Source organism: Bacillus rossius, chromosome 7, assembly GCF_032445375.1.
Source record: "Bacillus rossius redtenbacheri isolate Brsri chromosome 7, Brsri_v3, whole genome shotgun sequence".
NCBI classification, from domain to species: Eukaryota; Metazoa; Arthropoda; class Insecta; order Phasmatodea; family Bacillidae; genus Bacillus; species Bacillus rossius.
The window spans coordinates 19,507,751-19,562,337 of record NC_086335.1 but is presented as its reverse complement, the minus strand read 5'-3'; the positions used below and the strand labels follow the sequence as shown (position 1 = coordinate 19,562,337).

Here is a 54,587-nt window from a genome sequence, read left to right as displayed (position 1 = left end):
TCGCCTCCAGGCTCGTCCACACATACCCTGAAGGTAGCATCTCCGAGGGATGCCAGATGGCCCAAGGAACCTTATGTTGGTGTCTTGGATGTCTAGGGGTTGGTTTCCTCAGGCTCAGTCATGAGTAGTGATGCTTCTAGTGTGTCGTTCGCGTCGGATTTTATCTCATCTTGGGAGATGCTCGTGATGGTGAGCTGGTTTCGCCTGTGGCATTGACGGTGTGGGGGTTTGTTCCGACTCATGTTGGCTCGTCCTTGGGTGAAGCTGGGCTCGAACTCCCGATTGTTTCTGCCACAAGGGTTGGAAGTTCGTTAAGTCTCCTTGGTGGAACCAGGTTTATGGTGATTTCCCCTCTTCCTGCATTTCTGGGAGTCTGTCCCCTGGCAATGTGACGAGCTATAAGTTATCTCAGTGGATCTTTTTAACCTTGCAACCATCAAAATATGCCAGGTAGGTGGTACTATATATCTTCTTTTGGACTATGTATGGACTTCTCCAACAGTTCACTATGCAAAAACCTGTCTCCCATATGCACAGTCATCACAGGTATGATTTCTTCTGCATGCGCCCTCTAATGCTGTCGCATGTTCTCACATCGTTTGCATTCCTTCACCCCTCCTGTCGTGTGCGAGTCCCTGTGAGTGGCCCACTCACCGGGAAGTGGCATGTTGTGGCCCTCTACCAACTCGGCAGGTATCATGTGTAACCCTTCTTCCTCCTTAATTGGAAGAGGGGTTGCGTCCCCGACTCACTCTGGGCGCGAAGGGAAAAAATAAATATTAAAACCAGGCATAAAAAGCTAAACAATATAAATTCCCCACACCACTGCCCAGGGGTCAGGCCAAAAAAATTAAAGGATATAATAGCAGAGTAACCATTAAACAAACAAGAGGCAAGACTTTGGACGTATGTTATTAAAAAATAGAAATTTGCAAAAATAATTTTTACTATACATAACCATACAAGCTTAGTTACAAAAGCTGACGTTAATAATGGCAGCATCTTATCCCCCTTTGCGATACTAACAATAACCTTTAAAAAATCGTAAAAATATAAATACTGATAACAACAAGTATAAAAATATATAAGGGCGTGAGGCGTGGCCACTATAAAATATCAAAATTTACTGACTGCCCTAATACCAAAAATCAAACAAGACAATCAATACAAATATATAAAAAATCTACAAAAATAATACTGAAGTACAAACAAATTATTTAAATAAAGTTCTTAAACTCTCAATCAACGGTTTAGTCTTTCTTCAGATGTTCGTTGCTAAAGACTTGCCAAAAAAACAAAGTTAATATCCTAGGCGTGCGCTGGCTTCCTGACCTTCCTCACCAACTCCAGAGTCTAATGCCACGCCGGGCCATAGGTACGAATTCACAAAGGCGTGAACGATGACCAAAAAAAAAATTATCTTATTTTTTTTTTTAAGGGAAATGTAGCAAAAACTCTTCACGTAACATAACTATGTTACCACCGAAGTTTTTATCATATACTTCAAACAAAGTCTTACTTCTTTATTAACTTGCCAATGATTTTATAAAAACGTAGAATGGCCGCACCAACCAACATCAGGCTGCGCATGTAGTCCAATACCGATCGCATACATTTAATAATACTGCACAAGCTGATATATTAGCTAAATGCCAACTTTACGTATGCAAATTCCGATGACAAAGTCTCAAAAACAAATTGCAAAATGTTCGTTTCTTCCAAACTTATACTTTTATTGCAACTACAGGCAAACGGGCGACCTTTTTTAAAAAATCCCACACTGGAACAACGGGTGAAACAAATGGGCCTCTTCACCAAACTGGCTAATAAAAGTTCCGTCCAAATAAAATTTAGTATGGGAAAATACACAGTTCACTAGGTTTGCCAAAAACCAGTGCAGCACCACGAGGGTAAAAATCAAAATTGCGGCCTCTCTTTACCTTGATAAGTTCAGTATCACAGGGCAATCCATTGCCCTGTCACCCAGCGTGGAGCCTCCAGCCCAATACTCTTCGTGGCCCGTTGCCGTCCGGCACACCAGTCCGCGCCGTCACATGGCTCTGTCCTCGACGGTCGCTCGGCACACTCTCCACCCGGCCCCAGCTGATTTTTTCTCCCCGGCAAGCCGAATGTCTGACGTCATCAGCCAACCGCCGGGCGCTCGCCAAGTGGTATTTACGTGAAACACAATCGATGTTCTTAAACTCATAATCGATAGCTACCAAACGGCGTATAACTAATTAACAGAAACAAATATAATTAAAAGAATTTACAGATAAATTAACATTAATTAAAAAAGGCGTAAAAATACGTGAAATAAAAACCATATAAAACTAGAGACCAGCAACAAAAATAAATTACAAGTAAAAATGTGGCCCTGCCGGCCACAACCTCCGCCTTGAACAAAAAAAAAATTTAAACAGCAATCTTAAAAAACTAAAACGTCAAAAAAAAAACCTTGGACTTGGAGACAAAGTATTCTCAAAAACTTCTAATCCAACAAACCAGCCCAAACTCAAACAAACAAACCTGCAACAAGGAAAACTTGCCTCCAAAGCCTCAGTCAAAATTTCAACGCTCAAAAAAAAAAAAAAACAAGAGAAGGATTTTCCAACAAGTAACGGAAAAGACAAACTAAACTCACAAACCGAACAAACGGGATCTAAGTATGCCAAAACAAAACAAACAAGCTCCAAAGTCAAGACCGAAACGTATTAGACAAAACCTTCTCTCTCAAAATAATCAATAACTAAAGGTTGCAAACTAAAGCAAAGAACTATAAAAACAATAACCTCACAGGAAAAAAATCAAAACCATCACTGGAAATCTAAAAGACCACTAAAATTCCTGGTGCTGATCCTGCTCCCGCAGCTTGCAAATTAGCGTAAACCTGTTCTTTGGGAAGTTTATAAATCCAAGAAACTGCCATTATTAAAAAAATCAAAAAAGTCAGCAAAATCGCAAAAGTCCAAAGTCTCTGCCTAGCAGAGTGGCGCAGGTTGTAACCCTTCTTCCTCCTTAATTGGAAGAGGGGTTGCGTCCCCGACTCACTCTGGGCGCGAAGGGAAAAAATAAATATTAAAACCAGGCATAAAAAGCTAAACAATATAAATTCCCCACACCACTGCCCAGGGGTCAGGCCAAAAAAATTCAAAGGATATAATAGTAGAGTAACCATTAAACAAACAAGAGGCAAGACTTTGGACGTATGTTATTAAAAAATAGAAATTTGCAAAAATAATTTTTACTATACATAACCATACAAGCTTAGTTACAAAAGCTGACGTTAATAATGGCAGCATCTTATCCCCCTTTGCGATACTAACAATAACCTTTAAAAAATCGTAAAAATATAAATACTGATAACAACAAGTATAAAAATATATAAGGGCGTGAGGCGTGGCCACTATAAAATATCAAAATTTACTGACTGCCCTAATACCAAAAATCAAACAAGACAATCAATACAAATATATAAAAAATCTACAAAAATAATACTGAAGTACAAACAAATTATTTAAATAAAGTTCTTAAACTCTCAATCAACGGTTTAGTCTTTCTTCAGATGTTCGTTGCTAAAGACTTGCCAAAAAAACAAAGTTAATATCCTAGGCGTGCGCTGGCTTCCTGACCTTCCTCACCAACTCCAGAGTCTAATGCCACGCCGGGCCATAGGTACGAATTCACAAAGGCGTGAACGATGACCAAAAAAAAAAATTATCTTATTTTTTTTTTTAAGGGAAATGTAGCAAAAACTCTTCACGTAACATAACTATGTTACCACCGAAGTTTTTATCATATACTTCAAACAAAGTCTTACTTCTTTATTAACTTGCCAATGATTTTATAAAAACGTAGAATGGCCGCACCAACCAACATCAGGCTGCGCATGTAGTCCAATACCGATCGCATACATTTAATAATACTGCACAAGCTGATATATTAGCTAAATGCCAACTTTACGTATGCAAATTCCGATGACAAAGTCTCAAAAACAAATTGCAAAATGTTCGTTTCTTCCAAACTTATACTTTTATTGCAACTACAGGCAAACGGGCGACCTTTTTTAAAAAATCCCACACTGGAACAACGGGTGAAACAAATGGGCCTCTTCACCAAACTGGCTAATAAAAGTTCCGTCCAAATAAAATTTAGTATGGGAAAATACACAGTTCACTAGGTTTGCCAAAAACCAGTGCAGCACCACGAGGGTAAAAATCAAAATTGCGGCCTCTCTTTACCTTGATAAGTTCAGTATCACAGGGCAATCCATTGCCCTGTCACCCAGCGTGGAGCCTCCAGCCCAATACTCTTCGTGGCCCGTTGCCGTCCGGCACACCAGTCCGCGCCGTCACATGGCTCTGTCCTCGACGGTCGCTCGGCACACTCTCCACCCGGCCCCAGCTGATTTTTTCTCCCCGGCAAGCCGAATGTCTGACGTCATCAGCCAACCGCCGGGCGCTCGCCAAGTGGTATTTACGTGAAACACAATCGATGTTCTTAAACTCATAATCGATAGCTACCAAACGGCGTATAACTAATTAACAGAAACAAATATAATTAAAAGAATTTACAGATAAATTAACATTAATTAAAAAAGGCGTAAAAATACGTGAAATAAAAACCATATAAAACTAGAGACCAGCAACAAAAATAAATTACAAGTAAAAATGTGGCCCTGCCGGCCACACATGTTGGTTGCCATTTCACTCAGTGGCAGACACAGAACAGGGCATTAGCCACATGCAGGTCCCACTGTGTGTAGTCCGTGCTAAGGTGTGTGTGCATCAGGGCCTTAAATTCCTGGTGCCAGCGCTCTGTGGGATTCATCCTCGAGTGGTAGACGGGCTTTGCGTGCTGTTTGATCTGCTAACAACTTCATTTTGCCTTCCAGGACCTTCCGAAGAACTAACTGCCATTATTGAGTAGATGGACTGGGGGTACTCCCACCATGACAAGAATTTACACATGTGTTAAGGTGGAAGGCTCGTACATTCCTGCATAGGTAGGCCTCTGCCCACCTCATAAAGAGGTCTATGACCATCAGTAAAAATCTACTGCTTCGGGGTGCTATAGTCTAGAATGCTGAGTAGGTTCCTATACTTGCTGTTTTTTCCTTTCCATCTCATTTCCGAGTATTTTGCAACTGCTTGGTCTCTCACTCACCAGGCCAGTGATAGTGCTTGTCCCTGCCAGGGTGTCTGGCTAGAAAGTTGTCATAAAAAACCTTATCACCACCTCCCGGTATTCAGGTTGTATGTAGGTCTTTCATTTGATAGCTTATCTTTCTATGATTGCCGTCTAAACGAGAGGTCGACTTCAATTAGTCGGCGGGAACTAAGGTGTTTGTGTATTAAAAAAAAACAATGCATCCAACAGGGATTTTGAAGGTAGTTTCCAATAAGAGAATAATTAAATTCAAGTTTTACTTAAGCTCATAGCATAATTAAGTTACACAATACACAATAGCAATAGAACATTTCATACAAAGTAACGTGAAATACCACGATCATGAGAATTTATTATTAGAAGTTATGCTGTCCGTGAACATCAAGACATATAAATACAAAAAAAGGTACAATTTAGCAAAATACAATTGCCTCAAGGGACACACACGAACAAGTACGCCTAATGTAGACGAGCATTACAATTATCATATCGCCCGTACGAACCATCAAAAGGGCCGTCGTGTCAACCAGCTAACAAGGCTTACGCCACAGATACAGTATAATAATTTGACGTCTCTCGGCCTATGGTCCCTAATTTCCTGAGGTGAACTGTCCTGATTTGCCCATGTAGCTCTCGTCGGTGAGGAAGTGAGTTCAGGCCAACGTGGCCGGGACCGGAAAGTAAAAGACCAGGAGGGAACTATGCGTATGTGGAAGGAATGGTAGATGGTAACAAGGATAATACGATGCTGTCCGTTTTCACGAGCTCCTTTATTCCGTGAAGACTCCTGTCGCAGCCTGGCCAGCACATCGCGAAACGAGCGTCCTCCTCTGCCGCGACCCGGACTCCCGGAAACAAACACTTGGAGACAAAATGAGAACCGGCGTATCAGCGAATGCGGTCCCGAAGCGAATCGTACCGGTTACGAAAAGTTCAGCGGTGCTTCGTAGCACGTACGCGACTCGTGGCATATGCGTAGGCGACTCTATAACGATATATACAGATTAAGAGAGTAGGAAGGTCCAGACGTGCACGGCGTGTGTCTCGAGCGGAGTGAGTTGCGAAGTTACGAAGACGCGATCTTGTTAACGAGGTTTATCGCGAGGAATCCTGTCACAGCCTGGACGACCACGTCGGTAGACGAACGTTTCATCCACGCTGCGACCCGGACCCCGTGCTACCTCTCGTGGAGCGGAGCGAAGCAGGTCCGACCCGTGCGACTCCCAGTAGGCAACTAATGACACACCGCGCTCCGCTGCTCGCCCGCGCGGGCTGCGGACGGGAAGAAGGGGAAACGGGCCGGCGGGGAATACACGACTTGCGCGGCGGGCCAGGCTTGCTGATCTACATGATATGACACAGCATAAGCACTTAAAAATATATACAGAAATCCCGAAATGCAAAGTATTAAAAAGAAAAGGACATTATGAATTATTAACAAAAACCGTAGACACTCGTGAATATTTACAATGGAACATAGTGAAAATAAGTATAAGATATTAGAAATTATTTACTACACACAAGATCGGTTTCGGACGTTCCAGGGCGCACGCGGGTGCGTCCCTGCTCATAGCACTGCACTTAGGTTGCACTAGTAATGCAAGAGAGGGCGCTGACGAGGCATAACGGCCTGAAGGAGCCGAGGAGACACTTAGGTCGACGTCAAATTTAACGTGTAGCAAAAGTACATGAATCAAAAAAAGCTATTACATGCGATAAATAACATCATCATAATAAAAATATCGACTTCTCGGGGGAGAATAGCTCTGAGAACTCAATTAAGAGAAATTAAACAACAGAAATTTAAATCCAAACACAATTTTTTCCAAGGTGGCAGCCGAAAGAGAATTTATACTAAATAGCAAAAAGTTAAGGTACGCGGTGACACCAACCATTAGTGCTCCTCGAATCCGCACAGACCGCTATGGCACGTCGTCGCCTCGCCCCAAGCGTGTGCGACGTGAACGCACCTGGGTGCAGGGTGGTGCAATGCCTCGAACATAAGCTGCCCCGCCTAATCGACTGTCGCCCACGCGATAGTAGACCACAGAGGGTACCGTGAGGTGACCTCATTATCTGGACATTGTATTTAACTTTCAGCTCTCTTGAAAACAATCTTAATTGAGTAACGGCTATGGTTAAATGTTATTGTAATTCTGGACTTGCGCGATCAGGTGGCGCGCATGCCCGGGATAACTTTTACACACGACGCGTTTTCGCAGGAGCGAGGCTGGGGAGTCGTGCGGACGCCACAGCCATCGCCAGTTGATCACCGTCCTCCAAGGAGACTAGTCGCGGGGCTTCTCGACCTCCGCCCTTGCCGTTTCTACCGAAATTGCTTGAGTTTTTAAACCTGTCAGCTCCGAGCCTCAAGGACAGCCCGGATAGTCGACCTGAGTTCACCGATAGCCTTGCCTAATTTGTGCTCATCACCGGAACTCCCTGTGTTACGTGGATCCCTGAACTGTGTGTAACTTCAATGTAGCATTACTTAAATTCCGGATCTGTTTAAGGTTAGTGTAGTGTGAAGTGTGCACGGAACATTAGGGTAGCGCGGCACAAGTCCTTCAGAAACATGGCCTGTAGAGCCCCGCTCCCAGTAAGTGGGCCATGCACGACGCAGCGCATGTATAGCGTGCCTTGTAATAAAACTCTCTAAATTGAGCCTTCGCGTATCTGTTACAATGCCCGTAGCATAGCGTCCCTGGTGGCTAAAACAGTCGGGGGTAACTCTGGCAGAACGACCCCTACTGCCTGCCGGCCACGTGGCGACGTCACGCCCTGAGCCAAGAGTTTCGGCTACGCACTAGCACGTAGTTAATATTACTAGTTGGCGCCCAAAAGCAACATCACACCCTTAATATCACCTCGGCAGAAGGCAGAAGGCGTCAGCGGATTACATGAAAGCAATGGCCACCGCCTCACACACGAGAAATAACACATAGCTTTCCCCCCAAGGTCGCTCAAACACGTCGTTGAAACTATACTTGAAGACTACATGCTCATGATAAATGAGAGAAGAAGAAGGAATAAATCCCTGACGGCTGCTTATATTGAATCGGCGCGGCACAGCGCGCATGCGCCAACCCCGAGAGGGGAGGCGAGGAGAAACAAAACACAACACTAAGAGGGGGAAGGAGGAGGGGGAAGGATGCGCCAACGCCCGCGGTGAAGCGCGAAGTTTGAAGGCAGCGGACCTGACTGCTGCACAGTCCATAAGAGCTCCAGGCGCATGGTTCTTCGCCATCCCATGGTGCCAGTACCAGGTTTCCTGGAGCCCCGAGGTCACCTGCTGGCACCGCCAATCGGCCTCGAACACGCAGCAGTGTACATCAATGGCCTTGCTCTAAGTGTCATCGTCCTTATGTGCATCAACATTTATGCATGTGCATGTTAGGCGTAAACTTGATCTTTCATCTCGATGGGTGTGGGGCAGGATGTCTTCATATAGGACTGTCAAACTTGACAACAGTGTAAATCGTGTAAGCCGTGCTTGGTAGAGCAGCAACGACCAAGGCATCCATATGACCCTTTTCACATGGTCACACTCGACATAATGGGTCTGCATCTGCAGACTACACAGGGAAAATGCTTCTATGTCATAGTTACAGACTCGTCCACCTGCTGGGCCAAGCATTCAGTGTCAAATGTGAGAGTGAGCACCATCATGGCCCTGCTGGACACCGAAGTGTTCCCCCACTATGGGTTTCACTGGGTCCTGCTGACAGACAACAGGGCTCAGTTCGTTGGCCTGTGCTGGTGGGGTAACTGCCAAAGATGGGTGCTTGTCCACTATAACATTTCTACATATCACTCTAAGGCCAGTCCGAACGAACATAGTAATCGGGAAATTTAGGTCCAACTGCAGCTCCATCTGGGGGATTACCAATTACCACACAAATAGGACATCCACCTCCCCAATCTGTTGTACTGTTCGCATTGGCGGACGGATATAGTGAAGGGCCACGCCCTGCCGAGCTTTTGCTGGGGGAAAACCTCGCCCCACCTGGCGAGCTCCAAGTGGCCATGCAGTTTGGGACATGAAGAGGGACAAGCCCTATATCACAGTCAAGGCATGCTGAGAAATGGGACATGAACATGCCCACAGCCTCAAAACATGGACCCCTCAAAACACTTGACAAAACCCTCCTCCTGGAACAGGAGCAGATGGTATATGTGTGGAAACACCCTCTGTCTGCGAGCGAATGAAAATTTTGTGCCATCCTAGTCCCAAAGTTGGTTGCTCCATGCAAAGTACTCCCATGACTAGGTCCCACAACTTATACCATGAGGCTGCACAGTGGGTGAGCAGCCAAAATGCACTGGGATGACCTCTATTTAATTTATATCAGTGAAACACCTCTGGTCCAAGTTTCCCCACCCTAAATTCCGACCCCCAATGAGCTAATACATCCACCACTAGCATCACACCACACACCACAAGGGCACCACTGAGCCCTTAAAGCCTGAAGTTAAACATCGCCTGCTTGTGGACAATGCCTCGACGAACCATAGCCGTAACACCACTCACAAGACCAGTGACCGCCCAGTCCCATATGCGTAAGAGTTGCAATAGCTGATGAATGCACTGCAAAAATGCGACCTCGATGAGGGTGGTTCGCCCAATGACCCCATCATCCAACATTTCAGATGATGACTCGTGGTTGAGTTCACCTGATAACCTGGCCCAGCAGTGCTCGTTGGAGGCCAGTCTTACTGATGCCACATTCACAATGAGGGTCGAGAAGCCTTCGAGAACATTAGCAGCAATCACCATGAATTTACAACCTTGCCGAACACTGTGTTCTACGAACTGGCTGTGGTGCCCCGAGAATGACCACACTGTGAAAATAATGCCTTTTGAGATTAAGAAATACACAGTCCTAAATCCACCAAAAATTATTTGCAGGCTGGTAGGCACACACATCTCCCCAAGCCTATTTCGTGACTGTTAGTGCCACAGACCCCACCCTGTAACTAGTGGCCCCTGCTGTAACCAGGATGGGGACAGACACACTAGGTGCAGAGCACCCATTCCTCATGCACTCTTGTTGCATGTACCCCGAGCTAGTGTGCAACAACTGCTCTTTGGGGGGAGGGCACATCCTCTGTTGTCCCACACCCTCCAGCACCACCCAATCACATGTTCAGTGTTACAAGTGGGGAATGAAAGTCACCTGAATCAAGGAGTCCTTTTCTCATCTCACAGTTAGTATCTCCCCCCCCCCCCCAAGACTATTCAATTTCTGCCTCGTCCTCGCCAGGAATACTTGCTTCTCTCTTTCTGTTGTAACTACTCCTGGATCTTTCACTCATGATACCTACTCATTCTATAGCCCCTTTGTTTAACCTAGCTCCCTGGTTTCCCCAGCCTCCTCTCCCTTAATTTTGTTAAACAGTTTCACAAGTCTTTTTATTTTCCTCCACCTCTGCAGTGTATCACACTCTAGCTCCTTCATCATCACCGATGGTCTCTGTATTTCCCCCTCTCCACTTTACATTCTCCACCACATACTCATCATGCATCTAACTGTCCTGTCTTGTACCCTTCCCCACCCTTAATTTCCTTCACCAGGTAAGCGTCCCAAATTGCTACAGCATATTCTATCATTGACCTTACCAATGTGGAAGACACATTTTCTTTTTTTTCTTCTTGTCCCCTTTAGTGTCATTCTAACAAGCCCCAGCCCCCTCCTTCCCTTATTTATTATTCGCTGCACTTGCTTTCATTAAACCAGAATGCTCTGTAGTGTTACTTCCAGATATTTGTAGTCCTCTGCCTCCTGAATATCTTGCCCATTCCAACAAAATATTGGCTTAGCTACCGTTCTTCTCCTTGTGAATCTAACTACCTTCATATAATTGACATTAATCCCCATTATATTCGCCCACAGCTAACTATCCAATTACTCCAAATCATCCTGAAGGTGTGCAAGTTCCCCACATTGTTTCGTAAAACACACAGCCATTTACAAACAATATCAGTCAACTAATTTCATACCCATAATTATTAAGAAAATAAGGGGCAACACACAACACTCACTTGTGGCACCCCTGATGTCACATCACCCTCTTACGAAAATTCCCCCCCCTTATTTTCTTATCCTTAAGGGCTGGTTTTATGACCTTCAATTAAACCTAAGGCTAAAATTGTACTGCAAGATAGCCCTCATTTTTGTTTTTCCGACATCCAGTTAACATTTAATGTTGAGATATACCTTTGGTTGAAGTTTACTGTGGATGAACTGGTGGCTAGCTTGTTAACCTAGAACTAACAAACATAAGAAAATAAAATGCGAGTTATCAGGTGATGTTAGTGATGGTGACGATAACTGTTTGGGAAGCACCAATAGCATTTAATGCAGTATTTCTGTCACCCGAGGTCACGGGTTCGGGACCCGGGATGAGCCCAGTGATTGCTGGCGGAGATTATTTAGTTCTTTTCTTTATGGGAGGGTGCCAGGCTAGCCATTGTGATTGCGTGGGTCGTCGGCCCCAGTGTAGATCACTGGACTCGCGGCGATTATTAATTTATAAATCTTGGGCAAGGATAAAACTTTACTGGTTTACAAGAGTTTCCAAATAAAGCTGGTTCAGGAACTCTGTTCTTACACGGTAAATATGATTATTCGCCTAGAAAATTACCTGTTTCTTTTTGTGGCAGCTAGAACAGTAGGGTGGATGTCACCATATACAATTATAGTCTGTCCACGTGCCATCACCCGACCTCTGATTAAGGCCCGGGAGGTACCTGACGGACGCTACGGGCGTCGTGGTGCTGCTGATGTCCGGGGGGTGCCAGACTAGTGCGATACTAGGCCGTTGATGGTGGGTCGTAGGTACTCTGCCCCCGCGTGCCCCGCCAGGTACGAGGCGTGAAACATATCCTGAGTTGCGGCGCTCGGCCGTGTGGAGGACGAAAGGGTGCAGAATGACGGTAGACGACACAGTTTATATGAAACTGTGTTTACAAACCGCGCTAATGTGCTGTGCGGCATCTACGCCGTATTACATTCACACTTTAAAACAAAACACAACACTACAACAACCATTTAATTTTACCGCGGCAGTCTCGCGGGAACGTGATTAATGCTTGCTGGAAACGGCCAGCGCCGAGAGTTAACGAGTCTGGGAGGGCTCGACGAGCATGACCCTATATTAACTGTAACATTTACGTGACATTAGAGCCGGCAGGCGTATGCGCGGCGAATAAACTAAAAAACACTGTGGCTGGAGTCGGCCAGTACCGTAAGTGGCGTGATCCGCGATGCGGTGCGGAATCACTAAAAAGATGGTCGGGATAGGCCCGGTTCCGCGGAATACACGCCGAGTCTATGTGAGCAGCAACGAATTAAAGGTTACGTGATTATATTACTTACAGAAGGAGCGGTCGGTGAGCACAAAGGTGAAGGTTGCTCACGGACGAACACGTCTTGACCCGGCGCGGAGTGGTTCGAGACTGACGAACATGGTCGCCTCGCAAGGGGGGGGGGGAGAAACTTTCACTTCCCTTGTGAGATGGCGTCAAAAACTTATATTATATTAATTGGTTGAATTATAACAAAAACCACATTCCAGGAGCTTAAATAAAATCTAGCACCTGGTAATTGGGTGCTTAAGGCTTAACAGCTGTTTTGTATTATTTAATGATTTGAAATGTTGCAACAAGTTGGCGACTGTCAATATAGTGACAAATTGTCTCCGTGTAAATTGTTTAGGTTGGATTTCTCCTAACCTGACTTGATCAGGTTCACAGGCACTGTAATTACGGCCAGTGGCCGTGGCGACTGGTAATGTGGTTCGTTGCCCACTCCGTGCGTGCGGTGCTCGAACGGATTACCTACGACGCACTTGCCTAATGATTATGAATAATTAGTATTGTACTAGTGTCTCATTCATTGATTGTTTTATGAAATCGAGTCCCCGGGGTCTTGTGTCCTGAAGTTTATTCGAGTTTATTGAGGTCACGCCCGTAGCGCTCGTTTGACTCATTCCGGCTGGGCTACGGGTGCGCTCCGAAAACGGGATCCGGTACTGGCGGTGCGGAGCACGGGCTTAGAGGCCATGGTCGGTATGACGTCAGTCGTTAACATGCGCTGTCGAGCGCAATCGCGAATGTTGTCGTCATTCTTATCAAGACTCACAGTTATGTTCTTTACTGTGGAATGGAGCCCTAAGCCGCCCGAACAAGACGACGACCACGCCACTGTCACATCACCTTCTCTTACTTCAGATACAGTTTTTTCCGTCACAGAGACTCACGCAGAGGACACAAATTTAATTGACTCTCCAGTCCGCAACAGCGTCTCGCCCAGTACCCTTCCACCCACAGGAAACATGAGCTTGCCTATCCCCTACATATCACCAATCTCTCAGATCGAGAAGGAGGTGGTGCCCATGGTCTGGCAACCTAACGACGGTGATACAAACAGTGTATCGGACGATTTCGACGAGCCCTGGTGGCCGCTGGACGTCAGCTTAAGCGAATCCACATTCACAATGTCCATCAAAGAGGCTAATTCACAGAGAAGGCGGCGGGTGATGACCCGCACATGCTGCTCGCAGCAACAGCCGCAAGCGAACGGCTCGACAGGCCCTGGGGAAGGGCGCACAGACGATAACGCTAGGGTCAATGGTAGGAGGAGTAGTCAGACAATTCTAAATATCAACCCTAATGATGCCACATTAAATAATAACACAATCCCTTCCAGGTGGGTACGGCGCCCCCCGGTTCGTCTGCAGGACTACGTCACAGATATATCACAGTTTCGAGGGGATACGAGCATCCAGGAGCCAACCGATGCACACCAGGGAAGGCGACATGATCTGGCAGAATCCACACAACCTCCAACTAGAGTATCACACCGTGTCCCACAAGTACCAGCACATTTAAGAGACTACTTTCTGGGTCAAATCACGGCGACAGAGTCCCAAGGGACGACGGGGCTGCCACCAACTCTGTCAAGGGAGGGCTTGCACCCACTTTTAACTTCTTTGGTAGGCTCGCGGTTGAGCACAAACGAAACTATACAAAACTCTCTACTTTTGCCCTACAAACAGGGATGGGTCATGCCAGAACCATTAATTCAATTGTAAAGACACACTCACTAGGTATGCCACGCCCAGGGGCCCCACCCCACTCTATCTCCCAGTGCAACGGCCCAGTGCATCACTTCCATGCGTGTGAAGAGTAGTGTTGTTGGGCATAACGGCTTTGTTGGAGGGGGAGCATTTGACACCAACTGCTGGTGCTCCCTCTGGATTGCACAGGCCGTTACGTCCCAACAACACTTACTCGTAAGTGCAACGAACCGCCCGAGCGTGATGTCCTCCATGTGAATGAAAGTGTGCCGCAACGAACACCAAGTCGACTACAGCGCCCAGCCGGGTGTGGCAATGCGCTAATGTATAATTAAATCAGTAATTCTTCTTTTTAAAACAACCAAATTAATAACAATTAAAAGAAACTGTAATAATATGAAAACTATGTGCAATTGTTAAATAACCATTGCCATCACCCGGGGTCTTGAACTTAATACCCGGGGTGAGCCTAGTAGTTGCTGGTGTTTCTGTTGAGGTGTTTGTTCTCCGGGAGGGCCCCAGGCTAGTCTTAAAGCGTCTAGCCGTTGTTGTGGTGGGTCGTCGGCCCCAGCGTGCACTACTAAGCTCCTAGGCTATATCGTGGCTGAACACGATGAACACACGCACGTAATTACCTGACAGTTTTTGAACGGATGGAAAACGCGGGGAACGGCACGTCCGTCCTAGTTGATGACCCGTTGTCGACTGCCGTTGACTGCGGCCGGCCTAGGAGGGGGGGGGGGGGTGCAGCGTCAGCCTGCATAGGCTAGGCTAGGGGTGCGGTCTCGCAGCGGGGTAAGGTACTGGCGGGGTGGAGACCGGGCTTCACTGTCACAGGCGGTACGACGTCACCATTTAATATCAAATATATCATTTAAGTCCAAAACTGCACAGAGCAGTTTTCCCGCACTACACGCGTCTTGGCGCGAGGTCGCGCGGCGCTGTCGCGCCAGTTGCCATCGGGAGCTCACAGGGGTCGGTCGCTCTACGAACGCAGAGCATACAGTTTTCGCACCACGTCCAGTTCATCGCAATAGTTGTAAGTTTACCAAATCTTTAAATTTAGCTCTGCGCCGACCCCACTCAGCCGTACGTTCGTACATGCGGCTCTTCGCATAATTCATTTTAATCCCAACAGGGATATTTCAACCTTCTACGTAATTTTTCACGTCTTAAGCATTAGGACAGCGGACTTGAGTCATACGCAGTTTCTAGGCTTCGACGCCAGTGAATCGTAATTGGTTAAGGGCTTCTATCAAGCCTCGTGTGTCATGTACTAACTCTTTAATATATGTGTCTTTAATTTAGCTGATTTTAACTGTGTCATATACGTATTTGCAATCTAACCAAGTTATTACTTTGTTAACCTGTAAGAAGTGACTGTGACTCTCATATGTTTTCATCTAGCCGGGCTGACGCATATTTCGAAGCATTAGCATTTGTTGTGGGTTAGACTGCAATCACCTGTAGGAACATTGATTCTATATTGCTGTTATTATATGTTTAACGTCATTCACCACATAAACAGTTGCAGTATATCAGCTCTGCGATAGTTTGCCACAGCCTTCATGTTAGCCACGGTCACAGGATAATAATTAGACACGAGTTTGCAATCTATCCTGTTCGCGCGCAACGTCAATGTATTGTACCTATCGTGAAGCGATGGTCTGACAACAGACTCGGCCAGGCATTGGACAAGCAAGTGTAACAGTCTTAATAAAGTGCAGTATCTTTCTAGTCGGTTTTCGTTTTATTTTCAAGGCGTCCTGGATGGCCTGAACAGCCCAGGTAGTTTAAAATCGCGACGCACTCCTGCCTGCAACCACGAGGTAGAATCCCTGTTTTGCCCCCTGAGATCATTTTCAACTTAATATTCACTCAAAACTTAATCAGGCAGCGGGAGTGGCGTCACATTAAGTGTACAATAAAAAATCATAGGCCCTAATCTAGTGACGGGAAGCCTAAGATGTCCATCAAGTAATGTCCCTGCCCGATTACACCGGAACAATTCACCTTCGGCCAACCTGGGGTTTATTTATATATATTTATATTTCTCTGTTTATTTTAATGTAGCTATACTTACCTAACTAACTGTCCATAGTGTTTTAAAGTGTTTTAATGTAGCTAACCTAACCGACCACTTTTAATATTTGAATTAATTTTCCTGCGCAAAATAAAACAAATCCCGAAGTTGGCCGAAGGTGAATTGTTCGGGTGTAATGGCAGAACTTTATGTGCATCTTAGGTCTCCCATCTAGTGACAATCTCCTGTCTCTGATGTTATTTAATGTGCCCATTGGACATGTTATGTGTTGAGGAGTGCGAGAAGTATTTAAAAGGCTTTTAAAAATGAAAGTTAAAGTTTTGTGTAGAAATCCAGATAATTATTTACGAGCAACGAAAAAAGATATTTTTAAAGGTAAGCTGTTTTTGTTGTGTCAGCTGTGTTTTTTTCATTCACATTTTAAGGTTAGAATTGTGTTATAAGTATCAAGGAGAAGGGCACATCCAAAAACAAGTTAATAAAAATATAAAAATTCATATTTTATCTGGTATTTGTATAGGAAAGCCATAATTAATTTTTTTTTTAAATTCCTGATATGTTTTTTTATAATTCTCTAAGGCCCGTTCCACAATGACACGGAAACGGAGACGGAACACGGAAACGAAGACGGATTTCACGGAACAGAGCCTCTACAATAGCACGCAAACGGAGACGGACCCGTACGGACCTGCTCAGCAGTGCTGAAGTCTTCCGTTTACGTTACTCCGTTAGACCAATAGGAGCACGTTATTTATTCACTGCAGTTGTCAAGCTACAGTTGCGCGTTCATGTTAATTAAGATATTAGTTTTGACTAATGTTGGTTTCCGTATTTTCGACTACTTTTTTATGCGTGAACAACAAAACAAGATTTGTTTTGAAATTTGAATTGTGCACGTGGGTTTCATCATGACGAATTTTGATGAACATTTAATTTTAATGGTTAAAGATATACCTGCTATATATGAGAAGACGGAGAAGGACTACTTTACCACCGCCACAACGCAAAAAAAAAAATCGACTTACTACATTACCAAGTTAACAATCATACATTTCGATTTAACAGGTAGCTCACTTGATACTCGTAGTTTTCAGTTACGTCACGCTCGCTCTTTCTTATTGGCCAAGATTTCTTACGGGTCCGTGTATTGTAGAACGAGAAAAATACGGACGGAACGGAACAATACTCCGTTTTCGTCTCCGTTTCCGTCTGTTCCGTTTCCGTGTCATTGTGGAACAGGCCTAAGGCCCGTTCCACAATGACACGGAAACGGAGACGGAACACGGAAACGAAGACGGATTTCATGGAACAGAGCTTCTACAATAGCACGTAAACGGAGACGGACCCGTACGGACCTGCTCAGCAGTGCTGAAGTCTTCCGTTTACGTTACTCCGTTAGACCAATAGGAGCACGTTAAACATTCATTGAAGTTGTCAAGCTACAGTTGCGCGTTCATGTTAATTAAGATATTAGTTTTGACTAATGTTGTTTTCCGTATTTCTCGACTACTTTTTTTTATGCGTGAACAACAAAACAAGATTTGTTTTGAAATTTGAATTGTGCACGTGGGTTTCATCATGTCGAATTTTGATGAACTTTTAATTTTCATGGTTAAAGATATACCTGCTATATATGACAAGACGGAGAAGAACTACTTTACCACCGCCACAACGCAAAAAAAAAAATAACAAATCGACTTACTACATTACCAAGTTAACAACCATACATTTCGATTTAACAGGTAGTTCACTTGATACTCGTAGTTTTCAGTTACGTCACGCTCGCTCTTTCTTATTGGCCAAGATTTCTTATGGGTCCGTGTATTGTAGAACGAGAAAAATACGGACGGAACGGAACAATACTCCGTTTTCGTCTCCGTTTCCGTCTGTTCCGTTTCCGTGTCATTGTGGAACAGGCCTAAGAGGGAGTTGTGATAATCCAAGTAGCCCTAGTTAAATATTAGTTTATATTGAGTAATTTTTTTTTACAAATATGATATTTTAAGAATGTTGTGTTGGATTAAGTTAGCTGTGTTAAAAATTCTGTAAAATGGTGTGAATTGTTGGTTAAGAAATGAAACAAAATATTTCGCGATTTTAAATTAATTCAAATTCAAGTCACCTTAAATAACCTTTCTGTATTCTTGCAATCACATAATCGTAAAACAATGTGTAAAACCATTTCCATAATAATTAATAAATTACCTCACTTGACAAAACTGCGACAAAAAAAAAAGAACCATTGAGTTAACATGGCATTAATGAAATATATATTTACGTGAAAACACCACTCGTACCGTAAACCTTTTGCATATTTCACTATCATGCAATACTTTCTCAACACAACTACCGCAATGGCTAGTAGAACTGAAATAAAACTTATTGAAACTTCTTTTACCTCAATAGTCCTCAGTAAATGTGTATGAGAGAGGTTCTTCCGAAAACAAAAGAGATAAATAAAACTTAATTTTTTTATTTCCTGACATATTTCTAATGATTTTGTAAAAGGAAATTGCAATATTTCAAGTAGCTTACAATTCTAATGGTTGTTTTGGTTAGGCTAGCAACTTTTAAAAAATTTGGTCAAATAATTCAGATGGTTGTATACAATTTGGTTAATGATCACTTTTGTTTTCCATAGTTCCAAGAAATTATGACCCGAACCTGCATCCGTTCGAAGCGCCCAGAGAATACGTTAGAGCGCTGAATGCCACGAAGCTGGAGCGAGTGTTTGCTAAGCCGTTTGTCAGTAACTTGGACGGGCATCGGGACGGCGTGTCGTGTTTGGGCAAGCATCCTTCCAGGCTGACTTGGCTTGTGAGCGGCTCGTATGATGGTGAGGTCAGTAACGCAACATCTGCACAGGAATGCCATTAGCATTAGTTTTTTAAAATTTTTTTACAAATATTTCATAAAGGTAAAATATATTTTGCTGACAATTGATTGTTCAAAAACGTAATAGCTATAATATCATAATAAAAAAGGAAGTTAGTTAGTTTATTTGTCTCTCTGCCAGTTTTTCGTATACAGCTGAGATGGAATGGCTAAGATTTAAAAATTTAGTACATATTTTTTTCAGGGTGTGAAAAGGGGGGGGGGGGGGATGGAGAGGGGGGCTATATGCAGTTTGAAGCAATTTTTTTCAGAATGATCAAGTTTTTTAATTTAACGTTTTAGTGATTTTCAACTTTAACTATCTCTGAAAAGAATAAAGTACTTAGAGAGACAACTGTAAGAGCCATTTGCAAATTGATTGCTCCCATTTTTTATTGCCAGCATATTTCTCTCTGACCTTAGGTACCATTCTTTACTGCATTCATGTGTGGTGGTTAACATTGTATTTTAAATATATAAATTTGGATATGATTTGCATTTGAATACTTTCTCTATTCTATTTTTGTGTTAATTAATAACAAGTTCCTTCTATCCTATCAAAAGCAAATTTTTGAGGTTTTCAAAACAGTTAAAATTAGTACATACATCTTCTAGATACAAATAAGCACACACTCCAAACAATTTTTTTTTTTTTTTTTCAAAAACTGGGTTTATTTTTTATTTGAGCCACACCAGTGACATCCACAAGGAAGGGCAGTAGCTTACTCATGAGAATGGACATTCACAGACACATTGGAGACAGTAACAAACCACCGAGGAATGGCAGTGGCAGACGCATGAAGGACAGTGGCACACCCACGAGAAAGGTCACTGGCAGACCCAAGAGGAGGGGCATGGCAGATAAATGAGGATATGCAGTGGCAGAGACATGGGGAGGGACAGTGGCAGACCTACGAGGAGAGACAGTGGCATACCCGAGGAATGGCATGGCATATCATTGGGGAGGGATACTGGAAGACAACGGGGAGGGTTAGTGGTGGACCCAGTATGAGGGGCAGTGACAGACCCCAGAGAAGGGGCCATGGCAGACCCAAGAGGAAGGTTAGTGGCGGTCCATGGCGAGGTTTATGGGTAGACCCACGATGAGGTACAGTTTCAAACTCACAGTGAAGGGCAGTGGCAAGATGCAAGAGGAGAGACAGTGGCAGTCCCATGAGGAGTGATGATGTAAGACCCACGAGGAGGCTCTTTGGCATACCCACTAAGAGGGACAGTTTCAGACTCTCACAGATTGGCAGAGGCAGACCCAAGAGGAGGGAAAATGGCACAACCACTAGAAGTGGCAGAACCTTAGGAAAGGCAGTAGCATACTTGAGGAGGGATAGTGGCTGACCCTCGGGGAGGGTTAGTGGTGGCCCCTGGAGGAAGGGCAGTGGCAGACCAGAGCATTATTTACCTAATTTTTCTAATTTTATATTTGAAAGAATTTTAGACTTTTCAGTTAAGCTAAATTTAGTAATGACAGTTAAGGTGCATTCTATAGTAACTCTTGATGATGAGGATTTCCATAGTTTGTATAAATAGTTCAGTTATAATAAAGTTAGAATGCCAATGTGTGACAAGAAATAGTAGTAATTCTACTTAAAATTTGTTGTCCTTCACATGGGGCTTTGAAGAGATAGTACAGAAAACTTGTTAGTCTATCGAAAGATATAGATAAAATGTTAAGCAATCATTGAATATGAATAAATTCAGGGATTGTCTATGTAAATGTATTTCTTGAGAGGTAGTAAGACTAATTCTAGGTTACTATCGGAAAAAGATTAGGACGAAACTGATAGGAACTCAGAGGGGCGAGTGGTTAGGTAGGAAATTATGGTGAAACTTGAAGTGTAATCAAAACCTTATTTTTTATATCTATTTATTATACTTAATGTTATAGGGATAACAATTTGTAAATGACATGACATTTTTTAAATTAAGATTTATTTAATATAATTTTTTTGTTTAAAGCTGTTTGCCTTTTTTTTAAGCCAGTAAGTTTGTACGTAAATTTTGTAATATGATTATCAACTTTGAATGTGATATATTTTAATATATGCTTTTATACAGTTTTATTAATGGGTGTATGTTACTTTTTTTTATAGTATTATATGGTGTTGGTGTTTGGTAACAGCCATTTGTCAGCGTAATTTGTATATGTTTGTTTCAAGTTAGTATGTCAATAAATCTGCGTATTTTTCTCCTGAAGTTAACAAGTATTATTCTGGTTGGTAATGTTTTCCGTTCCAGTCATTTCCACGTAGTTCTCCTTAAAATCATGTTTGGTATTTTTAAAAATCGTAGATACTGCAGCTCGTAAAGAACGGCATAAAGTCACTCAGCAACACTGCATCACCCACGATCTCGTACTAATTTCCAAAAACTTCCCCCCCCCCCCCCCACTCTAAGACTGTTTACTACCGGGTGCCAAATGTGCCAGTCGAGACCTAACCATCTAGCTATGGTCTGAATGGCACATACATAAACAATTGAAAACAAATTCATCTGAAGTTGCAGTTGCAGGTAGTCAGGTATAAAGTTTTGTTTATAAGTGGCTCTTAACAGTTACTGTTGATTCTTAAATAAAAGAGTTGAAATGTATTTGATTCTTATTTGTCCACGAAAAAAAAAAAACTTACATGGCCTTTACAAGGTAGCTCCATCCGAAAAACATTCATTCACCTATGCCGATCGTTTATCAGAGTTCTGTGCCTTCTTAAAATAATGTCCCTAGCAACTCCGTGGTCTAGATACAAAGCCATTTGGGATATAAATCCTGGTGGACCACCCGGGCCTATGTCACATGTCTGGGCCCTACAATTTTTTAGTTAAAGCATCCAAAAGATAATAATACAAAGATTAAAAAACTTATTGTGGCACAGCCCTGACACCCAGACATGAAATTATCTGCTCTTACAATCTCATAATATGTTATATATGAGCCGTCACCTTCGCACGTCCTTTCGGCACAGTACGTGAACGACTTACGAACGAGGCTACGCAGCTACATCCGCCCGAAGGAAGCGACAGGTGCAAGACCTCACCAACCAATCACAACACAACACTCACAAAAAAATAGCAGTGTACAAATTTCTGAATCTTCGCAACAAGGCTTTAGTGACAAAAATTACGACAAGAAATATAACCATTTACAAAAGTACCTTGAAAAATATTAGCCAATCATGGTGCATGGCAACAGCTGTTTGACTAACTCCAGAGTCTTTTGTCACAGTTACTGAACTCTCTGTCTCTCTCTAATTTTTACATGCCAGGCAAACTATTGCATCAGCTAGTTGAAACAAAGGGCCATGGCAAAAAAAATACAAAAGAAAATTGCATTAACATGCATTCAAAAATAAAGAACGGACAATAGCACTTAAAAATATGTTAAAACACATGATGACATAACTACACAAATAAAGAAACAAGTAAAAATAAGATCTAGAACTTATTCACCACAAAGCAAGTAAATCGTCAGAATAACTTAAAAAAGCATGAAATAATGTGAATCATTATAAAACATGTGATACAGTATATAACATCATTGTTTCTTTGTTTCATATGTATTGTTCCTATGACACAGGTAAAATTTTTTCGTAAATTACCAGTAATTTGGAAACTCAGCCATCCAAACACCCCTAGTCCCGAATTGTTTTGGATGATCATGGCTCTACTATATTATGGTAGAATATTCAAATCTCAAAGTCTGAATGGTCACGTGAAGAAAGGTTAGCAACTGGGGGATGGACCAAACCACTTCCCCTGCTGCTTTCACAAATACACAAAGGTGAGCCTTCTGATAAGGCCCAACCTTTGATCTAAGATGTTTGATTCTAAAATAGTGTTCATACATCAGGGTGAAACCAGCATAAGGTAAACATAAAAATCAATTTGAAATCCTGTAGTTGCCTTTTCCAGAATATGCAATTCGTAAAAAAATCAGTCATGGATAAAGACTCCCAGGGCAAACAATAAATGTTTGAATAAATACAGGAATATGCCAATACATATACCAAACAAGAAAATACACAAATGTGTATGACATCTCAGTTTGATTGTTTATAACTGTATGCGTTTACATTACGTATTCCGCACATGAGCATGTTTACAAATGTTCTACAACATTCAAGACATCACGTGAATTAAGAACCTAGGTTCTTTATACAAAATTAAGAGTACAAAGAGTGCTAAACTCAGACCTTTCACGAAAACAATTTCCTTGAGTCATAGATCAACATTTCCTGCACATAAACATGCCTACGAAGTTCTACACAAACCATAGTCTTGGTATTTATGATCATAAATGAATTACAAAATAATAAACCTAAAAAATACTTTGCTCCTCAGTACATACATATCGAGCCTCACAGTACGAAGTCTTTTAATTCTCTTACTTGCTCTATGTAGCTAAAGGTGCATTCACCCTATATGTTCAATAAGTCAAAAATGTGCAAGCAAATCATATCTACAGGCAAATAGTTCCTCGCGTCCAGCATGTACGGTAAGCTGTTGTGAACCACAGCATACTTCAAGTACTAGCCCCACAAACTATGTCTCATTAGTTAGGGTTATGCTCTATAAAACCTTCAAGTGTTCCTAAGCAATTCACACATCTCTTTACACAAAGTTTTATTTCCACGCATTCTTCCTTCAAGGGAAACAAAATGTGATGAATCATAAACTTAATGCCATCAGTCCAACATAGACTCAAATCAAACTTCCAGTCACAATATCCAGCATCAGCATCGTTCAACATGATTTTTGCCAATTTCGCTTGCTGCGAAAGTGCTCGTATGGCTATGCCAAAGTAGAGAATCGGACTGACCCAGCGCTCAGGGTGCAAGAAAATCACTAAAGCGCTCTCACGAAGTTTCGAGCTTACTCTCACATACAGCCCCCGCGAGACGCATGCAAACTTAGCACTATGGGCATTTAAGGATAGACTCATATGTAACACAGGAGACTTTACACGACCCTCCGAGCATCGCTCAACGCAACCGAAGTGAATGCGTAACATACTTCTGTACACGAAGAACCCAGGTCTCTCCAAAAAAGTCCAGCACCTGGAGAACTCAAGGCGACCTGCGCCCATGAGTCCCACAAGACGGAGTGCCGATGCTGGCTCTCACTTGCAGCATACCTCACCTGATTGTTTTGCACGTGCATAGGGGAAGTAAACCCTCCTACCATGGAAGAAGGAAACAAGGGAGGGGTGCATCTATCCTGCGCATTAGCTCCTATAGGCCTGGTTCAAAGTTTGAATCCAGATGTTTCTTGACCTAGCTGCCAGCTCAAAGGGATACTTTATTTGGAAAAGAGTGTGCTTGTTTTTGAACGTTCGCTTTTTATTTTTGTTTAAATTAACATACTAGTACTTACTTGTATAAAGTGTGGGTGCTAATAAAATAGTATTACTTGAGCTAACAAACATCTTCACTGCTGTAAAACTGTGGTAACATGGAAATAATAATATATTTTCTGGTGTTGCAGGTGCGGCTGTGGGACTTGCCACAGCGGAAGAACTTGCGCAGCTTCCAGGCGCACAACGGCTACGTGAGGGGCATCGCCTTCGTCCCGAACGGCAGTCAGTTCGTTACGGTGGGGGATGACAAGACCATCAAGTTCTGGAACACGGATGGAGAGGACGAAGAACCAGTCAACACTTATCTCAGCAAGGTACCTTGGCTGTAGTGTGTGGCAGATATTTTATATTTTCCTACACATGTTAGGGTTAGTTTTTAACGGGCCTCCCTAGTAAAAATGTTTAGCGCGTTGGGCCACTGGCCACGTGCTACGGCCAGTGGTTGGGCGGGGCGATATACCTGAGCTTGTCGCCTGCGCTGCGGTGGAGGGGGGAGAGGGCATTTTAGCGAGGGGGGCGGAATAATGGGAGGGTTGTCATTGTGTGGAGTCATTTACTACTTATACCTGCGTTATCTGCGAACAAGATCGTGGCAAGAAAGGTGACTGTTTTTCCCTTTCGCTACATTCAACCAAAACGAAAATGTTCTCGCATTGCCTTGCTTGCTTCCTGACAGTGTTTATTAACTTTAAACATCAAATTAGTGTTACGATCCAGTCAATATCCATGAAATGCAAACAATTGTCAATTCTAATTAAAACATATATTTTTATTTTTTAATGAACGTTCTACATAATTAAGAGATTTACATACATTACAAAAAATGCTGTCACCAAAAATCGATGCGTTAGCGTGTGCTTTCAGAAAAAAATTTATAAAAATTATATAATTAAAAAAATTTCCAACATTATACTTTCGAACTGACATTTGTGTGATGAATGGTTTTGCACGAACAGTTGCGCTTTCATTTATAAAAGTCTTTCGCACCGCGACGAGAAATCACGTCCTACTAATAGATTGAGTAATAAAACTGGGAATAAAATGATGAAATTAATATTAAATATTTTACTCTTAGACACAAATCAACTTTTGAAATCGCAATAAAGACAAACAAATTTATAACTTACTTCTTGAAGAAAAAGTGCATGTCAACCTCACTTTAAAATTGTGTAGAGAAAAAAATGTCAGGAACAAACAAGTGTTCCCACCAACGACACATCGTCAATTTTGTATTTTAGGGTTCACGTATTTAGTTACACTAAATATTACTAATATTATTATTTTCTGGCACTTATTACATGTTTAGCATTTTATTTTTTTTTGAATATTTTTTTTAATGAATTTAACGTTGCACAATATGATGAATAAATATACACGAATGAACTGGAATCCCGTTCCGAGTTACATACAGACTGTTTACGAGCAGTGTAAATTTCTTAGCTGTTGCAACAGCGGCCTACAGGTGGATTCAGACTGCAGGCTTAGGGCCGGTTGCACCATTGAAGATCGCTGGTCGATCCGAGATCATAAGAGGTAATGAACCAGGATCGACACACAAACGGATTGCACCATTCGAGTTCACCTTCTGACAGAGGATTGAGGTGAACATCTGTTTGAACCACCGAAATTGATGGTTTAGAGCAGTTGGATCCGAGATCTTGTGTATTTTTCGTTGGTTTGTTGTGTTTTGTAGTCATGTTCGCATAGATACTGGTTTACTTACAATTGGTATTTTGATGGGCTACAATAGTTTACAGGAAATTTAGGCCGATATATTTTTAGGTATGCCAGAAGTACGGTAATTGTCATCATAATGTTATTTAAAATATGATGCCAATTCTTGCCAAGATTCTTCCTTCTGCTTACAAAACACGCCATCAGTTCTCTTACACTCTAAAATATCCAGTCTTTCTTGCACTAAATCGACAAGGATGATTTTTATCTTTTTCAGAGAAAAAACCTTTTTTAGGTACTGAAATTTTCTTTTCCATCGTCATGTGTACCCGCGTGTACCCCAGTCAACTCACAACCGACCACAAGTTTGTAATCAATAAACAAATAGGCTTGTATGTAAATATCACGATGCCAACATTTACAGCAAGAACTTCAAATATACTAAATAAAATTCTCTGTGACTAGACGAAATTCAGTAGCCAATAGAAAACTTGCTTTCATTTTACAATCGATCTTTACCAACCTAAACCTAGATCGTGAGATCGAATGTCTGAACTCGTAAGTTCACTTTGGTGCAACACATATACACTGGATCTCAGATTCGACTTGAGATCACACTGAAACAAAGATCTTACGATCTCGGATCCGAACAGTTATTGGTGCAACCGGCCCTTAGTCAGTCACGCTGAATCCACCTGAGTTCAGATTTTATCGAAGACAAGCGCGGGTGGTATGGAAGAACTCAGTGTGCACTGACTGTTGTGCTCAAGGTGTCAGTGAAGTGTATAGCTGGAATCACGGGCGAAAATCTGTAGAATAAATCGAAAAGTGCTATACCGAAAGTATAAAGTAGGAGTTCAATATTGCTTGTCAAGTAAGTTCAAGAACAAAATAAAAAATAAGAAAATTTGTTTTCTTGAATCTACTTTTTTCAGAAAAGTATACATAAATACAATATTATTTAAAATAAAAATAAAAATTTTTAGTCCTTGAGTATAAATTTACTTAAATATTTTTTTTAGTTAATAAATTTTTTCATGCAAAGAAATATTTAATTGTTAAAATCACGAGAACATAATTTATTACATTTATGTATTCCAAAGCTTATGTTAAAGATTGACTAAGTATATGATATTCAATTTGCCCAAGAATTTTACTGCAATAGGAGATCATTACAAAAACACAATTTAACTAATGTAGGTATTATCACAATAAGTTATGTTCATAAACTATATTAATGGGAAACAAATATTTATCATTTAATGATATGCAACTTTTTCTTTTGAGGTAAAAATTGAGGTATATTTAATGTAATAAGTAAATCCTCTCATAAAATTTACTGCAACTAATATTCTTCATTGTCCGTCATATTATGATTACAAACAGTTTAAATCAACTGAAACATGAAATAAAATAGTAAGGTTAACTTAACCATGAGGTGTGGAAGAAATTAGAGATTGCTTTGTAAAATGTGTTAAAAATTTCTCATGAAATATTGTGATTATTATGTTCGTACATAATGTAAAAAAAATTCAATACTTACATGAAATTCAACACACTTTGTATTACAAATCTACTATATAAAAATAAGTCGGGTTTTCCTTCCTGACGCTATAACTCCAGAACGCACGAACCGATTTCCACGGTTTTGCAGTCGTTGGAAAGGTCTCGGGCTCCGTGAGGTTTATAGCAAAGAAAATTCAGGAAAAATTCAGGACAAACCAACATATTAAGTAGATGGCGCCGGCGAAATACCACTCACTGACTCACTCATCACGAGATCTCTAAAACTATACACCCTATTGACTTGAAATATAGCATAGTTATTCATTTTGTGATGTAGACGCTCACTAAGAACGGATTCTGTGGAAATCCGATCCCAATGGGAGTTTCGGGGGCGTAATATATCAAAATTTCCAGTTTTTGGTAGGAAATCACCATGGCAACGGCTGTTGCTTTGTTGATGCTTCATTCGTCTCTATGGCAACGACTATTTCATTGTTAGTGCAGTCCTCATCACCGTTGAAATTTCGCGGGTACTTTAAATATCAAAAATTGCCCTTTTTTTCAAGTATATATATATTTTACAGATTTGTAACTTCACAGTAATGTTCCTTATGTTACACAGGATGACATTTTCCGAAATTAGATCCCATGGGTGGTTAAAACACGGCAACAGTGGGTACTTTGCATGGGGAGGAAACTGGTATAGGAATCGGTTGCAATGTTATGTAGCCTTTTTTTTGGTAGTTTCTGTTATTCCCGTGCCAGCGGAAACTATCGCTAGTTGTAACATATTAGGTCATACTGGAGACTTTTGACAATTATATTTTTACATATTAACGTAAATAAGTAGCTTTTAACAGAAATATTAATAATTTTTATTTTTAAATTCAAAACTATGTTTTACTTAAGTTATAAGTAATCTTGTAATTATATATTTGACACATGTAGTCATAGTAGTGTGTTTGTTTGTGTTTGTAAGTTGGAATTAAAGTGCATCTATTTAATAAGCATATTACTTATTTTTGTTGAAGCAATAACCTATTAGAATTTCTAAGCAGATGAATGTGATAAAAGCAATGTAGAAGCTCCAGTATACCGGCGTAGGAGTTTAGGGAGATACTTGTGAATCCTAGTTCCTCTACACATTTGTGTATGTTTCTTAGGGGAATTGAACATGGTACATATGTTTTTGTGTGAAGCATGTGCTTCTTCTGGGGCCGTATTCTTGACGCTTTTACGGGAGGGGTTGGCAGACTTTCAAGTGAGATGAGCTAAATATTAAGTAAACATATTCTCCAATTTTTTTTTTAGTGAGCGGCAACCTTATATTTTATCTGTGTCTACACAGAATATTAAAGTAATAAAAAATGACAAAATTAAAATATTTATTTCTCACATTCTACACTAAACAGTTTTTTTGTAAAAAAATTATGTTCATTAATGGAGATATACCTACTGATAAAACATGAAACTAAAGCCAGACTTTGCATGGAGAGGGAGGCGAGTGCAGTGGCATGCAGGTTGAGGACATGCGTTGTGATTGTGCCGTTTGGTTTGGTTAGGCTTTTTTTTGTGCTCTGGCAGAGCAGTGAATTGTAAAGCCGTAATATCCTATGAAAAGAGCCGCATGCGGCTTGCGAGCCACGGTCTGCGACCCTAGCTCAAGGGGAATGATCCAATAGTTCCATTCGTATTCATTTCTTTGCTCTTGTTGATAGACGATACCTACGGACAAGAAATGAAAAATTCCATTGACCTTTATGAAAAGAAATTACATTTAGTGCTGGGAAAAATTTTATCCTATGTTGCATATGTAAAATTTAATTCTTGAGGAAAGTACTATGAAAACACAAACATTTATAAAAATGTTTACAGATTTCCAATTTCATAGTAACTACAAAAATGATAACTTTTATGTACAAGTTCTTGGCAATTGTTGCGGGAGTAATTTTGTAGACATTAATTTAGCAGCTTCTGCGAAACAATCAATGTACATATATATCAAGATCTTTGAGAATATAACTTTTTGTCACATGTGGATTTTTATTGGTGACTTTTGTTTTTAATGATACTTTCCACATGTGCCTATGTGCAGGGCAGAAATTTAGGATAGGTTTGCGAGATACATATGGGTAAAACATATACCGTTATTTTCACACTCGATTATAATTGTGCAAAATTTGTATGTAACAGGACAATTGAGAGTTATTTAAAATTTCGGAAAAGGTATACCTTTTTACAGATAAATGTGCATAGTCTATATTAGCCTGCCACTATAGTTCAGCCCCATGATATTTTGACACATTTATTGTAATATTTAGCATGGAAAATGGATTGTGTTTTGCGGAAACAATGGAATAGTCCGTATTCAATTTAATGTTAAGTAGGTAAAGAAAAATTCCCAGTATAACTTTTGTTTTGTTAATATTTAAGAAACTGTTCGACACTGCCAACCACAGAAACAAATGTAATATATTTGAAATTTAAATTGTAGTTCATGTACAACCCAGCCCTCACTAACATGGAGGATTTATTATGACAGGTTCTAAGTAGGGGCCCAATTATGTGAAGATTGGTTTTTTTCTATGCTTATTTTTTCGTATAACATACCTCCAAGTAGGTCACTGGAAACTAAACTTATTTTTTCAAAAATCTCAATTGGTTACTAAAGTTTAATTGAAGTCACTTGTCATTTTTTATACGTTTTTGTAGGTTATGACATTGATCAACATTTATTATAACTTGACATTGGTGTTAATATATTTTTTAAAATAAAATTTTTTTTTTTTGTGGTTACGTAGTTTGTGTTATGAAGAGGGGTAAAGATGACGCTGGTTATTTGGTTGCTATTCTGGAATCATATCCTTAATTGTTACCATCCTGTTTCTGAGATTGTATATTCAACATGTTTCCCTACACATGTATTGATTATGTGTAATATCGGTTGCTTAAATTTGTCAAGTTTATATGTTCACATGTTAACTTTTACAAGCCACTTTTGTAAAATCTATTCTTTCATTTAACATATTATTCATTTGTGAGAGCTTATGGTTTTTTTTTGCTTGCATTTTCATGTTTTAATAGAACTTGTTAAATGAGTGTATATACTACAGAGACTTATGAAGATGTTATTTATTTCAGTGTCTTGCTGCCTGACTAAAAATATTTGTGTTTTGTCTTATCAGAGTGATAAAAGTCGTTTCTGAACTGTAGTTGCATTGGTGACCATGGTGCTTCACAAATATAGCTGTCAGAAATTCTTACATTGTTGATGTGTCACATTGCAAATAAACTTTCTCTACACATGCATTAAAACTTTTTGATTAATCTAATTTCCTTTTTTTATCATCCTGTAGTGTAACCTGACAAGCAGAATATTTTGCTCCACTAATTTGTTAAAAACTTCTGTTGATTAATATTTAAAATAATAGCACATATAGGTTTTTCTGCTAAAACAAGATAATATAACTCATAAAAATACTAATTAATTAAATAGTGTACATACCAATTCAATTAGAATGCTAACTCATATTCCCAGATGAGAACATATTTTTTTAGTATATGGTATACCCTTTTGATGTTTGTAAACATGTTTTTATATTCATTAGGGAAACTTTTTAACAGAGGTGTTATTTTCTCCCCAAACCTTTCCCCTTAAAATTAGCATTTGTAAGTAAATTAAAGTTGTAAATCTGGGATAAAAAGTTGTGTACTTTTGTATGAGAGTTTCTAGAATATTTAATAATAATTTCGTTTACTATGTTATGGCATGTAATTTACATTTTAAGCAAAATTCTCGTGATATCCACAAGTTTTTACAAAAGGAATATATCAATATCCTATGTCAAATCTATTGCAACTTGAAACAATGTCACGATGCGTCTTAATAATTTTAATATACGGAGGCGGCAGCAATTAATTATGTAACATGTTAGAACCCACATGTATATCACGTCATAAGATTAGCAGCAAATAAGTATTACATCCGAAGCTGATCCAAACTCCATTCTGCTTTGACAAGAAAAAACATTTTCATAGTTACGTTACCGCTACCAAACATAAACAAACAAAAAAAAACATGAATGTGTGCGTGCGTGACAGCTTCCCACTGCGCATGCGCAAGTTGTTAGTTCTTATTTTGTCCGTGCCAGCGTCAACTTCGCTGCAAACGCTCCATAGCAGCCATGATAGCAGTCTGCTTATCGTGACACGCGTTTAACATGGGAGTTTCCACTCTTTCAGAATGATTGTATGCTCGTTGGTACTTTGTGTGCATCAGAACAGGATTTTGCATTGTTCATGCCTTCTGCATCTCCATGGCAACGGGCATCGCGCGGCAGTGGCGTACCCACAAGGAGGGGCATGTAGAATGAGCGGCGCAAGAGTGATCTGCCTGTAGACTGCCGTAGCGAAGTACGGGTACATCAGTTGTACCTTGCGTGCACGAGTCGGGAAACCATCGGTGCTATTCATTTTCTCTCCGGTACATTATACAGCATTGTAATACATTTTCACTGAACTTTTTTTATTTACCATTACCGTAAATGGGAGGTGTGGCTTAATTTTTTTCAATTGGTATAACCGTGCGAAGCCACGTGTACGAAAATGCTGTGTGCCTGGTTGCGATGATAAATTTGCTGTTAGACACCGCTTCCCAGTTTACGAAGAAACGGTATACAATGAATGGATACAGAGAATAAACGTCGAGAAGCTGAAAACTCTCCACCCACTTAATGCTGTAGATGTGATTGCAAACTTCAATAGTAATGCTAGAAATAGTAATAATAGCTAGAAATTCCCTAGAAATAATTTATATGGCAAAACAACGTTTGCCGGGTCAGCTAGTTATTAAACATATATTTTAAAAACACATGTGCGTATGTAAGTCGAATTGTTATGTAATACATGATGAACAATAACATTACCGATAAAAATTCCCTTCCAAATAACTTTCACCCAAAGATAAGCCCGCGGACAAATTATACACACTGGTCGCACGAGGAGCTGAAATAAGTCTTATAAGAAAGCCGGCTGGAGTAATTCTTTTCAAGCCAAAGCTAAAAGTAATGGATGTTTGTCTAAAGCAGGCAGTGAAATGACATACAAGTTTACAGAATAGCCTTATAAGATCTTTGACGCTTCTTATCCCGTCAGCGGACTGTACGCAAAGAACCAACTGCATCATGGCCCGCTGCCAGTTTTATACTTACGTATGAATACACTTGTAAACGATGGTTTGTATACTTATGTATGTTGCCGACATAGATTGGTATTCTTTGGCAGCTCGATGTGGATTCATTCGAACACGTTTGCGCTAAACACGACATATTTTTACATAAGAGTGACATCGCGCACTGAAAAAGGTTGCAGGTCTGTAACGCAACAGTGATACAAATATTACATATTTCGAACATTTTCTGGAGCACGACATTCACTTTGGGTAATGCTAAGCTACTTGATACGTACACTTTACCCGCTTTAAAAGTGATAACTTAAAAAAAAGTGTACATGGAAGCAGACTCAGCCATATGTTTATTGCTGTTGTATTTGTCATAAACCTACTATGTTCAATACGGCCTGTAAGTAGAACCCATGTTTTTTTACGACTTGTGTACAAGCTGTGGTTGTAAAGCGAATTTATATTCTTAGTTAACTAACGTCTATTATAATATATTTGGAATAAGGCTACCTTAATTTTTTTTCTAGATTGCTATATTGTTATATATATAAGAATTACTACAACGGAAATATCTGGAAATAAAAATCAAGGAAAAAAGCATGAAAGATTAAGGATTTTTTTTTCAACAACAAATAATTTGTGGTTTAACTGCTTTGTGTACTATATAAAAACAACAAGCTTTCAAAATTTTACAATTTTTTTGATTATCCTTTATAGTTATGTTTTGTTTTAACTCATAAATATTAAAGTTGATTGCCAACGTCACGAGTGTACGATAATTTATTTTACACCACTCCGGGTTGCAGGTAAAGTAACAGGCGTGAAATTTGATCAGAAACGCGTTCTAATTATTCAGGCCCTTTAATTGGGCGTGACGGACCATGTGCCAAATATGTAATAATTATAAGTAGGTGAAGTATTAAAAAATAAAGAACTTGAAAGCAAAATAATACATCTAACAAAAATAATTTGCAAGGTTCCTTCGTGGATTTTGTAATGTATGGGCAATATTTACTTAATTTTGGTTTTTGGATAGATTAATTGTGGTTAGTACAATTTTAATAATTTTGTATAATTGCTGTAAAAAATTATTTCCTGCCCTTATTAATTAATCGATTTGTAGAAATAAGTTTATCTGAAAATTTACGTTATCTTTATTAAACATTGCCACTATTTATACTTCTTAACTTCAAAATGTTTTTTTTTTTAATTTTGTAATTAATAACGTACCATCCATAACTAGGTACATATGTGAGCGATCGGTCACTGACCCCATCTTCAATCCTCCTCGTGACTCCTGCGCCAAGAGGAACATTTACATACTTCTGACTAGCTTATTTAATACATAACTTTCCTATTTTTTATTTATTTATCATTCCATGAACATTTTTAAAACAGTGCAGACCATCAGACATCTATCTAACCAAAAAGCATAGAAAAATGACATTTAGTTTTAAAATACGATTTTTCTTTTAATTTAACATACATTTTATATAAACCTACATTTTTAAGTATCAAAACTTTTGTAAATAGTTAACCATTTGGTTAATACCAGTATAAAATTTTTCCCCGGCGTTGTAAGATGTGTAAAATAATTTTGGAAAACTTAAATAATTTTAAAAAATATTGGGTGGTATGATAATTGTTTTTTTGTATTTTTATTAAAAATAGAAGGAAAAACAATGAAGTGTATTTTAATGTTAAAAGTAAATATAAATTCTGTCGAATTAGCTAGCGAGACTGTAAAGCCACCAATAAATAGTTTGTACGACAACTTTCAATGTTTTGTTTGATCAGTTACAATACTTTATTTCATAATACATGATATAGTATTGTAAGCTATGTTTTAGAGATACACGAATATAGTCACAGAGTAAGTCGAGCACATAGTACTGTGGCGAGGCACACTAAAAGCAATTCTGAGAATTTCTTTCGGTCACGGGATTATCTTTTGTTGCCGGTTGTGGGTTGTCTCCCTCTCACGCACGCATACACAGGTAGCCGGCCTCCCCTCCGGGCGCGGTTCCCCCACCACGCTACCTAAGACGTGGGCTGCGAGCTAGTTTCGCCGAGCGGCAGCACGAGACGGTGGAAAACTTTCAGGATTTGCAGAAATTGCGGAAAAGAAATTTCGGAATTTAAAGCAATGACTATATGTTTTAAATACATGAATTTCTTCAGAAAAAAATTATCTTTTTTTCTAGACTTGTACTTTTTTTTTCTGTCATTCTCCTAAGCAGTATAAAATGGCCCCAAAGTTGGACAAGTTGGTGATTTTTTATTTCATATTTTGATAGAAAAAAACAAAAATGTAAACGTCTATGCACAATTCGTGTAGTATCTTCTCGTGGGTGAAAAATTTTCAGATTCGTAGTGTCGATTAATAAAGTCCCATCATTATTTAAAAAACATAGTGTTCCGCTAACTTCTGATGCTACTAGGGAGGCCCCTTAAGGTACAGTAAAGCAACTCATAAGAAAGATCCAGTTTAGAAGTTTTTTGATTGCTGAGTATAAAGTTTAAAATCCTTTCAGAAGATTGTAAAGTAGTGTTCAGTTAAAATCAGGAAAAAGTCAGGGAAGTTGAAATTGGTCAGGAAAAGTCAGGAAATTTACTTCAAATCCTGGAAAAGACATGGAAATTCCCCAGTAATAGAAATTCAAGGGAAAAATGTGCCACAGTCTGCCATCACTCAGACTGTGAAAGCAGTTTTTCCTGACTGTTTTTAGTGCATAATCATACACACTATAAAATGGGGTATTCAAGTTAAATTTTGAATAGGCCAGCCATGGGGTAGGTGGAGATGAGACTGTCTTTACTTCTTCCAGAAAATTGTAAAATAGGTAAATTATTTTTAAAAGAATGAGTCAAGGAAATTGTAATCTTGATGATGAAAAAGTGATGGAAATTTATTCACAGATTTGCATGGACACCCTTGTTTTACTGTATTTGTAGAATGTACAGTTCAGCTACTGTATTCAGAAGAAGGTCTTCATTCGCGTGTGTAACGTGTTTCGTGATGGAGCTGCGGCGATGGCATGGCGTGGCACGGCGTGTTGCAGACAGTCCTGATGGGCGTGAGCCACCACCGCAGGACCGCCACGTTCGTGACATGTGGAGAGCTGTGCCAGGTGTGGGAGGCATCTCGCAACGAGCCCGTCAGGACCTACCAGTGGGGCACAGACAGCATCCACGATGTCACCTTCAACTACGTGGAGACTCACATCATGGGTGCGTTTCCTCCACACTGCCTGTAGCTCCCGATCGAACCGACTCCCACAGCTGTAATGACCGGTTTTACCAACTCATGTTGAACTGACCCTTAACGAGTCACTTCAAGAAACAGGTGTTTCAACATTAAAATGTAACTACTGTCTGTAAGGGCCTCTTACTTTGGGATTCTTTGAAGGAAAAAATTTGATTCTTGAGCTTGTTTATAAGAATCTATTGTAATTTGTCTGCAACTTTCAATCATAATTCAAATCACTTTTGTAAAGTTGTGTTTGGTTGTTGTCACTTTCTCAAATCTTAATTTTGATGATATATTATGGCAGAGGGTATAAAAATAGATATCCCCCTACAACTGAGCTGGTCTTTAGACTGGGTTGACTGTAGAAAATGGTCAGTTGCGAGGTGACTTTCAGCCGGGGTGGGTGTATCGCTCCAATCTCTTGAAAGAAGTGTTCGTGTCTATAAGCCTTCCCCTTCCTCATTCCACCCCCTGCTGGCGCAAACCTGCTAGAGCGACAACATTGCCAATTTTTTTCTGGCTTTCTCCTCGCCCCTCGAAAACCCGGTCAACTCGGTAGTAGCAGGCAGGGCTGACATTCGAGCGGCCCTCAGTCCACCGAGCCGCTCCCACGAACCTCAAAGCACTCTCTCATACAACCAATATGTGTAGACAATGTAGACATTCAAAACAAAACTATTCATAATAAATTTGAATTTAAAATAATTATTTCATCAAAATGTTTTGTTCTTAATTTTATTAGTGTAGCTGCTATTATTTGTTGGTTATGTAAAAGGTTTTTTATTTTTGGTTTGATAGAGAAGTATGTTTTTTGTTAATTTTGGCATTGGCTTGGGGAGAAATGATTAAAATTCACAACCGATGACTAGTAATATCACATTTAATTTTAACACAATCGTATTGTTTCAATAATAAAAAAAATCTTAAGCTTATGTTTAAATTAAACCAATATTATTTTCTTCAAATATTTCATATTGCCATTTATGCTGGATTGAACTTCAGAATAGTACATCATAATTTATATGTATTGCTTGATGGTGAATTACGTCATTGTATTAGAGAAATTGTGTAACTTTATCTTAAACATTATTCAAACATACATTGTCCAGCAGTAATTATAGCGACCAACAATTTAAAGCATTGGCGAAAGCCACAGTACTGGATTCTGCAAACAATTTAACAAAAAATATAAGTTCAGCGTAATTCTTCTGACAATAAAATATGAACATGAATAGAATTACAGCTAATTTTTAGCTACACTGTCGAAAGAAGTTAAATTACTATATAAAGAAATAAGTGACATGAGTTCTGCAAAAGCACTCCGGAAATAAAATACAGATGGTGCTGCTACTTCTAACTACTTGTCCACAAATAATATATATAGAGGTAATAATTTTGGAAAAGTTTTTTATTTTCTCCCCTTTAAAAAGCATTAGTATTTATAAATGTGTGATGCTAGTTTGATGTAAGTAAAAATAATTTCTGAGACAAAGTAGGTCTAAAGTATAGTTTCTTAAAAACTAAAGTAGTTACAAAGTTAAAGAATGATCTTTTGATCAGAAATTTCCAATAACCAAAAATATTCTCATATAAACACTGTTAGTGAGTATTTTACACTGCACTAAACTCATCTTGCAAGAATTGTAAAATAATGTAAGATATAAAACTATTTTATTATTTAATGGTTTAGGTCTTACCGTATTTACTCGCATATATGTCGCCATCGCATATAGGTCGCACCCATAATTTGAGGTCTTGAATTTGGTATTTAAGATTCCCCCCATATAGGTCGTACCGGTAATTTAATGACGTGAACGGCCGGCGCGCCGTGCACGAAAGAGTTAACGGGTACTGTAAAACTCCGCTACTACGAGAGCTGATATTGGCGTGATAAATTGTTATAACAAGTACTCGTAATAACCGAATATAGAAAACTGAAGTCAAGTTAGATTCCTGACTTCTTAAAATGTCTTAATTGTAGACTATAACTCAAAAACAGTGCTTTGTATTGAAAAAATGCACAGAATAAAAGTTGTAGTAAATTTAATTACGAATAAAAAAGGCCTGTTATGATTTTTTATATCTACAGCGGTTTTTGTTATGGTTGCCGATAAATACTCACGCTAAGTGAATTCACGTCACGCGAGTTCAGCTATGCTAGCCGGCTGGTTGTTATTTTCGTTCAAAACGTGGCGAAGGAACTTGTGTGGATCAGGTAGAAACATTCGGCTATGAACGAAAGAGATAAGAACAACGCTATCCTGAAATGCTGTGACATGTTTTTGGAGTAGATAATCACAGCGACAGACCGACAGGATGCGCTCCCGCCCTTGCCGTCAGCGATGTTTATTTTGACAGCTCAAGCAATTATCTTTTCCACAACCCTTCACAGCGTAAAAAAAAAAGAAGAAAAAACATGTTCAAATGCAGATGTAAAAGTAACTATGCAGTAAAATAAATATATTTACGGCCCTGCTAAATTGTTCTATTCAATAAAATTCGAGGTATTAGTGATTTTTCAGCAGAATCTGCTTGGTGACTAATAAACAAATTGTATCATAATAACTTAAACTTATAAAGTATTTATTAACGGCGAAGGACAGTCGTAGAAGCCCATAAAAATATTTATTTTACCGAGAATGGATTATACAACCTGGCTTTTGCCGCACGGTGTGGTAGGGGAGGAGGATGCTGACAGTTTCTCACGCAGAAGGTTGAAATAAGGGAGGGAATGTGTTGAAATTAGGGATGGGTCGAATACCAAAAAATACCGGTTCTGCTTTCGGTGCCGGTTCCAAACTTTAAACTTCGGTTCCAGTACTCGGTTCCAGTACTCTGTTTTAGGATTTTGTTTCAACTATTGAAGTACTTTTGTGTAACAGCTAAATTAAAACAGCATGGTAGGTAATCTTAATTAATAATTTTACTAATGCTTCTTAAAAACAAACAAGGTGAGCAAATATGTGTAAGTATTGTTAAAACAGTTTAAACAAGTAATGCTAATTATAACATTTTAGTATTTCTCACTAAATTCATTTTAGATTTTTATTCAAAAAAATGAGCATCTTCACTCTCTCCGGATATAAACGATTCCTTTTGGAGTCGCAAATAAATCCTGCAGTGCTGAAGAGTCTCTCACTGCAAACTGTTGCAGGTGGCACACACAAGTACTTTTTTGAAAGTGTCTGTAGTGGTTTGCACTGATCCCTTTTCTTCCAATATTCTGTGACAGAGCAGTTAGGTGGCATGTTATCCTCATTGAAGTACTGTTGAAGCTGTTCTGCCATGGAACCACAACCAGAATCCCGACTACTATTAACTTGATGGGTAAATAGTGTGGAATACTGCGACCAAATCAAATTACTCGAATCTGACTGCAACTGTATTGTAGCACTTTTTGTTCCAGATACCTGAAAAAAAAATAAAAAAATTTACCGGTACTCACTAAGAACTTAATGAGGAAAATTTTTTTTTTGTTAGCATGAATTATATTAGTTTTCTTTTTATAGGCTAATTATTATTTGAGAAAAGAAATCTTACCAAATTCTCAGGAATTTGTAGACCTAATGCTTCCTCCAACAGTCTTTTTTTTAGCAGCTTCACATTTTGCTTCATCTTTGAAAGGTGCTGCTTTGAAGCGTGGATCCAACAATGTTGCAGACGTCAGAATTTGACTGTTTTCAAGATCCTTGAACCTTATTTTAATGGAGGATAACAAGTCATTTTTGAGTCCTTGCAATCCAGAACCAGCTGGAGCAGGCTTTTGTAACTCGTTTTCAATGAGATTGGTAAGGGGAATGACCTGAAATATAAATTAAACCAGTCACTCACTGAATGATATTAGAAGAAAATTACAAGACAATGTTAAATATAGGTTACACATAAGTACTCACCTCTGCAACAGTCACATGATCTGAGCTGATGTGGGTTGTTACAGAATCAAACACCTCGAGGATAGGTATGACATTTTCCATCAAGGTCCACAGAGAGTTAGACAGTTCTGGGATATTGAGCTCTGCGCAAGCCAATACTATTGCCTTCTTCTGCTCATGCAGTCTCTTGAACATGTGCAGTGTCGTATTCCACCTTGTGGGCTCGTCATGAATAAGTCGATGCTGCACCACACCTGCAGTGATTTGGCAAGTCTTCAGCACCTTGGTGGCACGTGCAGAGTGCTTGAAGTGGCCTACTATTTTCTTGCTTGAAGAAACCAAGTTATTGATAATTTTATTGTTCAAGAAACCTTCTTTGAGCACCAGCTGCAGGGTATGTGCTAGGCATGAGGTGTGCTGGAAAGGCGACAGTTCTAACCCAGCAACAAGGTTACGGGCATTGTCTCGCACAATGGCCACCACTTTTTGCAGTAGTCCCCATTTTTCTAACAAAGAAGTGATGAATTTGGAAATATTTTCTGCAGTGTGGCTTACTTCGGGGAAAGGTATAACTTCCAAACACACATGGTGCAATACAAATTCCTTTGTTACATAATGGGCAGTTACACTAAGAAAATCAGTGTTTGCCACTGATGTCCACAGGTCTGTAGTTACTGCAACAAACTCTGCATCTTGTAACTGGACTTCAACACTTTTAACTGTACTTTCGTACATGGCTGGAACAATAACATTGCTTAGTGTTTTTCGGGTTGGCATTGTAAACCGAGGCTCAAGGTGCTCAATTAGTTCCTTAAATCCTCTGTTCTCAACTAGGTTCAGGGGTTGGCCATCCACGCACACCATTTTTGCAACAAGATGTGTGATTTTTGTCTGCCTTTTATCATCAATTTTAAATTTAGTAGCTTTATCATATACCTGTGTCAAGGTCTGCTGCTTCGGAGATATCTGATACTGAGGTCCTTTTTTCCGTTTGCACATTTATGAGCTAGTAGACATGGACGTGCTTTCCGTTGCCACATTTGCCAAACTTGTCAAGCCTTCACTTGGTGCAAATTCTGTAACAGATGCTTGTGAACCAGATTTTGAAAAACAAGGGCCAGCTTGCACAGATTCTACTCTGAGTCTTTTGGGATGTTGCTTTTTTAAATGTTTATGAAGATTTGAAGTTGACCTAGAAGAACCTCGGGATATGCGACTTTTGCAGTAGTTGCATAATGCATATTCACTGTCCATGGAGTCAATGGAAAAATGTTCCCAAACGACAGACATTTTAACGAAAATACAATGTTTTGAATGTTACCACTTTTTCATTTCGTGTCACGTTGACACACACAAAAAAAATGTACCGCGCCTTAATGAAAAAATAGCTATTTCCAAATAATAAAGTTAGTTCGTTAGTTGTGCATTCTGCACAGAAAATTAATTGTAAATTGTCACAATTCGAACAGTAGATAGCGTTTGAGTTTCGATTTTAAACTACGGATAAAATATATAGGTCATTTCTGCTATTTATATTTACGTTTTTTTCCTCATAACCTCAAATAACCACAAAACACGGTAACGTTCGCCGCCATAGAAAAACTCCAAAACACGGCAATCTCACTACTGACTTGCCGATGTTTCGTTAATTTTCCGCTGTAAGCGCTTCATTTTTACAATAACTATATAAAATCATAGGTGAGATTTTTGTTTGTGATGCACACAACTGTATAGATATCTATGGACATATTTCTCTTGTTTACATCACGATCATGCACATAAATACGTTTGATGTTTATTGTTTATGTCTGAAAACTGAAAAGGTTATCAAAAATTATTACTGTTGCGTTTTTTTTTGGATTTCAAGATGTTAATTAAAAATTATGTCGATGGGCAGATAATTCAATTTGCGCAACAAATAATGCAGTAATTTGTAACCTGCACGTGTGTTCATGACCATGTAAATGACCAGACTTGAAGTTATAACAACGCCGGTTCCGGTTCCGGGTCATTAACGCTGAGAACCGCTAAAAACCAGAACCGAGAACCGGGACCGACCCATCCCTAGTTGAAATGTTAGTTGGAAAAGGGGGGGAGGGTGTTTTTACATGGTTTGTGGCTCTGGGAGGGATGAGCCTTGAAGAATTAGCAGGGGATGGGAGAGGTAAGCGTCACGTCACGTATGACGTCAAGCCGCCGCTACCGCCAGCCTGGCCGGACGAGTTTCTTATGCTCTCGCAGAAGCTACCACAGCGGCTTTTCGTGCGATAGTGGACGCGCCGAGCTTGGCAAGACACTGCCGCGTGGACAGTCTAGAGAGGTGGTATCTATTTTTAGCCGTCTTTTGTATGCCTGCCTGCTTACAGTACAGCTTTCGCCAAGATAAACGTGAACACATAGCGCCCAACAAAGTGTAACAGACTTGTATTTCAGCCGATTTTACTCAAATTTTCAACATTCTCTGCTCAAATTTTTCACAGTTTCTCAAAAAACGGTCGTATAAACGGAATGGACGCATCAGAGGGGGGTCGCATCGGCGAGATTCTACTGTATTGCAAAAAAAAAAAATCCTCAAAAATTTTAAAAATTTTTTCTTCACATATAGGTCGCACTTCATTTTTTCCCATCAAATCTGGTAAAATTGCAGCGACGTATATGCGAGTAAATACGGTATATAAAGTACATTTAAATAGTTAATTCCAATGTCTATGCTTGTTCCAGAAATATTTACGTGACAGAAGTAACTCTGCAATAGTTATATGTTTAATAGTTTGTAGTTTTTACGACATTCCATACACTTCACTGCATTTAAATACATAGGTACATATGAAGTGGTACATGCCAAGTTTAAGCTTAGCCAAGTGCATCTGCCATGAAACACATTTTGACATTTCAACTGTTAAGTAAGCTGCTCAAAGTTGGTGCTATAAATATGTTTCTTACCATACTGCAGATGTTGCACACTTATATCATCATTAGGCTGTGGAAGCACAGTGTAATAGGTTTCTCCCTACATGTAAAGTTGCTGTGTTTCATTTCTAGGTTTAAAAACCTGAATAATACAAGGAATTGTACTGTTAATTTTTCTAGTATTCTTGAAATGCTAGTGACTAGACTAGTTTGAAATTAAAAGCCAATAAGTTATTTGTCAATTTTGAATTTGGAATTTTATCACTGCTTGAGTACCTATATAGTTATTCAAATTATTATCATTAAAAAATAAAATCATCACAATTGTGGCATATGAGTATAAGATAATAAGGTAAACAGAATACATCACACTTTACGAATTTGAATAAATCACTAAAGTTTCATCATGCACCGGCTGAAACATCTGATATTGACTGGTATCATAACATTATGCAAATCCAAAGTTATGGTTGTCTATGAAACACGCAGAAACTAACTAGATGCTAGTAAATTATCATACACCAGTCAATGGCGTATCCAAGGTGAGGGGGAAAGGGAAAAAAATAAATAAGGAGCAATAACTGTAATTGAAGAAAATTTGTAAGTAATTATCAAATAGTGTTCAATTTTTTTAATAAATGATTAATTTTATCCTTTATGTAATTGTTACAAAAATTCTTATCGCATGAGGGAAATAGTTATTTACGTTGTGGGAAAAACCGGTCTGATTTCAAACATTCTTATTTAATTTTGTAAAAACGTATTGCATTCAACTGTATCACTAAAAATAGGTTGGACTTTCCTCTTGAACATCATATGTAAATGTAATTAAATATATATATCTATAACTTAACTCACGGTGGCCAAAATTTGATCAAATAACACGCAGATTCGCAAAAATCTTTAACCATGGCTTTAAATGTTGTGTTAAACAATAATTTTTTGTGTCTGATTTCATTGTCAGTATTTGAGACTTATAGTTATTTATTATGTGTGGAAGTCATAAAATGGTTGAGCTTTTAATTGTAACTAGTATGTGCAATTTTAGTAGGTTGAAAACTCAACAAAATAATTACTGTTGGAGTGCTTAGTGATTACTTAAATTCGTGCAGTAAATTCTTGCTTTGGGAAGAATGTTCTGTTTCCATTACTCAGTTGGACGCACAGATGGTGCGGGATGACAAACGGCATGGTTGCAGTGTGGTTTGTGCTGTTGGCAGCTGCGTGCGCGAGTGACCGGAGCATCATACTGTACGACATGAGGGAGGCGGGGCCGGTGCGGAAGGTTGTTCTGAAGCTGCGGTCCAACAGGCTCTGCTGGAACCCTATGGAGGCCTTCATGTTCACGTGCGCAAACGAGGACTACAAGTGAGTACAGGCAGCAGTGTGAGCTAAGGTATCGCGATAATGTGGCCTGGCCCCTGGCGTTTCATAGCCCTCTGAGCGATGTTGTGGAGGTTCCGTAGTAAATACTAGTGTCAGGGTGCCCACATTCTAGAAAGTCTGGGAAAGGCCAGGAAGTTGTATTTGGTCAGGGAAAGTCAGGTAATTAATTTGAAATTGTGGAAAAGTCATGGCAATTCTGAGGTGGTAATCATTTTATAGGAAAATTTCATGGTTTTTATAGTGCTTAGTCATTCACACTATAAAATGGCATATGCAAGGTTCTGTTTGAATTTGAGTTTGTATAATTATATGCCAGCTATGGCTGTATTTTCATTGTTTATTATAGGAAAACACAAAATAACTGAATTATTTTATAAAAATAGTGGAAAGTCAGGGAAATTTTATTGCAGATTTGTGGACAGCCTGTGTTAAATTCTAGTGATATATTTTTTAAGCTACAGTGTTTATCACATAAATGCTGGACATTAATAATAAGGATATAATAATTTTTGAAATTTTTGTACACTTCTTTGCAATTTGTGACTAAAGTATATTTTAAATTTGTCTCAACCAATACCATTTTTTATCTCATAATTGTCGCACATTTTATGCTAAATTCAAGTTTGAAAAGTAGGGATGCTTTTTTTTTGTGGGAGAAAAGCATTTTGGTTGAGGTTAAGTTTTTCATAAAAACAAGACATATTGAATGGATATTAACATTTACCTAATTAAAAATCTGATTATACAAAAGCAGGTCAAATCATTTAAATTAATTAGTGATTTAAAATAAACTTATGTCATTCAACTTAAAAAAAATGTTCCTGTTATCCAAAATGTGTATTCTGAAGCATTGGTCTCCATAAATAGCAAGGCTAATTTACTTAATGTGTTAAAATGTGTTGGGAAATATTATTTACGTAATATAAATGTGTAGAATATCACTCAACGGTTAATATGTCACACCATTTATCTTTATAAGCCTACCATCGAATACTTTGTATGACAAATACGACACTGCGTAATGGGAGATAGTTATCATCAGTCAGCTGGTTGACTTACCCGCCCGGAAGTAACCTTTAACTCATGTCGCGTACCTTTCCGAGAACTTTCCAATCTATCCTTTACTGGAAATGTCCAGGTATTAACAGTTTATTTTCAAAAATTAAAGTGCTTGGTTCACACCAATCCTGTCAGGCCCGTGATTTTTTTTCATTGCACCATTCATTTAACAATCTTTTCCATGTGAATCATCTGTTGTTCATTTCTGTTCTGGTATCTAATGTCAAATATATTCCAGCTAGTACAATCATCAGCATCAGACTTTATAAACTTTTGGTAAGAGTCCTTATTTCGTACAATTGTGCGTACAGTTGACTTGCTTAAAACTAAAGTGCGACCAACATAAATGTGGCCTTCATGACATTCTGCACGCTGTTATACTTCTAATTTTGTCTCAAATACTTGAACACTATGCATTATGCTCTCACTTGGAAGCCATGATTCCACTATGATTCCAACTGCTGGTGCTTACGCACGTACAGTTACCAGCAGATGAATGAGCAGACGTTGCTTTTGTTTGTGTAAATTCCCTGCCACTGGCTAGACTGAGTTCACGGCCCTGTCTGTGGTCATGGGACAATAGTAGGGCAGAGCGACATACACGTGGACGACTGGACGTAAAATCATTTGGTCCTTAACACTCCATAGCTGCAACTCTACTTGCCATAGCTGATGTTTGTGCAACAGCCAATAGTGTAGTTTGACCTGCGCACGCATCTCTTCCTCCCTTGTTTGGCTAACTGTATGCCACGGTATATCTGTTGTTTACTTAATTGAAGCAGACTTCATAGCATCATGTCAAACTTTTTTTTGGTTTGTGATAATTTCTTGTTAAATTTACAGACATGCTATTTAAGACTGGGCAATAAAATTAAAACATAGCGCTAAATGAATTTACATTATCTGAAGACGTGCTAAGTGAGGGATTGGTGTATATTTGTTGCTGTATAAAATTGTGTGCAAGTTGCCTTGTAGCATATTCTATTTCTTTTGGTGTAATTTGAATGTATTATATGAGCAAAAATTTTAAAATTTATTTGAATTTAATTTAAAAGTTATCTAAATATTGATATAAAATGGTTTACTAGTTTGGTTAATACGAATATAATTTTTGCAAATTCACAAAATGATGGTCCCTTCTGGTTTGTATTATTTAGGTTTGACTGTATTCCTATTTGATGTGACCTTAATATTAACACTTTAAATAATGAATATTCGTTTGTTGTATACCAGTGTTCACTGCTAATTGCTGGCTTATGGTAATAGAAATATAATAATAATAATAATAATTATGAAAAACAAAAGTACAACTCAAAAAATAAGATCGGTGGAGCAAAAACCAAAACTCTCCAGCAAGGAACTAATGTAGGGAAAAAAAAAAAAAACTTTATATGCAAAAATATAGAGACAATATTCAGTATTTTAATTTTATTTTGGGACTTTGGGACTAATATTAATGAAATAAACTTATTTAAAAAACTAAAAAAAAAAACTGCTGCTTGATATCATTTATTTGTCTTAAATTTTCTGTCAGTAATAACAATATGATTTGTAATATATCACTAATTTTAGGATATACGTAGTCACTACGTAAATTTTTCGATACTATTTTTGAAAATTTTAGATATAGTCATTATAAAAATGACTATATGAACATAATAACAATAACAAACTAAAAATTAGTAATGGGGTGCTGAATGTCATTTGTCTTAAATTTTCTATCACTAATTTGATTGCAGGAATTATTGTTCCTTTTTTGTGCTTGCAATGACTGTAAGTCAACATAATTATCTCTATATCCTAAGGTACATATTTTCCATCCATCAATAGTATTTTTTATTTTATGTTTTGACCAATCCCCTTACCACAGGGAGAGAAAAGGTGGCTAGCTATGCTTGGTCAGTTCCTTCTGTAAATGCTAGCTCGCACATTACAGGCAAACTTGTGCGGGGCTGGAGGAATATAAAAGGAACACTTATAAACACCAATGATGGCTGCAGTTTTGTCATGGAATGTTCAGTTGAAAGCTTGGAAAATCTCTTGCGAAAGCAATAATGATTGGGCAAGTTACTTCATAAACACCTGCCAAGATAGACACGTTAATTGTGTAGGATGGCAGTTCACAGACATTACAACAATAGGAGGGAGGGAGAAGTGTCAACACTGCCACATGGCCTTATGTCGTACACACTTGCTCTCTCTCTCTTTCTGGCTGATTTATTTTTATATTTTCCCCTCCTTGACTCCACCACGCAGTGCAGCAGACACAGCAGACATGTCACTGGCCGGCGCCGACAAGAGCAGGCGACAGACACGACAGAAGTGCGCTGCTAACGGAGCTTCTCATGACTGCTGAGATATTTCGATTAAACAAGTTATACCTACTCGTAGAGTTATATTTAGTCAAAACAGACATAGATTAGTTATTTGTGCACATGTTCAACTACACAGTGCAATATTATTATTTTTTAACCAAAAGTGAAAAACTCGCATAAGGATAGCACTAAATTTCTTAAAACTAAACAATCGATACAAAATTTTCAATCCATATGCGGGTAAAAACGATAAAAGAAAAAAGTGGTTGGAAACGACAGCAGTCACTGAGACACAATTGGGAGGGGGAGGGGGAACTGGTATGGAGCGCCATTTATTTACGATACAGTCAACACTTCCAGAATTGTGAGATTGACTTTTAAATTACTAATATTTTTTGTTTTTGGCCTTGTCAGTACAAAATTGAAATAAGGTACTTCAAAGTATTAATGGAGTGTTTTTTTCCCTTCTTTTACTATCTTTATTAAAGTGTTTTATTTGATTGCAGGAATTATTGTTTTTTTTTTGTGCTTGCAATGACTGTAAGTCAACATAATTTTGTCTATATCCTAAGGTACATATTTTCTTTTTCAGTTTGTACACATTTGACACAAGGAATCTAAAGTACCCAGTGAATGTTCATATGGATCACATTTCTGCTGTCACCGATGTTGATTACTCTCCTACAGGGAAGGAATTTGTCAGTGGAAGTTACGACAAAACCATAAGGATATACGAGTCCAACAAGGTAAACTAAAGTTCTTTTGTGCAGTTACGCTATACTTACACGAGAATGTCTATACTAAAAATGGTAGTTTATTTTATGCACTAATTTTGTTGACAGTTAGTAGGATATAATTATTCTTTAAAGATGATTATTTTGTGGATCAAATTAGCAGCATATTTTGCTACATTTAATCTTTTTTATTTAAAAAAATGAGAGTTTTCTAATCAATAAAATCTCTTAGAAAAGCTTAGGTTAACCTGAAACTGCACAAAAAGCAAGTACGTATTATGTAAAATGGCTGGTGAGTTATAAAGCTGATTTATTTTGACTAACCTAACCCTGGATGAGTGAATAAAATTTCCCACTAACTTAACCTTTAATCAGTGACAAAAAAATGTAGTGCAGTGTAATTGGCTATTCAGTAATTAAAATTAGGACAGCATTCAAGTTGTTCTTAAGTGGTAATGATAAGGCCTGTGCAATTATCAGTATTTCAGTTTGAATCAAATATAAATACGAACACCAAATTATTCTCAATTTCAAATGAACATTGAATTCAGAAAGTAAAAATTATTATTAGAATACCTTTAAAATTTTTTTTCACATCATGTAACAAATACATAGGGAAAGAAAAAGCAAATGTGTTCTGGCTTACGGAAAATTAGATAAATAAGACTTTAGTGAAAGGTTGTTAAGGTTAGGTCAGCTACAACGATTATACTTAAAATGTTTGTTAAAATCATTCAATTATAAAATAAATTGTGTTTTTAATTATGCAGCTAACTTAACCTACCAACAACCTTTCATTTCAGTTCCTATTTGCATTATTTTCCAGAACCTGCTACTTTACAATTGAACCAAAAAAATTTTTGCAGACCGAAAAATTCTGTGAAATCCAAACCATTTCACGAAATACGTGAATCTTTTTTTAATATGCCGTATTCCCAATTTAGTGAATAATGAGTTCATATTTACATATTTAATGCCTGATTATTCATGTGTTTTCGTTAACATTAGCCAAGTAAACTGTATTTTTGTTCAGCAATATTATAAACACAATTTGTGCTAATTTCATCTAGATTCTGAAACCATTATTTACGTTTTGAGATATTTATTTTGAGTCCCAAAGTCTGTTTTTTAAGCTGCTACTGTGCCGAATGGTGTTGGATACATTATGACTATCGATTTATATGCTGTTTAAACTATGGCTGTTACTTCTTTTAATGGCCATTGCTATGGAGTGTTTGTGTTTTGTTGAGTCGTAGTCCATGGTTGTTGACTTCTATTAATTTTTGGTAACTCTGGAGCATGTTATGAAAGGAATACAAACAATATTTTTTTTTTTCAAGTTTTAAATGACAAATATGCTGTTTTCAATGGTTCACGTGATTTTTCAGCTACTGTTTAGCGAGACAGTACTGAAAAAACTTTGAATACTTGTTGCATGTGTAAAATGTTGCTTAAGTGTTTTTGATTATGAAGTCCCATTAAAACATCAAAAAAGGGTATATTTGTATCGCACAAATGATTTGACCTCAACAGTGAAAAACGACGACGACGACGACGACAAACGACAAACTCACGAGGTAAGCTATGTCAAATATTCGTAAACAAATGAATATTTGTTATTTCGCAGTTAGTATTCCAGGTCAAATTGAATACAAATTGTTATTCATATTTGTATTCAAATATTTGCAAAGGCCTAGTAATGGTGGTTAAACTTTATTTTCTTGTCCTTTGAAATATTGTTTTCATGGATGACATTTTGTTGAAAAATAACTAACGTCAGTAATAAAATCCATACTAATTTTTTTTTTTAATTTTTAGGAAAAAAAATCCCTTTGTGATCCCTCAGCTCTTCCTTTTTCCTTTTGGAGTTTCACTCTCTAAAATTTTTTGATAATTCACAGTAGGCAACGCGATGATGTTAATTGGTTAATGTACAGTTTAGGTTGATTGATTATGGCAACACATTTGTGTTAGATGTTGAAATTGCAAAGTTCACAATATAAATTGAACACGTGATGTGAAAACCTTTAATGATATAAATGTTTTATATACGTGAAAAGTTAATGTTTTAAATTTCCCAAGTACTGTAATTAAAATTTTTTTTAAATTTAATTGTACCATTGAAGCTTTGCTTAGTAAGTGTTAGACATGTAATATATTTATGACGTTTGTTTGCATGAATTCTAAAAATAGTTTGGTAAACAATTTATTAGCAGTTTATCTTATTTCACTGATGATTTCACTATGGAGTGTTAAAATGATGGTTCCTTCAGGTTTCCATTAATGAAGATAATGTATAAAACAGCAAGTATTTACACCGTAAACTAGGGGCAGTGCCTAAAAATGGCAACAGTAAAAAATAGTGACATCCTGATACTTAATATCAAAGAGTAGTAGAATACGAAGGTAACAGTATCAGAATGATTTCAGGGACACTCAAGAGATATTTACCACACAAAACGCATGCAGCGAGTCACCTGTGTGATGTGGTCTCTGGACAACAAATTTGTTCTCAGTGGCTCAGACGAGATGAACATCCGCTTATGGAAGGCACGGGCTTCCGAGAAGTTGGGTGTGGTAAGTCTTTTGTTATGTTTGTTGTTTGTTTATTTGCCAGGTTATTGGCTTTTGATTTATAGTTAAACATTTGTATATGTTAGAAGTAACAGGTCAGTTCTAGAATTTTGTCTTTGGAATTATGGTGTCAATTCTATCATTATATTAATTGACCCTCAGAGAATTTTTCGATTTTTAAGAAAATTTAAATTAACATACTTTATTGTGCATTAATAAAACACATTGTGATCATGTTCAAAAATAATTAGAGGTATCCATTTTTCTATATAAAATTTGATCTGAAATTATTGTCTTTTATTCTAGAAAGTCTTACATTCAAGGCCATCAAGTAATTAAAGTTGATTTAGTATATTCGTGGTTGACAAAATAGTAAATTGTATGACCTTAAACTTGAAATTTTTTAATGGAGATTGTCTTATATTAAAGATTATCTTACAATTAAGGTTTTCTTGAAAGTTGTTAACTCTTATTTTCATATAGAGATTAAATGATCAATGGCATAACAATTTTCTATTTTTTTGTTTATATTTTTTTAAAAGAAAGAATGGGATGTATTGAACACTCAAATAATAGATCTACTCACCATTATTTTTAACATTTAAATCAGTTTCCTTGAATTTTATATCTTAAAGGAGTTTAATGGAAATACATATTACTTACTTATCAGTTTTATGTTAACTGTAACTAGCTAATTGAAAGGTCTTTAATTTAGCATTGTTTTGTTGGGCATATTCTGTGCTCATCTTTTCAGGCGAGTTCTGGCTATTGACCTTGGCGGGTAGGTCCCATTACTGCATTGCTGATAGAGTTCATTACCGTCTGTTTTCGTTTTACTACAGTGTTTTCTATTTTCTAGTGGGCTTCATTTCACATTTTCACTAGTGATTAGACAAATCCCAATATTCTCGAATGTGAATATCGAATTTGAATTCCAAAAAATACTTCGAGTACACCTCAAATCCGAATCTAGGTCTCAAGGGTCCGAAATAAAATAATGAATAATAAATGAAAAATCTTAAAAATGGTGTTGAAACATTTAACCCTTTAAATGTTTGTTTCTGGTACTAAGTTTCCAGAATAAATGTATATTGTAATTTTATTTATATAATTACATTTTAAAAGTACAATATCTTAGGGAATAGTAACAGAATAGGTATGGGAAAAAAAATTGACTTGGTAAACTTCAGAGGTTATCAGTTTAATATTTTAATTTAGATTATTTCCTCTAATAGTTTTCTTCAAATCTTTTTCCTTGAATATTGGATACTTCGAATAGTAAGTAAGGATTTGAAGATTTGTTTGGCTCAACACTAATTTTCACATTTGGTATTCCTTTGAAACTGTTTTGATTATCAATAATCTGGAAAAATTGTTAATCCGGCATGGCACCCCTGAACGTGATGGTTAAGACCTTTCAGTGAACAAAGTTATAAAGATTACCAAAATTTTGAATTAGTTTTGAAAACCTCAAATTGTTTAAAAAGATTATGGTACTATCTTGAATATTAAAAAACTAAACATGTAGGTATAACTAATTTATTAATACTGGCATTAAATGTTTCAATTTTAATTTTTGGTAGCTGTAGTGAAATTATATGACTAGTAATGGTTGGAACCTAACCATTATGGCATATATTAATTTTGGCATTGAATGGATTTCCGATTGGGGTCGGTTTTGTTGACCCATGTGATTGTAAATATGCATTTTGAAACTCTTGTTTCATTTGAAATTCAAAGCAGTTTGTAGTTTTGTTTTTCTTACTGTTTATTTTGTTACATGAAGAATTTGTTTTTTATTTGCATTGACAGTTAAGACCCCGTGAAAAGCTTGCTCTCAACTATAACGAGGTATTGAAGGAGAAGTTTGCGAGTCATCCACAGATCCGGCGGATTGCACGGCACAGGCAGGTGCCGAAGATGATCTACAACGCCCAGAAGGAGCTCCGGACCATCAAGGAGAAGAAGAAGAGGAAGTACGTGGTCGTGAGCTACCTTACGGTGCATTTGTGAACGTCTGTGATCCGAGCATGTTGTCCATCACGGAGCTACTGTTGGCTTAGAAGCATGGTTTAAAGTTAATAATATGTAGTGGCAGCTCTCCCCTTCAAAAATTCAACATGCCTAAACCAAAATTTTTTTTTGTTTCAGAAAAAAAATTGTCTTTAATTTAATATTTTGTTTGCCCAGAAATGTCTTACGGAAATTTTTACTTTTTGCATCTTGAACTCTAGGAGTATTCGAAAAATATTCTATACATGTTATATGGTATATGATCTGTGATTATGATTTAAAATGATTTAAAAAATACTCTATTTTTATGTATTTTATAATCATTTTGAAAAAAAAATTTCAAGCTTAAAACTTTTCCTGTTAAAGAATACATTTCCAGGCTTTTCAATTTATTTAATTTTACACCACACTATTATTGTTCCATAAATATTTCTCTCTTTCATTTTACTGTATTTTGCATCAGCTTGTTGTGGACCCAGATTTGTGTAATGGTGGTTTACTTTTGTAGTACAAATTTATTTTGTATGGGTTATCAAATATTTAGGACTAGTTGTACCCCAATGCTGTCATGAAAATTAATTTCGAAAATCATAATTTTTTCTCATGCTGCAGTCTTCATATGTTAGGGATTTGGTACTTTTATCGTGTTATGTCGTCTCTAACTGGGCCGATCTGACTCGTTACAGTTCATATTCCAAGCAAATAACGGCTCCATTCTTTTGGCCATGTACAAGAATGAAATGATAAATGTAGTGAGCTTGAAAGCTTTAAAATTTCTCATTATGTGATTAGTTCTATACTGAGGCACTAATGTGTTCCTGGTTTGAACTGTCGCTTAATAAAAAAAAAAGGCTTTTTAAGTGGAGTAACTTGTTGCATATCAAGAAGCCCTGATTTTGCAAGTTGGCTTAATTTGATATAGAAACCTCTGTATCTACATCAGGTAAATCTGTGAAGTTAATGCAAAAATTGATACAAATGAAATTTTATTTGGGTTATAATAGATTTTCTCTTTTGAGGTTATGCAGTTACAGTGCCATGTTTGTATTTTGTTACAGTGTGTTGACTGTTTTATATTGACCTTGCTTGTCATTCAATTTCATGCAATTTTGTGTTTATTAACCTTCTTTTCTTTTTTGTTTCCAGAGAAGCAAATGTGCGTGCACATTCGAAGCCCGGCTCTGTGCCGTTCGTCTCGGAGCGCAAGAAACATGTTGTTGCACAACACAAATAAAAATGTTGACATTCCTGCTTTCCAGTTTGTACAATTTCTTATGTATTTGGTATTACAAAAAATCAAATACATACCTTTGAAAAGTTGTCACTGTGTTTATTGATGTTGCTAATACAAAGAAATGTGAGTACATAGGAATATTTTTTGGTATTAGTTTATGTACTACATCACTGACAATTAATGATTGTGACAATCTTCAAATTCACTTTTGGTTACCATTTATTGAAGGATCGTAAGAACCACATTTTCTTGCCTCTGGCAGAATTTAGCACAGATGAAACCTTATAAATTGGTATTTTGGGTAGTTGTCTACTGGATTGCTGCTTTTTTTTTTAGTGGAAGTGGGTG

At 38.3% G+C, this 54,587-nt stretch overlaps 2 protein-coding genes across 2 annotated transcripts; one reads left to right on the top strand and one right to left on the bottom strand.

The window, feature by feature from the left end:
- Nucleotides 1-16,504: 16,504 nt before the first annotated feature.
- On the top strand, nucleotides 16,505-54,325 carry LOC134533697 (DDB1- and CUL4-associated factor 13). The gene is made up of 9 exons (XM_063371255.1): nucleotides 16,505-16,669; nucleotides 18,936-19,135; nucleotides 24,662-24,847; nucleotides 35,955-36,123; nucleotides 44,145-44,292; nucleotides 48,277-48,430; nucleotides 50,849-50,995; nucleotides 52,805-52,968; nucleotides 54,152-54,325. The coding sequence occupies exons 1-9, from the start codon at nucleotides 16,600-16,602 to the stop codon at nucleotides 54,237-54,239; spliced, it is 1,326 nt and encodes a 441-aa protein (XP_063227325.1). The 5' UTR covers nucleotides 16,505-16,599; the 3' UTR covers nucleotides 54,240-54,325.
- LOC134533698 (zinc finger BED domain-containing protein 4-like) lies at nucleotides 39,048-42,576 on the bottom strand. The gene is made up of 3 exons (XM_063371256.1): nucleotides 40,036-42,576; nucleotides 39,683-39,944; nucleotides 39,048-39,552 (listed from the first exon to the last, which is right to left on the bottom strand). The coding sequence occupies exons 1-2, from the start codon at nucleotides 41,011-41,013 to the stop codon at nucleotides 39,690-39,692; spliced, it is 1,233 nt and encodes a 410-aa protein (XP_063227326.1). The 5' UTR covers nucleotides 41,014-42,576; the 3' UTR covers nucleotides 39,048-39,552; nucleotides 39,683-39,689.
- Nucleotides 54,326-54,587: the final 262 nt, after the last annotated feature.

Excerpts from the sequence above, each read along its gene's own strand:
- LOC134533697 (XM_063371255.1), top strand. The coding sequence starts at position 16,600 with ATGAAAGTTAAAGTTTTGTGTAGAAATCCAGATAATTATTTACGAGCA. Across the intron at positions 16,670-18,935 it reads GAAAAAAGATATTTTTAAAG|TTCCAAGAAATTATGACCCG; the intron begins GTAAGCTGTTTT and ends TGTTTTCCATAG. Across the intron at positions 52,969-54,151 it reads AAGGAGAAGAAGAAGAGGAA|AGAAGCAAATGTGCGTGCAC; the intron begins GTACGTGGTCGT and ends TTTTGTTTCCAG.
- LOC134533698 (XM_063371256.1), bottom strand. The coding sequence starts at position 41,013 with ATGTGCAAACGGAAAAAAGGACCTCAGTATCAGATATCTCCGAAGCAG. Across the intron at positions 39,945-40,035 it reads ATCATGTGACTGTTGCAGAG|GTCATTCCCCTTACCAATCT; the intron begins GTGAGTACTTAT and ends TTTATATTTCAG.